This window comes from Cetorhinus maximus, chromosome 25, assembly GCF_964194155.1.
Source record: "Cetorhinus maximus chromosome 25, sCetMax3.hap1.1, whole genome shotgun sequence".
Lineage (NCBI taxonomy): Eukaryota > Metazoa > Chordata > Chondrichthyes > Lamniformes > Cetorhinidae > Cetorhinus > Cetorhinus maximus.
The window spans coordinates 26,073,762-26,128,870 of NC_135903.1; the positions used below are offsets into that span (position 1 = coordinate 26,073,762).

The 55,109-nt window shown below is 43.1% G+C and overlaps 1 protein-coding gene across 2 annotated transcripts; it reads left to right on the forward strand.

Annotated features, from left to right (window-relative positions):
- The first annotated feature begins 6,150 nt into the window (after positions 1-6,150).
- Positions 6,151-45,712, forward strand: LOC144667974 (beta-1,4 N-acetylgalactosaminyltransferase 2-like). Of its 2 annotated transcripts, XM_078529639.1 has the most exons (10): positions 6,151-6,335; positions 11,960-12,088; positions 19,766-19,872; positions 19,963-20,000; positions 30,385-30,565; positions 31,765-31,851; positions 31,956-32,143; positions 39,085-39,225; positions 40,375-40,600; positions 43,465-45,712. In XM_078529639.1, exons 1-10 carry the CDS (start codon positions 6,151-6,153, stop codon positions 43,674-43,676), a joined length of 1,494 nt encoding a protein of 497 aa, XP_078385765.1. In that variant the 3' UTR covers positions 43,677-45,712. The 2 variants fall into 2 exon arrangements, with proteins under 2 accessions (XP_078385765.1, XP_078385766.1); XM_078529640.1 differs by lacking the exon at positions 11,960-12,088 and having other exon boundaries at positions 6,154-6,335.
- The last annotated feature ends 9,397 nt before the right edge of the window (positions 45,713-55,109 follow it).

Here is a 55,109-nt window from a genome sequence, read left to right on the forward strand (position 1 = left end):
TTTTTATTTTATTCTTAATTCCTGTTGAAAACTTCATCCCGCCTGTGGATGAGGTTTTAAAAAAAATCCAAAGGCTACCTGGCCGATTCGCTTGCCTTATGGTTGGCGGGCTGTGAAAAATTGCATTTAATTATTACTTTAACGGCCTTAATAGGACTGTTAATTGTCGGGGGGGGGGTGCAATGTTGCCGACTCCTGCCCACTGACCGAAATATCGCATGAATGGGTGATGACGTCAGGACGCTCGCCCGACATCATCGTGCGTCATTTTACGCTTGAGCAGGTCAGGCAAGCGTCAGCCCGCTCAGTGAAAAATTCTGGCCTTAGAATATTTAGCTCAGCATAAAGTAATGCACAAAAACATAAAGAGAATGGAAAAATTATGGCATTAAGAGAGAAAGATAAAAGAGACATTTTTTAAAAATATTTTTAATATCTTTTTAATTCTCCAAAAATAATTGAATAAATGTCACTCCACCCTTATAGAAATAAAATTTCAGTGCCAGATTCATTGTTTGGCAGTTATTAAGTCTGATTGCACCATTAAAAAGTGACCTATGCTTGAATGGACAAGCCCTAACTTTATCTAATATAAAAACAAAATGCTGTGGATGCCAGAAATAAAAACAGAAAGTGCTGGAAAAGCTCAGCAGGTCTGGCAGCTGTTATGGCACAGCAGATGGAAAATGCCAAGCCGCTCGAATTCCAGAGAGAAACTTGAAACAGCTGCCAAAACAGATTTTGCAATTTCTGTAGTATGAGGAGCGGTTCTGAAATCAAGAAATGATTTCCCCAACTACTTGTGATGATTTTATAGTAAAGTAAACATTTATTAAAAGAATAAAGGAAAAAAAAACACAATTACATTTAAACATAAGAATGACTTCACACAGTAAACAGTACTTTAAAGCAGTTCCACAAATCTTAACTTAACTACCCTCAGAGCTAACCTTTCCCTTTTCTGTTCAGCAACTATCCTTGGGGTATCCTCTGAGGCTGATAGAAACTAGTTATTTCAGTCTGGCCTTGTTCACACTGTCTTCTGGGAGTTCCAAACATCTACCCTGCTGTCTTCTGGGAGATCTGAGCAGATATCCCCTGACCTTCCTTCCCTTTGACCTCTCTATTGTTTCAACCAGTCTCTTCAGAAATTCTTTCTTCCCAGAATTGATTAACTCATTCTTTACTTTAGCTCTTAGACTTGTAAAACAAACTTACCTTATCTTTAAGATAAAAGCAAAATACTGTGGATGCTGGAAATCTGAAACAAAAACAAGAATACCTGCAAAAACTCAGTAGGTCTGACAGCATCTGCAGGGAGGAATACAGTTAACATTTCAAGTCCGTCTGACTCTTCATCAGAACAGTTCTGATGAAGAGTCATATGGACTCGAAACGTTAACTGTATTCCTCTCCGCAGATGCTGTCAGACCTGCTGAGTTTTTCCAGGCATTTTTGTTTTTGTTACCTTACCTTTACCTCACTTCCTTACACCTTTTTACAACTTGCATATATCCCCCTTTGAACTAAAACAACTCAATTCATACTATTCCTGTTTTTGCTTTATGTAAAACTCTGATTGAAGTTCCTCTTGGTTCATTAACATATCAAAACCATTTCTTACTGTTGACTTTAGACTCCTGCCATTACTCTAACTCTTAATCCAATTACAGCCTGACTTCCAGTACATAAGAAAATATGCCAGGCTTAGTACCAGAAGAAAAATGTTACAATTTCTTATTTTCTTGACACCTCCCCCCTATTTTTAGGGGCAGGATTTTACGTGTTGGGGGTGGGCACGCCCCCAACCTGATCAGGCGTAAAATAGAGCACGATGATGTCGGGCAAGCATTCTTATGTCATCGCGCGATATTTTGGCCGCTGGATGCACGCGAGAGTCAGCAGCACACCCGCCGACCATTAAGAGGCCTATTAAGGCCCTTAATCAATTAATATAAACCTATTTTTCACTGCCTGTCCAACTTTACGGTTAGCAGGCAGGCGAATTGGCCAGGCAGTCTTTGGATTTTTTCGGAAACCTTATCCACGGGCGGCAACATTAATTTTTTTTGAAATAGAAAAAATTTGACGTTTTTTATCACGTTTATGTTTCATGTCAGTGAATCCCATGTGGGGACAGCACTGAGTTTTTCAGCGCACCTTTAATTTGCCGTTCATTTGCCAGCCAGCGTGAAATTGCAGTTGGGGGGCCTATCGTGGATGACAGAGCATTTCCCAGCCACTCCCGGGCCCACCCACTGCACCCACCCGGTGACTCGAAAATCCTGTCCTATAAAATGAACAATCGCAATTCAAAACAACAGTTTCATTTTCTTAACCACTTTCCTATTAATTACTACTTTTCTCTATACACGATCCTATTACATTATAAGATGCATGCATTAACATGATAATATACCCAAGGTTTCAGTAAAAATAGAGTCCATTTCAGCCCTTTTTCCAGGTTTCACACGTCCAATCTGTTTCACGCCTTAAATCCTTGATAATGCATCTGCAATTAAGTTTTCACACACAGCCATACATATACTTTGCAAAACAAAAACAGAATTACCTGGAAAAACTCAGCAAGTCTGGCAGCATCGGCGGAGAAGAAATCAGTCAACGTTTCGAGCCTTCATGGCCCTTCGGCAGAACTGGAGCATAGTTAGAAGAAAGGAGAAATATAAATTGGTTTAAGGTGGGTGGGGGGTGGGGGGGGAAGAGACACATTGAGGGTGTGGTGTGATGATTGTGGAGATGAGCAGATAATCAAAAGATGTCACAGACAAAAGGGTCAAAGAGGTGTTGAAGGTGGTGGTCTTTGTCTGAGAAAAGTGCTAATTAAGAATGGAAGACAGGATATTCAAAGTACAGCTCTAGTGGGGGTGGGGTGGAAAGACTAGAGGTTTTAGTTTTAGATTTAAAAATAATGGAAATAGGTGGGGAAAGAAGAATCTATATAAATTATTGAAAAAAAAAGCGGGGGGGTGGGGGAAAGAAATGGGGTGGGGATGGGGGGAGGGGGAGTTTAAGATCTAAAGTTGTTGAATTCAATATTCAGCCCGGAGGGCTATAAAGTGCCTAGTCGGAAGATGAGGTGCTGTTCCTCCAGTTTGCGTTGGTGAAGCCCAACGCAAACTGGAGGAACAGCACCTCATCTTCCGACTAGACACTTTACAGCCCTCCGGGCTGAATATTGAATTCAACAACTTTAGATCTTAAACTCCCCCTCCCCCCATCCCCACCCCGTTTCTTTTCCCCCCCCCGCTTTTTTTTTTTCAATAATTTATATAGATTCTTCTTTCCCCACCTATTTCCATTATTTTTAAATCTAAAACTAAAACCTCTAGTCTTTCCACCCCACCCCCACTAGAGCTGTACTTTGAATATCCTGTCTTCCATTCTTAATTAGCACTTTTCTCAGACAAAGACCACCACCTTCAACACCTCTTTGACCCTTATGTCTGTGACATCTTTTGATTATCTGCTCATCTCCACAATCATCACACCACACCCTCAATGTGTCTCTTCCCCCCCCCACCCTCTACCCACCTTAAACCAATTTATATTTCTCCTTTCTTCTAACTATGCTCCAGTTCTGCCGAAGGGCCATGAAGGCTCGAAACGTTGACTGATTTCTTCTCCGCCGATGCTGCCAGACTTGCTGAGTTATTCCAGGTAATTCTGTTTTTGTTTTGGATTTCCAGCATCCGCAGTAGCTTTTAGCTTTTTGTTTTTATACATATACTTTGCAAGTTAAATGGTTGTAACAATAGACTCCATTGAAACATTCTCGCATCCGATTTCGAAGCCTTTCCAAAAATCTTAACGAGTTATGGTCAGTGTAAACAATTGTTTCTGATGAATTGTTGGCAATATAAATTTCAAAATGTTGCAATGCAGGTACCAAACTCAGTGTTTCCTTCTCAACAGTGGGGTATTTTTGTTGATGAATTTTTAAAGCTTCTTTGAGAAATATCCCACATGCTTTTCAATCTCTGTGTCATCTTCCTGCAACAATACAGCAGCAACACCCATACAATTTGCATCAATAGCCAACTTAAACTGCTTAGCATAATTCGGTGTTACTAAAACTGGCGCTGTTGTCAACACAGTTTTCAGATTTTTGAATGCATTTTGGCATTCTGATGTCCAGTTGAACTTATTGTTCTTTTTAAAGAGTTGAGTTAATGGAGCAAACCATGCTGCTAAAATTTGGCACGAACTTCCTGTAGAAACCACTCATGCCCAGAAATCGCAAGGCACAAGTCAGGAATGAGATGGAATACTTTCCACTTGACTGGATGAGTCAGCTCCAAGAACACTCAAGATGCTCGACACCATCAAGGACAAATCAGCCCACTTGATTGGCACCCTATCAACCGCCTTAAACCGTCACTCCTTGCAACGTGGAAGTACAGTGGTAGCAGTGTGTGCCATCTACAAGATGCACTGCAGCACCTTCAAACCCGCGAACTCTACCACCTACCAGGACAAGGGCAGCAAATGCTTGGGAACACCATCACTTGCAATTTCCGCTCCAAGTTCCTTCACTGCCACCGGGTCAAAATCCGACAACTCCCTTCCTAACAGCATGCGGGAGTTGCTAAACCGCATGGACTACAGCGGTCCAAGAAGATGGCACACCACCACCTTCTCAAGGGCAATTAAGGGATGGTCAATAAATGTTGGCCTAGCCAGCGACACCCACATCTCATAAATAAATTTTAAAAATCCTGACTTTCCAAATTAACTGACACAAAACATAATCTAACAAAAACCTGCACCTGCAGTAAAAAGGATTGTGTTTAGTTCCAACATTTAGTGATATGTCATGCTTAGGTTGGCATGCACACAGCATACAAGCCCAGATAGCAAAATCTCACATGCTTAAACGGTTAATGAAACTAACCGAGGAACCTAAATATTCCTCCAAACCCATCATTTGTATTCTTGTCCAATATTTGATAGAAGTTTTCAAAATCGTGAGGGGTCTGGACAGAGTAGATAAGGAGAAACTGTTCCCGCTCATAAACGGAACGAGAAGAAAGGGCACAATTTTAAAGGGCAGAGTTTTCTGCCTGTCGGGCAAGCAGGCCTGACCCAATCTCCGGTGGGTGGGAAGCCAATCCCCGCCAGAGAAGCGGGCCCCGCCGCCATTTCACGTGGGCAGGCCAATTAAGGCGGGAAGCGCTATGCACTTCCTGTGCGGGCAGGGGGGATTTCCCAAAAGTGAGAGAGCACTCTTTTGCGCATGCGCCCGAAAGAGCGCGCATCTCCTTGAGGCTAAGTGCTGCCTCAGGGAGATCGCTGACACTTTTAAGAAGATTAAAAATAGAAACAAAAAAATCCTTAATATGTCCCCCTCATGTGACAATGTCACATGAGATGGGACATGTTCATAATTTACACTAAAACTTTATTAAAGATTTTTAAATCCATACATGAAACCTCATCCCGCCCGTGGATGAGGTTTCATGTTTTTTCTATTGCCCGCCTGGGCTCCTGGCCTGCCCACCATCCTTAACGTTGGACGGGCAGGTCCATAAATTGTTTCAATGATCCTGATGTTGCTGCGGGCCCGCCTTCCTGAAAATTTAAATGGTGCGGGATGACGTCAGGGGTTCCGCCCTACGTCATCCCGTATCATTTTATGTGTCGGCGAGTGGGCCCCGCCCCCTGCTCACCAACGGCAAAATTCTGCCCAAAGTGTTTTGCAAAAGAAGCAAATGCGAGATGAGAAAAAACTTTTTCACACAGCGAGTAGTTAGGGTTTGGAATGCACTGCCTGGAAATGTGGTGGAGTTAAGTTCAATTGAGGCATTCAAGAGGACATTGGATGATTATGTAAATAGAGACAATGTGCAGGGATATGGGGAGAAGGCAGGAGATTGGCACTAAGTTAAAATGCCCAGAGTGCCGGTGCAGACACGATGGACCAAACAGCCTCCTTCTACACCATAACAATTCTGTGATTCTACTGCATTAAGTTAAAAATTCCATTAATTTTTATAGATAAGAAAATAAATATGAAATTCTGATTAATAATTATCATAATAAAGTGAAATTCATTCTAAAGGCTTTGAAATTATTTTGCCTGTATTGCTTAATTCAAATATTTAATCCTTAATTTTGCTTTTCTTTTTCAGCATGCACGTCAAACTATGCTGCACCATATTAGTAGTGATGCTTGTGGTCATAATCTTCTTTTACATGAAACTTACACCAACGAATTTACTTCCTGTTCTGAAAAGTGACAAGTACATTTTTAACCTGCACTTGAACCTCATACCACCGGGAAAACTAACTTTTCTGTCTCCATATGGAGGAAGCTGGTAAGCCTTGTTGTATAATATTTATGATTTGAAATTAATCCTATTCTAGAAATGATTCAATGGATTCTTAATTCTGTCCTTGAAGTAGCTATGAGCCTTTTCTAATGTCCAAATATTTCAAGTTTCCTTTATTTAAAGCAGAAAATTGTCAGCAGTTGTCAGTCTATCATTGAACGGCACTTTAAAAGTGGTGGAGGTCCCCCACTCCCACACCCCCTGCCCCACTCTGCTGATCCCCTTAGTACCCATGAGAGATTGGCTTTTGGAGATTCCAAGCATTTTCCATTGCTATTATATGAATGAGCGGAGTATCATCCAAACTGTCAGGGCCAATAGCAGTGCCTGCCTGCTAGTAAACAATCCATGGACGTGATTCAACCATAATCAAAGCCTTTCTAAGTACCAGCCCTACCTTTGCCTGATTATGTTGAGCCTTTCTCCAGCAATACTGTTTATCTGCCCCAAATGGACATGTTACGGACAGGAGAGGGGTTAATTTAAACAGCACCAATTTCTCCTCTCACCACCCGTCCATAAACAAAAAGGTGTTTTTGATTTACTCTTCCCTTTATAAGTGGTGGCGTATTTCCCAACCACTCAGTTTTGATATGATCCAATTTTATATTAATAACCCCGCAGCAAACTCAAGGTAGGATGAATTCAAAGGGTTTGTTTATTTGCACACACTCAAAAAGTGAGTGGGGGGGTGGGGGGGGATTGCAACGTTACCCCCATTGCAGTTATACAGTAAAAGAGGGATAGAGAAAATAAGTATTTACAGTGCAGAGGCCACAGAGGAAAGAGATAATGTTTCACATGGGTTCCAGAGTCTTGAATGAAAGTCTACTGAGGTATTCCTTCATGGAGATTAGCGGGTTGAAAACCGGTGCTGTATAATTCACTTTACCGGTGGTATTGAATTCACATAATGAGATAGGAATGCAGAGATGAGTCAGTCTTGTAGGCGATGGTACAGAAGTTCTAGTAAAATCAGTGTGTTGGGGCAGCTGTTCAACCTGGGCAGAGCCCCTTAGCTGTGGGGCTGTTTGTGGGATGGTAAAATGGCAGACTGAGTTTGCAGTTCCACACAGCAATATAATTGGTTCCAGCAGCTAGAGGTTCATGCCACATGGCTCCCACCTCTCCACAATGTCTTTGACATGGGATGTTTGTCCCTTGTCTGCATCCCCGAAATTGTTAAATGTCCCAACCATTAAGAATTGAAAGGAAGGTTGTGGGGCCCTTTGTCCTAGCAGATGAATAGACTCCGGTTAGCCAGCCTGGGTTATGAAATGCAGATGGCCTTTGTATAGCTGTCTTTTAATTTGGTTTCTGCAGCCCACCAGGGGGCTCGTTAGTGTCTCTTCAGAGGTAACAAGGTGCAAGTTTCTTCAACACTGCCCTTTTGTTCGAGGGTCACAGACAGATATATATTCAGCCATTTTAAAAGGTCATTGTCCAGTTTTTAAAATTTTAGAAATAGCCATGAGGATATCAATATATCTTTTATTTAAAAAAATACAGTGTAAGGTCTTAGGCACCTCACAGGCATAATGCTCAGCTGCTTCATGATGCCAAGGCTTTGTGGAGCAGCACTGTGCATTAGCATTAGCAAAAATGTTGAAGGGATAGCAAGGAAAAGTGATTAGAAAGAGCAGGGAAATTATGGCTGTCAGATTGATGTCCAATAATGAATGGAAAGGGCCAGGAACAAGTATCACTCAGCAGTCAAGACAAACAATTGATGAGTAGCTGTTTTAGAACAGAATTGAAGACCTAAAAGGATAAAGATGCTCATAACTATCAATACTTCAAATACAATAGAATATGATGGCTCATTGACTGCAGGAGACACAAGGTCACATGGGAACTCTGAAGTTTGTCTAATTGAAGCAACTCACCCCACGAGGATATGACTGACAAGATAATTCTTCTTGATGCAGCTATCAATGTTTCAGCTATTGTGTTTGAGAGAATTCCCTAAAATTGCATAGAGGTTCCAAGTCATAACCATTAAGGACATAAGATTGTAAGATCTATGGCTTCCTATTTGCTGAGAAGTGCCCTTAGAATCATTTTTTTTGGTTAATCACAGGCTATTTTTAAATGGCATGTGTTCTAAGGAAGAAACACAATGAGTGTTACTAAACTTGAAATAAGTGGAAATAAAATGTAAAAGCGGATGACATTGGAAAGAAATAATGAAAAATGTAGCATGGCATAGACCAAGAAAAAATGCAGAAGGCATACGGACAAAATAGAAGTACCAACTTAAAGTGATTTATTTTTAATTTAGGATAGCCTAAATACAATATGATGGTAATGAAATTATTCCCGGTATCTCTGCATCATTTTAATATATTATTAAGTGATTCTTCAGCTTCACGTTCCATTCACTGAAGGAACTGAAATTTATCATATTTGTGATGATAATCATCTTCATTAATTATTTTAAGTATACAGAAGTTAACATCTGCACATCAGATATTGATGTGTTCATGCCAGTATGGAAAGCATAAGTCAGCACAGAGAAGAATGGGAGATGTGAGATGTGGCAGAATGCCATTGCACAGCAGAGGACACTGCATTGGGCAGGAGAAGTCAATTGGCTTGAAATTATTTTTGGGCATGGGAGTCACGATTCACAGCCTGCCCACGCCTGGTCTTGACAAAGTAGCCAACATGTACCCACCTCATCTGCATGATTGTGGAACAAATCGGTGCACTGGCTGTGCTGCCGTAGGCTCTTGAATGCTGCTGGTGAACTAGTGGTGGAGGTGTGCAGAAGGGGAGACGCTATGGTCCTTCAAAGGTTCAGGAGACTGTCAAGAACTACCCTCAGGAGGGAATGGGAGAAGATGCCCAGGACATCCCAAGTCTTGACCCAAGGACCTGGCAGCAGTGCCACAGGAGGTCTAATAACCTCACACGCATGATCAACCTCAGCTAATGCTTCCTCACATGACATCTCCTACTCATCACACCACCAACCTCAATGCAGCAAATCTCAATCACTCACCTAATAGCATTCTCTGGCACTTAGGCCACGCACCTAACAGCCATACGACACCTCACCCTCACACACCTACCAATGTTGCCAGCCGCACACCCACTTCTCACAGCTTCCACATGCCTCCAGCTATGCAGCCTGGTAGGAACATCATCCAAATACTGTGCTGCACAATCACTAACATTCTGACCTCTCACTTGCAGGAAGAAACTGGCAGGGGTCAAAGATACCTGGTGGAGATAGTTCTCTGCATCATGGGCTCCATACAATCCGTCGTCACTGAAAACATTCAGGATGATGGCATATTTCTCACTTATGTCCCTTGTCAGCTCCCAGCTCATCCTCATCCTGTGTATCTGGCATGATGAACATGTTACTGATGGTGAAACCCTGGAACTCTTGCATCCCACTGCAAACCCCACACCCCACTTCCCTCAAATCAACCTACCCTTCTGAGTTCCTCCTTTAGACACCCAGGAACTGTCATCTGCCCCGAAACAGGAGCCAAGGTGGAGAAAAGAGAGCAACAACACCACACTGATGAAAAGGCCCTGTCATTTACAGACACTCACAGCCACCAGCTTAAGTATTGGTACTGCACATGCCTTGGGCAATAGTATAGAATTGAGATGAACACATCACTAGTCATTTGGGCATGAGTACAGCCTGGCCAGGGTGAAAGGATGACTCATTTGCCAGCTCACCAGGGCAAGTGGCAGGTGAGGGCTGCTGCAGAGGACGCAGATGAAGACCTTGAAGGGGCACCATACAGAAGAGCGCTGAATGGACATGCACACCAAGATGTTGGATGCATTGGCTGACCTTTTTGTTTATTCATTCATGGGATGTGGCATCACTGGCCAGACCAGCATTTATTGCCCATCTTTAATTGCCCTTGAGAAGGTGGTGTTGAGCTGCCTTCTTGGACAGCTGCAGTCGATGTGGTGTAGGTACACCCACAGTGTTGTTACGGAGGGAGTTCCAGGATTTTGACCCAGTGACAGTGAAGGAATGGCGATATATTTCCAAGTCAGGGTGGCGAGTGGCTTGGAGGAAAACTTCCAGGTGGTGGTGTTCCCATCTATCTGCTGCCCTTGTCCTTCTAGATGGTAGCAGTTGTGGGTTTGGAAGGTGCTGTCTAAGGAGCCTTGGTGAGTTCCTGCAGTGCATCTTGTAGGTGGTACACACTGCTGTCACTATGCGTCAGTGGTGGAGGGAGTGAATTTTTGTTGATGGGGTGCCAATCAAGTGGGCTACTTTGTCCTGGATGATATTGAGCTTCTTGAGTGTTGTTAGAGTTGTACTCATTCAGTCAGGTGGAGAGCATTCCATCACACTCCTGACTTGTGCCATGTAGATGGTGGACAGGCTTTGGGGAGTCAGGGGCTGAGTTACTTGCCGCAGGATTCCTAACCTCTGAACTGCTCTTGTAGCTACAGTATTTATATGGCTAGTCCAGTTTCTGGTCAATGACAACCCCCAGGATGTTGATAGTGGGGGATTCAGTAATAATAATGCTATTGAATGTCAAGGGGCAATGGTTAGATTCTCTCTTGCCAGACAGCCTCCTGTCAGTATCAAAGGAACATGGAGAAGTCAGCCTACAGCTGGGAGAGGGGTAACACAAAGCTTGACCTCTCTCCAGCCTCTGCTTCATCTCCCTATCATGCTGCTGAACCAGAGGAAATGCCAATGCTGCCCCTATAATTGTGGCAGACCTTGAGTGGATATGTCATCTACTCCTCTGCCATCCCTATGAGAATGAGTCAATATTTTCTGGAAGTCAAGAACTCACCAAAACATCTCCAAGAACACTCCAGGTTGTGGCCAGACGCTTTGCAATAGAAATATATTGTAAAGAACTATCTTACTTGGATTCAGGATGCCTGGTGCTTTAAATAATGTTACTGCAGTGTCCATCTTTGCATTTTCACACCACTTTTTCATGACAAAATAATGCAGATAGTGCCTGTACATTTTTTTGCCCAAATTTGGGGTACTGGCATCACATCAGCTGTTGTCTGTGAGACAGCAGGATAACACTAAATCAACGTCTTCCAGAGCACACAGAGAATGCAGCCGCATGCGTCCATATCCTCCAGCAATGCTGCACAGGTCATGCCTGTCGGCAGTGCATCATATCCCTGGGAAATGGAGGTATGCGTTCCTATAGTTTTTACACTACTGAAAATTCCCTGCTAGTGTGTTCACCTAAACATTGTTATTGCTGATATTTGAATTTATAGTCATTGCTCTGAAACAAAGGTAACACATTAAAGCCTTCCATTTGTACATGCTTTACTCAATGTTTGTGTGTCTCAGCCTCACACACATGCCTGACCAAGATCTTAGGAACAGAATAACAGAAGAAACTACATCACTATGAAGGAACCCAAAAGACTTAACCATTCACCTGAAGTTTTCAATAATTATGATTGAATGGTTAAAACATTTCCAAACCAGGTTGGGAAGGGTCAGAACAATGGTTGAATAGACCTATTTTATGAATCAAGGTAATATTATGTACATCGAATAAGACTATAATAACTAAACATGTGAATGTTTTACCTTTTATTTGTCACTTTGGTTTATGTCAACTTTAAATCCTCTGCAGGTTAAATGGCAAAAATAATTGCAGCTGCAACATTGGGAGACAATTTCATTTAAAAGCATATTATGATCAGAAAGATATTTTCTCAGTTGAAGAAAGGAGAAAACTACAGTATGAACAACACAGAAAGAGGTATCGAATTTTTTAATGCTGTTGTTTGAACAAATAGTAACTCTCACAAAGCACAGTTGATTTTCCCAGAAGTCAAAATCTTGCACAAAGTAACTCTAAATTAGGATGCAGATTAAAACTCCCTCTACTCTTCCTCAAGAACGTGCCTCAATCCCAAGCTCAGCAGGATTTCCCTGACCTGTTATTAATGCAAATTTAAAACATAAGGAATAGAAACAGGTGAAAATCATTCTCTTTGTGCATGCTCCATTATTGAGTAAGATCATGACTGTTCTTCTACCTCAGCTATACCATATCCCATGCTGCCCTTAGTGTCCAAACATCTTTTGACTCTGACTTAGTCTACTCATTGACTGAGCATCCATAGCTCTCTGGAGTAGAGAATTCCAAAGATTCACAACCCTTTGAGTGAAGGAATTTCTCTTCATCTCAGACCTAAATAGTTGACCCCTTATTTTGAGTCTGTGACTCCTAGTACTAGGTGCCCCAGCAAAGGGAAACATCTTCCCAACATCAGCTTGTTAATCTCCTTGAGAATTTAATGCTTCGATGAAATCACCTCTCATTCTTGCAAACTCAAGGGGAGCCCAAACTGGATAAAATATTAGATAGCCACAAATAAATCCAATTGGAAATTCAGGAGAAGCTTCTTTATGGAAAGAGTGGCAAGTATGTGGAATTAATTTCCTCAAGGAGTACTATAGGTAAATAGCATAAATGAATTTGAGAAGCTAGATCAGCACATGAGGAAGCCAATGTCAAAGGTTTCAGGAAATGGGAAGAGTTTACCACATTTTCTCGCTGATGGTGTGAACACTTAATTTAATGGTGGGTTTCTCATTTCTGCATCAGCAGGTGCAACTTTCAAGCACTCCATCAGACGGATCTAAGAAATGGGGCTGCAGTGAGTGACTGCGGCTCAGGATTCTGAGTTGACTCAGCAGAATAGTAGCATCCGTGGTGTCCATAAAACATTCTATTTGTAGAGGATTGACCACCCCATTGACTGGTATTAATATGCCATGTCATGACCTGTCAGACTGTTAATCAGCCAGAAAATATTCAGGAGCATAGGACATAGAATTTAAGAGCAGGAGTAGTGTAATGAACTTCATGTACGAGACAGGTTTATTATTTGAAACAGATAACTTTATTACATAATTCTTTTAGAAGCTAAAAGCAAAATAATGCGGATGCTGGAAATCTGAAACAAAAACAGAAATAGCTGGAAAAACTCTGCAGGTCTGACAGCATCTGCGGAGAGGGATACAGTTAATGTTTCGAGTCCGTATGACTCTTCATCAGGATTAAGGAAATATAGAAATGTGGTGAAATATAAGCTGGTTGAGGGGGGGGTGGGACAGGAAGAGCTGGATAGAGGGCCAGTGATAGGTGGAGGCAAAGAAGAGATTGCCAAAGATGTCATAGACATCTGATGGTCTTGGCGATATCGGCAAATTTAGTTAATATATATGGTCCCTTCTTCCAAGCCCAAACTGATATAGATTGTAAATAGTTGAGGCCCCAACACTGATCCCCGTGGCACTCTACTAGTTACAGGTTGTCAACCCAAAAAAGACCTATTTATCCCTACTCTCTGCTTCCTGTTAGCTAACCAATCCTTTATCCACAGTAGTATGTTACCCTCTACACTATGAGCTTATACTTTGTGCAGTTACCTTTGATGTGGCACCTTATCAAATGCCTTTTGGGAATCCAAGTACAGCACATCTACAGGTTCCGCTTTATCACCTTGCCTGTAACTTCCTCAAAGAAATCTAATAAATAAGTTAAACACAATTTCCCTTTCACAAAACCATGTTGACTCTGTCTGATCCCATAATGATTTTCTCAGTATCATGCTATAACCTCTTTAATAATGGATTCGAGCAATTTCCCTATGACAGATGTTAGGCTAACAGGCTTATAGTTTCCTGCTATCTGTCTCCCTCCTTTCTCGAATAATGGTGTTACATTTGCTATTTTCCAATCCCCTGGGATCTTTCCAGAATCTAAGGAATTTTGGAAAATTATAATCAATGTCTCTACTATCTCTGCAGCCACTTCTTTTAAGACCCTAAGATGCAGGCCATCAGGTTTCCACTACTTCGAAGGACAACATTTTGCATTTCTATAGTAGTTCTATAGCTCATCCAGCACTGTGTGGCGTACAAGAAATGTGACATATTAGAGACAGAGACCATAAGACCATAAGACATAGGAGCAGAAATTAGGCATTTGGCCCATCGAGTCTGCTCCACCATTCAATCATGGCTGGTAAGTTTCTCAACCCCATTCTCCTGCCTTCTCCCCATAACCTTTGATCAACTTACCAATCAAGAACCTATCTATCTCGGTCTTAAATACACTCAATGACCTGGCCTCCACAGCCTTCTGTGGCAATGAATTCCATAGATTCACCACTCTCTGGCTAAAGAAGTTTCTCCTCATCTCTGTTCTAAAAGGTCTTCCCTTTACTCTGAGGCTGTGCCCTCGGGTCCTAGTCTCTCCTACTAATGGAAACATCTTTCCCACATCCACTCTATCCAGGCCTTTCAGTATTCTGTAAGTTTCAATCAGATCCCCCCTCATCCTTCTAAACTCCATCAAGTATAGACCCAGAGCCCTCAAATATTCCTCAAATGTTAAGCCTTTCATTCCTGAGATCGTTCTCGTGAACCTCCTCTGGACCCTCTCCAGGGCCAGCACATCCTTCCTGAGATACGGGGCCCAAAATTGCTCACAATATTCTAAATGTGATCTGACCAGAGCCTTATAAAGCCTCAGCAGCACATCCCTACTTTTATATTCTAGTCCTCTCGAAATAAATGCCAACATTGCATTTGCCTTCCTAACTACCGACTCAACCTGCAAGTTAACTTTAAGAGAATCCTGGACTAGGACTCCCAAGTCCCTTTGCACTCCAGATTTCTGAATTCGCTCCCCATTTAGAAAATAGTCTATGCCTCTATTCTTCCTACCAAAGTGCATGACCTCACACTTCCCTACATTGTATTCCATCTGCCACTTCTTTGCCCATTCTCCTAACCTGTCTACATCCTTCTGCAGCCTCCCCGCCTCCTCAATACTACCTGTCCCTCCACCTATCTTTGTATCATCTGCAAACTTAGCCAGAATGCCCTCAGTTCCTTCATCTAGATCATTAATGTATAAAGTGAAAAGTTGTGGTCCCAACACTGACCCTTGCGGAACTCCACTAGTCACCAGCCGCCATCCTGAGAAGGACCCCCTTATCCCCACTCTCTGCCTCCTGCCAGACAGCCAATCTTCTATCCATGCTAGTACCTTGCCTCTAACACCATGGGCTCTTATCTTACTGAGCAGCCTCCTGTGCGGCACCTTGTCAAAGGCCTTCTGGAAGTCCAAGTAGATAACATCCATTGGCTCTCCTTTGTCTAACCTGCTCGTTACCTCCTCAAAGAATTCTAACAGATTTGTCAGGCATGACCTCCCCTTGATGAAACCATGCTGACTTTGCCCTATTTTACCATGCACTTCCAAGCATTCTGAAATCTCATCCTTAATAATGGACTCTAAGATCTTACCAACGACCAACGTCAGGCTAATCGGCCTGTAATTTCCCATCTTTTGCCTCACTCCCTTCTTAAACAGGGGGGTTACATTAGCGATTATCCAGGCCTCTGGGACCCTCCCTGACTCCAGTGATTCCTGAAAGATCACCACTAATGCCTCCACTATCTCTTCAGCTATCTCCTTCAGAACTCTGGGGTGTAATCCATCTGGTCCAGGTGATTTATCCACCTTCAGACCTTTCAGTTTTCCTAGCACCTTCTCCTTGGTAATGGCCACCATACTCATCTCTGCCCCCCAACTCTCTTGAATTTTGGGGATGTTGCTCGTGTCTTCCACCTTGAAGACTGATGCAAAATATCTATTCAGTTCCTCCGCCATTTCTTTGTTCCCCATTAATACTTCTCCAGCATCATTTTCCAGTGGCCCAATGTCCACTTTTGCCTCTCTCTTACCCTTTATATATCTAAAAAAACTTTTGCAATCTTCTTTTATATTACTGGCAAGTTTACCCTCATATTTAATCTTCTCCCTCCTTATTTCTTTTTTAGTTGTCCTCTGTTGGTCTTTGTAGGCTTCCCAATCCCCTGGCTTCCCACTGCTCTTCACCGCATTGTATGCTTTCTCTTTAACTTTTATGCTGTCCCTGACTTCCCTTGTCAGCCATGGTTGCCTCGTCCTCCCTTTAGTATGCTTCTTCTTCCTAGGGATGAATTTTTGCTGTGTCTCCCAAATTACTCCCAGAAACTCCTGCCATTGCTTCTTTCCTGCTAGGCTCATCTCCCAGTCAATTCTGGCCAGCTCCTCCCTCATGCCTCTGTAGTTACCTTTATTCAACTGTAATACCGTTACATCTGATTCCAGCTTTTTCCTCTCAAATTGCAGGGTAAATTCTATCATATTATGGTCACTTCCTCTTAAGGGTTCCTTCACCTTAAGCTCCTTTATCAAATCTGCCTCATTACACATCACTAAATCTAGAATTGCCTGTTCCCTAGTGGGCTCCACCACAAGCTGCTCCAAAAAGCCATCTCGTAGACAATCCACAAATTCCTTTTCTTGGGATCCACTACCAACCTGATTTTCCCAGTCTACCTGCATATTGAAATCCCCCATGTTCACTGTAACCTTGCCTTTCTTACACGCCTTTTCTATCTCCTGGTGTATCTTGTGCCCCACATCCTGACTACTATTCGGAGGCCTTTACATAACTCCCATTATGGTTTTTTTTACCTTTGCAGTTCCTCAACTCTACCCACACAAATTCTACATCATCTGACCCTTCGTCGTTTCTTGCTAGCGATTTAATTTCATTTCTTACTAACAAAGCAACCCCACCCCCTCTGCCAACCTGCCTATCTTTTCGATAGGATGTACATTGGCAATCTGGCATTGAGAGAGTTGGTGATGACCAATGTTCCCTCTAATTTCTGTTGGAGTGCGTGGGTGATTTATTTAAGTGCACCTCCCCTTTAAATTACTTTGTATGGCAGCACATAAGTAGTAATTTGGAGCTAACTTGTGCCCAGCTTACCCAGAGTCCTTTTGGGTTGTCACATGGCCACATCGCTGTACAGCTTACAGGGAACATGGATGGTGATGTTGATCTGAGTGTCATCAGTTGATATGTGAAACCTGATGTGTTTTTGGATGTTGAATAAGGAACAGCATGGAGATAAGAAAAAGGAGGAGCAAGTCAAGGATAGATAATATCCGAAAGAGAAGGGGCAGTACCTAATTGAGAGGGAACCATTAACAATATCAGCTAACATGGGGACCAGAAGTCAGTTTGATGGGAATTGGGTTAAGGGAGCAGGAGGTGGGCCTCATGGATGAGATGAGCTCAGAAAAGGCTTGATGGGAGATGACAAAGAAACTGGAGAAAGATGCAAGCTGAAGGCTAGGACAGGCAAAAGCTTTATGGCAGGTTTAACCCAATGGGCTAGACGAAGGGAGGGAAGTTGAACAGATGGTCTCAATCTGAGTGACAAAAAAGCCCATGAGCCTTATCGTACTTGTTTTCGGAGATGAGGGTGGAGGTGGCAGGGAGAAGTGTTTAAGAAGATGATTGTGGTAAGAAGCGAATCCAAAGGTTATTTCAACATTTCAGGATAATCCTGGAATAGTGAGCCATTTTGACAGAAGGCAGTTGTACCCAATACTTTATGTGGTGCAGCCAGGTTTGGCGGTGAATGGCTAAACTCGTTGTTTGCCGTAAACTTAAGTCTGCGTCCTTGGACTAAGGGAGTGGAGATAAGAGCCATACCAGGGAGTATGGCCAGGTTGTGCAAACATGTCATGGTGAATGGCATTTCATAGTGATTTGGGGGAGAATTTTTTCCATGGGTGGGCACAGAAGAAAGTGGAGATTTGAGAAGAAAGAGAAATGTGAATGGACAGCAATACAGGGAAATAATCAGAAACGGCCTCATCTGTGATTGACACAATGAGAGTAGCAAGGCCATGTGAGATGGCAAGGTCAAGGGAGCAGTTGTGAATATAAGTAGTGGAGTTCACATCTGAGAGAGATTAAGGGATGATATAAGGGCAGTGAATTCAAAATTTCACAGAGAAAGGATAATGCATTGAGTTGGCAGCTAAAATTGCCAAGGATGCAGAGCTGTGCACAAGCTGAGGGAGAAAAGCAGTGAAGGTATCACAGTAAGGTGATTGGTAGAGAACAAGGATTTTAAATGAGTGGTGAGAGAGGCACAGCAAGCTGAGATACTCAAAGGAGAATGTGCCAGAGAAGTAGGGGGTCAAACCAAGATGTGATTTGGTAATTAGAACAGCACCAAAACTGTGGCAGATTAGGTGAGGCCAGCAACGGAATGTATAGCCAGCTGGGGAGGGTAACGGAGAGGTAGGGATGTCATCGTGCCTTAGCCAGGTTTTCATCAAGGCCATGATATAATCATCCACAATAATCTCCTGGATGCAAGGACCCGATTCACACGTTAGCGGACATTCTGCAGCATGACATGAAGAAGGGTGGTGATAGCTGATACATTGGCAGAGTTCTCGGTGTCAGCATTAGGAGGGTTGAGTGGGGCAGAAAGGAGATTTGAAAGATCAGCCCCAATCGGTGCACTGGTAAAAGAGTAAGTTGTGGCAATTGGGGTTGCTGCCCATAAGGAAGCTGCGATGAGTAACTCGATGGGCCTTTCCACAATCCAAAGAGAGGCATGAAGAGAAGGTGTAGGCTGATCAAAGATGGAACCAAGCACAGGATGGCAGCAGGAAAGTAAGAATGTCGAGGAAGACAGAAAAATTTATTGCAGGGGGAATGGAATATAAAAGTAGGGAAGTTTTACTGCAGTTTACAGGGCCTTGATGAGACCACATCTGGATTACCGTGTACAATTTTCAGCTTCTTATCTGAAAAAGGATATAATTGCATTAGAAGCAGATGATTGAAAGGTTCACTCAAATTATTCCTGGGACGAAGGATTTACCTTGTGAAGAAAGGTTGAACAGGTTGGATGTATCCCATTGGAGTTTTGAAAAATGAGCGGTGATCTTATTGAAACATATAAGACCCTGATAGAGTGGATGCTGAGAGGATGTTTCACCTTATGGGAGAGTCTAGAGCTAGGGGACACGGTTTAAGACTAAGAGGTCTCCCTTTTAAGAGATGAGAAGATTTTTTTTCTCCCTGAGGGTCGTTAGTCTGTGGAATTCTCTACCCCGGAAAGCAGTGGAGGCTGGGTCATTGAATTTATTCAAGGCTGAGTTCACTAGATTTTTGATAGATGAGGGAGTCGAGGATTATGGTGGGCAGACAGGAAAGTGGAGTTGAGACCACAACCATGTTTTCCCAGGGATCAGTATGGAAATAAAACAAACAAACCTCTTTTGAGACACAGGGCTAGGATTTGAACATGAATGCAGAGGTCTATTCTTTTCAAAAGAATCTAATGAAAGAATGCTTCTCTACCAGGGAACAAAATTTATTTTTTTATTTTTAATGGGTAGTGCTTCAGCTGTTGTAATAACATTTTGAGATTAACATAATTTTAACGGGGGTTCAGGTTGATCAGAGGACATTTGTTTCAAATTATTTGCAGGTGAAAACTAAGTAGAGTGCATGTACTCAGTGCTTTATCATTAACTGTTTCTATACAGGAATGAATCACCCTTGAAGAACGTAATCATGGCCCAACCCAATTCCCCACTAAGCTATCCTATCCATGGAGTTGAAGTAATGCCGCTACAGTCAATTGTCATTCCAGGTGAGAACATCTAGTTAATTTTCAGTGAGGCAATGAATGTTACTCATTTTAACTTTTACATTTCGTGTAAAGCATAATCTCTTCTTTCAGGTTTAGGTGTATTTGCATCCAAAAGACAGAACTATGTGGTATGTACATTCTCTTTGCCTTTCAAGTTTTTGCTGTCCTGAAAACACTGACTCCTGCCAGGTAAGTTCCACAGCTACTGGTAGCCCACCTACACAATGTTCAACAAGGAGCTAGTCTGTACCTGTGAGTCCAGATGTTGAGTGTCTTTTTTTTTGAAAAATATACTTTATTCATAAAATATCTGGAAACATTCCAAAACATTTCAAAATCACCATCACAAAAGTACAATCAGATTCAACTTTTGTACATGTATCATAAGGTGCATCAATAAAATCAATGAATATTACAATCATTTCAATATGGTCAATGCAGACAATCAGACAATGGTATTGGAGTTATCAACATACATCATGTTGCACTCTGAGGTGCTTCATTACATTTATAATACAATTAGTATTCAATGCATACATTCATTTTGAGCTGCACAGCCCGAGGGGCTCTCAACAGTTCCCAGCCCCTCGGTGCACTGTGGCAGAAAAGTCTTAGACAGCGACCTTTCCCCAATGCGCCTTTGCGGCGGCTGCCCCAAGCTTTAGTGCGTCCCTCAGCACGTAGTCCTGGACTTTGGAATGTGCCAGTCTGCAACACTCAGTCGGGACAACTCTTTGCACTGGAAGGCCAACAAGTTTCGGGCAGACCAAAGACGTCTTTCACCGAGTTGATGATCCTCCAGCTGCAGTTGATGTTTGTCTCGGTGTGTGTCCCTGGGAACAGCCCGTAGAGCACAGAGTCCTGTGTCACAGAACTGCTCGGGATGAACCTCAACAGAAACCACTGCATCTCTCTCCGGACCTTCTTTGCAAAGGCACAATCCACAAGGAGGTGAACAACGGTCTCATCCCCACCACAGCCACCTCAAGGGCAACGTGCAGAGGGGGTAAGACTCCTGGCGTGTAGGAAGGATCTGACGGGGAGGGCCTTTCTCACCACCAGCCAAGCTACGTCTTGGTGCTTGTTGGAAAGTTCTGGCGATGAGGCATTCTGCCAAATGACTTTGACAGTCTGCTCGGGGAACCATCCCACAGGATCCACCCTCTCTTTTTCCCACAGGGCCTCTAAGACATTACGTGCTGACCATTGCCTGATGGACTTGTGGTCAAAGGTGTTTCTCTGCATAAATTTTTCCACCAGGGACAGGTGGTACGGCACGGTCCAACTACTTGGAGCATTCCGCGGCAGCGTGGCCAGACCCATCCTTCGCAACACCGGGGACAGGTAGAACCTCAGCACGTAGTGACACTTGGTGTTTGCGTACTGAGGGCCTACGCACAGCTTGATGCAGCCACACACAAAGGTGGCCATCAGTATAAGGGCAGTGTTGGGCACGTTTTTTCCCCCTTTATCTAGAGGCTTGTACATCGCGTCCCTGCAGACACGATCCATTTTCGACCTCCAGATAAAGCGGAAGATGGCTCGGGTGATCGCCATCGCACAGGAGTCTGGAATGGGCCAGACCTGTGCCACGTACAGCAACAGCGAGAGTGCCTCACACCTGATGACCAGGTTCTTACCTGCAATGGAGATGGAGCATCGCTCCCACATACCCAGTTTTCTTTTCACCATAGACACTCGCTCCTTCCAAGTTCTAACGCATGCCCCGGTCCCTCCGAACCATATCCCCAGCACCCTCAGGCCGTCAGCCCTGACGGTGAAGGGGTCAAAGGATCGGTCAGTCCAGTTCCCAAAGAACATGGCCTCGCTCTTCCCATGATTTACCTTGGCTCCCGAGGCCAGTTCGAACTGGTCGCAGATGTGGATCAGCCTACGCACCAACAGCGAATCCGAGCAGAAGACGGCGACATCGTCCATGTACAGGGAGGCTTTGACCTGAGTGCCTCCACTGCCTGGGATTGTCACTCCTCTTATGCCTAGATCCTTCCTGATGGACTCAGCAAAGGGTTCTATGCAATACACAAACAGGACAGGGGAGAGAGGGCAGCCCTGCCTGACTCCAGATTTAATAGGAAAGCTATCTGATTCCCACCCATTGATTGAGACTGTGCTACTGATGTTAGTGTAGAGCAGTTGGATCCAATTGTGAATTCCCTCCCCAAACCCCATTTTGGAGAGCACATCCACCATGTAGGTGTGCGATATTCTGTCAAAGACCTTCTCCTGATCCAGGTGGATGAGGCAGGTGTCCACACCCCTGTCCTGCACATAGGCAATCGTATCCCTGCGCAGCGCGAGACTGTCAGAGATCTTCCTGCCCGGCACAGTGCAGGTCTGGTCAGGGTGGATCACCAATTCCAGAGCTGACTTGACCCAATTGGCCATGACCTTGGACAGAATCTTATAGTCCACATTCAGCAGTGAAATGGGTCGCCAATTTCTAATTTCCTCCCTTTCCCCCTTGTGCTTGTAGATGAAAGTGATGATGCCTTTCCTCATGAATTCTGACATGTTGCCGGCCAGAAGCATACTCTCATACACTTCTAGCAGGTCTGGGCCCATCCAGATGTTGAGTGTCCACTAGGCTCAGTGGTACCACTCAGAGTCAGAAGATGGGTTCCGGCCCGTTCTGGAATCTGGGCTTATAATCAAGGCCAACACTTCAGTGCAGTGCTGACAGGGTGCTGATTTGTCAGAGGCACTGCCTTTTGGACAAGATTAAATTCTATTCATGTTAATTAAAGTCATTTTTGTACCAAAAAATTAAATTATCCAATACTTTAATTAATTAAATAAGTAAGAATGAAGTTTGGTAATTTAGTGCTAAAAATTTTAACTAGTCAATATTCAAAGTATTACTTCAACATTATTCACTTCTGTATTACTGCCTGACAAGGCTAAATGATACTTTGTATTATTCCTTGCCTAAAATTGCTTTTTGTTCATCTAAAAATATCTACCAGATAACAAAACATTGTCACATACAGAGCCTACACAAGTAATAGCCTAAAATCACTGTTAATAGCGTTAACAGCAAACACTTCACACATTCGTCTGACATCCCTTTAGCAGATTTTTAAAGTGTCCATCTTCTTTCTCTCCTCCCATCCGTTATATCTGTCAATTGCTTTTCTTTCTCTCTCCTTCTTTGCTTCTCTTTCTTTCTTTATCTCTGTCGCTCTCTCCCGCTCTCTCTCTCTCGCTCTCTACTTTTGGTTCTCTCATCTCCTTTAATTAGTATCAAATTGACACACACGGCAAAGGAAGATTAAAACAAAATGACACTGTGTGACAGGATTGGTATCAAACTCCTAAATCAGGTGACAGAGCACCCTGCCCAAAGGGAAAAACAGTAAAAACTGGGAAAGAAGAATATTGGTCTGAACTGGTCTTGTATACCTTAAAATGGAACACCAGTAAAAGCTGGGAAATAAGAGTACTGGTTCAAACTGTTTCTTCCCTCTGGACAATTTGTAGAGTTTGAAGATCGAACTGGGACAAAGGAAAATTAACAGACCTCAATTAAATACAGGTATAAATTAATGGAGGGATCTGTCTCCCTGAGTGACAAAGCAACTCATAATGAATAAAGTTAGCTTTTCCCATCTGGTAATCCAACAGATTCCCCGCTTGGAAGCCAGCCTAATTGATAGGTTTGGCTACCACTCAGATGGGGAGCAGGCCAGAGAAGGCTGCAGGAGCAGGTAGGTTTGTGACTTAGATTGGGGAATGGATTGGTGTTTGACCTCAGTGGAGGTGGTAGCGGGGGTCTATTTGGGGGGTTGGGGGAGGTTGCGGGTAGGGCTGTCATTCCTGAGGTCCTTTGCTGGGTAGTTGTGATCGGAGGTTTGGGGTGTAGATCATAAGCCTGGCAGGGGTATCGGAGGGCTGGAGAAGTTTGAAGGCCGTTGGGTGGTAAGTGACAGGTCGAAAGGCTCGGGTCGGGTGGGGTGATGGGGCCCAATTGTTGTGGTTGCCCAGGGAGACACGCTGGATCAAGCAGGTAAGTGATAAGGTACTCACCCTCTGGATCAATCAGTCTTTGCCTGGGTTTAGCTGCCATGTTTCCCAAGATTCAGAAAACATAGTCATCCACACTTAAATTCAAAATGTTGAATGGAATTAAGGCTCACAACTTCATTATAAAACTTAGAAGGCCAACCTACCTCCTTGGAGTGGGCTGGTCATCAACGCACTCACTGTCCCCCTCCATTCACCCACATCCCACCTCCATTATAACCGGAAGTGGGTGGGTTTGGTGCATGTTGGTGTTGGGATTCTGATTTTTAACATTTTAACTTCCCAGCGTGACCCAAACCCGCTCTTTTTTTGTGGTTAATGTTCTCCACTTAAATTAAAAGGCACATGCACAGTGACGTACATGTGACCATCCCGCAGGATATAACAAGCAGAGTTGGTAAAGGGGAACCGGTAGGTGTAGTGTATTTGGATTTCCAGAAGGCATTTGATAATGTGCCACATAAAAGGTTATTGCACAAGTTAGGAGCTCACGGTATTGGGGTAATGTATTAGCATGGATTGAGGATTGGTTAACACTTAAACAACAGAGAGTCTGCATTAATGGGTCTTTTTCAGGTTGGAAAGACGTAATTAGTGGAGTGCCACAGGATCAGTCCTAGGGCCACAATTATTTACTATCTATATTAATGACTTGGAGGAGAGGGCAGAGTGTAATGTATCCAAATTTGTTGATGATACAAAAATAGGTGGAAGGGCATGTTGTGATGAGGACATAAGGAATCTGCAAGGGGATATAGACAGGTTGAGTGAGTGGGCAAAAACTTGGCAGATGGAGTTTAATGTGGGAAAGTGAGAGGTCATGCACTTTGGCAGGAAAAATCAAAGGGCAGACTATTATTTAAATGGAGAGAGACGCCAAAAAAAGTGCAGCACAGAGGGATCTGGGCATTCTTGTGCATGAAACACAAAAAGTTAGCATGCAGGTGCAGCTAGTACTTAAGAAGACACATGGAATTTTGGCCTGGATTACTAGGGGGTTGGAGATTAAAAATGGGGAAGTCTTGTTACAACTGTACAGGTTGTTGGTGAGTACTGGAGTACTGTGCACAGTTTTGGTCCCTGTATTTAAGAAAGGATATACTGGCATTGGAGGCAGTTCAAAAGAGATTCGCTAGGCTGATTCCTGGGATGAAGTGGTTGATTTATTAAGAATGGCTAAACAGATTAGGCCTTTATTCATTAGAGTTTAGAAGAATGAGGTGTGATCCTATTGAAACATACAAGATTCTGAGGGGGCTTGTCAGGGTAGATGTTGAGAAGATGTTTCCACTAGTAGGGGAATCTCGAACTAGGGGACATAGTTACAGAATAAGGGGACACTCATTTAAAACTGAGATGAGAAGGAATTTCTTCTTTCAGAGGGTAGTGAATGTCTGGAATTCTTTACATGGAATGTGAGGTCATCTACCTGATACATGGTGCTTTTGGTGCAATATTTCTTAAAGTATATTGTCTTCTTCCCTATCTATTGCTTGATGCTATTTCAACAAAACAAAAGTTAGGGGAGAGCCATTCCCTGGTTCATTCCCCATGACAATTTCTTGACCAATCAGAGCCGACTTGCCTGGCTCGAATTTAAACAAAAGCTTGGCAGTTAACTGTTCCTTGCTGCATTCTCCATGGCAACACCTCTACCAATCAGAGTCCAATTGCCAACCAATAGGCTCACATGCAGTATAACTTGTTGGTCCCTTTGAGATTTGGCATTCTTGCATCTGCCCTGATGAGTGCAAGATGAAAAGCTTTAACAGTATGTCTCTCTTTTCACCAATACTCAAGCTCTATGCTATCAAGCAGCAATCTATTATTTAGGAAGTCTTAGCAATGCACTCAGAACATTGTAGTATGATCAGACATGATTTTACAAAAATGAAATCATGGTTGACAAATTTATTAGAGTTCTTTGAAGATGTAACTACTAAGGTAGATAAAGGGGAGGCAGTAGATGCAGTATATACTTGCATTTCCAAAAGGCATTCAACAAGGTGCCACACAAAAGTCAAAATGTAAGATAAGGGCACATGAATTTGGGGGTAATATATTAGGATGGATGGAGGATAGGCTAATGGACAGGAAGCAGAGACAAGGAATAATGGAGGCATTTCCAAGTTGGCAGGCTGTAACCAGTGAAATGCCATTAGGTACAGTGGAGAGTTGTGGAGGCTAGATCACTGAAAGTATTTAAAGATGAGGTAAATAGATTTTTAAAATATCGGGGAGTTGAGGGCTATGAGGAGCTGGCAGGAAAGAGGAATTGAGGCCTAGGGCAGATCAGCCATTATCCTAAGGGGCAGGCTTGAGGGGCCGAATGGCCTACTCCTGCTCCTATTTCTTACGTTCTTATGTTGTTATTATGTTGTGAGGAAGACACAAGAGGCTGCAAAGTAATATAAAATGGTTGAGTATGTAGGTAACCAGGTGGAAAATGGGACCAATGTGGAGAAGTGTGAGGTTATTTACATTGGTAGTAGGAATAGAAAATCGAATATTTTTTAAAAAGCTTGAAACTTTCAAACGTTAATATTGAGAATGACTTGGGTCTACTCATATAAGAAACACAAAAAGTTATCATTGCAGGTACAACAAAAAATTAGGAAGGCAAATGGCATGTTGGCCTTTATTGCGAGGGGGCTGGAGTACAAGAATAAGGAAGTCTTGCTACAATTGTGTAGGGCTTTGATAAGACCACACCAGGAGTACTATGTGAATTTTGGTCTTCATTTCTAAGGAAGGATTTATTTGCATTAGAAGTGGTAGAGCGAAGATTCCCTAGATTGGTTGCTGGGATGAGAGGGGTGTCCAATGATGAGAAGCTGAGTAAATTGTGCCTTTACACTTTGAGGTTTAGAAGAATGAAAAGTGATCGCATTGAAACATACAAGATTCTGAAAGAGCTTGACAGAGTAGACATTTGAGAGGATATATCCTCTGGCTTGGGAACCTAGAACAAGGGCCATACGAACATACGTACATACGAACATGCAAGCATATAAATTAGGAGCAAAAGTAGGTCATTCGGCCCCACGAGCCTGCGCCACCATTCAACAAGATCATGGCTGATCTGATTTTAACCTCCCGCCTACCTCCGATAATCTTTCACCCTCTTGCTTATCAAGAATCTATCTATATCTGCCTTAAAAATATTCAAAGACTCTGCGTCCACTGCCTTTTGAGGAAGAGAGTTCCAAAGACCACGACCCTCTTCTCATCTCTGTCTTAAATGAGTGACCCCTTATTTTTAAAGTGACCCCTAGTTCTAGATTCTCCTACAAGGGGAAACATCCTCTCCACATCTACCCTGTAAAGACCCCTCAGGATCTTAAAGGTTTCAATCAAGTCACCTCTTACTCGTCTAAACTCCCGTGGATACAGACATAGCCTGTCCAACCTTTCCTCATAAGACAACCCACCCATTCCTGGTATTAGTCTGGTAAACTTCCTCTGAACTGCTTCTAACACATTTACATCTTTCCTTAAATAAGGAGGCCAATACTATACACAATGCTCCAAATGTGGTCTCACCAGTGCCCCGTACAACTGAAGCATGACCTCCCTACTTTTATAATCAATTCCCCTCACAATAAACAATAACATTCTATTAGCATTCCTAATTACTTCCGGTACCTGCATACTAGCCTTTTATGATTCATGCACTAGGACACCCAGATCCCTCTTGATCTCAGAGCTCTGAAATCTCTCACCATTTAGATAATATGCTTCTTTTTTATTCTTCCTGCCAAAATGGACAATCTTTCCTATTTTCCCACCTTATACTCCATTTGCCTGATCTTTGCCCACTCACTTAACCTATCCATGTCCTTTTGTAGCCTCCTTATGTTCTCTTCACAACTTACTTTCCTACCTATCTTTATGTCATCAAAATATTTAGCAACCATACCTTTGACCCCTTCATCCAAGTTATTTATATAAACTGTAAAAAGCTGAGGGCCCAGCACTGATAACCTGTGGCACACCACTGGTTACATCCTGCCAATCAGAAAAAGACCCATTTATACTTAATCTCTGCGTCCTGTTAGCTAGCCAATTTTCTATCCATTCCAATATGTTACTCCCTACACCATGGGCTTTCATTTTCCGCAATAACCTTTGATGCGGCACCTTATCAAATGCCTTCTGGAAATCTAAGTACAGTACATCCACTGGTTTCCCTTCATCCACAGCACATGTGACTCCTTTAAAGAATTCCAATAAATTGGTTAAACATGATTTCCCTTTCACAAAACCATGTTGATTCTGCCTGATTGCCTTGAATTTTACTGCCATCTTTAATAATAGCATCTAACATTTTCCTAATGACAGATATTAAGCTAACTAGCCTGTAGTTTCCTGCTTCCTGTATCCCACCCTTTTTGAAGAAAAGAGTTACATTCACTACTTCCCAATCTAATGGAACCTTCCCTGAATCTAGGGAATTTTGGAAAATTAAAACCAACACATCAACTATCTCATTAGCCACTTATTTTAAGACCCTAGGATGAAGTCTATCAGGACCAGCTGATTTGGAGCCCACAGCTCCAACAACTTGCTCAATACACTTCCTTGGTGATTGTAATTTTCCTGAGTTCCTCCATCCTTTCCATTTCCTGATTTACAGCTATTTCTGGGATGTTACTTATATCCTCTATAGTGAAGGTCGCTGCAAGATACCTGTTCAGTAGAAGGCTGCTGACATTCAGTGGGTTAAACTGCAGGTGGCCTTTCAGCCATTCTAAGCCTTGGGGACCTGCCTTCGAATAACACTTCTGTACATGGGTGGCAGGCATCTGGCCGACTGACTAAGACACAAGAGAAAGGGCACTGTGGTGGAGTGACAGTGCTAGGAGCACAAATGCTGTCGTCCTGAAAGAAGGCAGTAGATTCGTGCTCCATGGAGCTACTGCCATTCCCATGGGTGATATATCAGCAATCTTCTTAATCTGCTGGAGCACAGTTAGCTGGGCTGCCTGCATCCCCTTTGAACACTGGCATCCACAGCCATGATGGCAGCCGTCTGAGCCTGCATTGCGCTGAGTTAGGCTTGCAACAGCTCCATCAAAATTTTCACTGCAGTGTTGAGATGATGGGTGGCTTCTGCCTGTGCTGCAATGGATTGTGTTGTGTATGAGGGTGAGCGTGAATGTTAGGCGTGAGTCCTGATTGCTGATGGGTGTGGTGCATTGAGCAATATGAGATTGATGGTGTAGTAGTTAGGATATGGCATTTGAAGATGCATCACTGACCTTGACCATCCATGCGAGGTTATTAAACTTTTACTCGCACTGCAAGTCACGTTCTTGGGACCACACTCCTTGAATTCATCTCCAAGTCTACCTGCTCCCATTCCTTTGGCAGAGTATGCTTTCAGGGTCTCCTGGACCCCTACAGAAAAATCACCTCTCTCCTCCTTTTGTCCCCCTGGACTAAGGCCTCCAGTGCCATTTCAAAGGATCTGGAGCCTTCCCTCTGGCCTGCTGCTCCTTTCCTGTGAGACTTTTACAAAAGAATTCGACCAGCTGCTAAAACCTGAATGCACCACCTGCCCTTTAAGAGGTGCAGGGTAGCTTTAAAAATTGCAGGCTAGCTATAGCTCATGTTAGCCACACAGTTACCTGTTGAGTGTGAAGCCAGACAACAGAGCTACACTCTGCAATCATGGTGATGAACAGGCAGCCGGAAGCTTGCATGCAGCCTGCCTCACCTTGACCAGATGTAGAATACTTGCAAATTGCAATCCCTGAATCCACTAACACTAAATCGCAATTTTAGCCCATAAAGCCTTCTATCTGAAATAATAGCAGTCTCCAAGTTAACACAGAGTCTATATTTCTCTGAGTTCTAGAGTCTGAAGTGGGGAAATCCATTGGAAGATTTAAAAAGAAAGAAGAAAGCCTTGCATTTATAAAGCATTTTTCACAACCACCTCTTAAGCGCTTTACAGCCAATGGAATGTTTTTGCAAGTGTGTTTGCTGTTGCAATGTAGGAAGCATAGCAATTAATTTGCACACAAAAGCACTGAATGGTCAGATTAATTTTTGTGATGTTGATTGAAGGATAAATATCAGTCGGAACATCACGGACAACTCTCTTGTTTTTCAAAATAGTACTCTGGGACCTTTCACATCAACCTCATGCAGGCAGATAGCACATACCAAATGTGTGGCACTCCCTCATTCCACTGGGGCCTTGGCAGTGATTTTTTTGTTATCAAGCCCTGGATGGGGAACAAAAATCTGAAAACTTGTTATTGAGGCACATCAATTCCGCCAAGTAAGCCACAACTGACAGAGAATAAAATGTGCGGTTCTTCACTTTACAGACATTGACTGCTACTATCCTTCCCAGATGCTCAATTACACAAACATACCGTAAAATTCTACAAATTCGACACCATATTTTCTGCATTGCATGGCATTTGCCTAAGGTTAATTATCCATTTTCTTGTTATTTAGGTGAAACTAAAAGCTACACAAGGAGTATTCAACACAATTGCTGATGTCCCTGAGGGTGTGTTAAATGGATTAGGTGACAAAGAATTAACAGTAACAAACTTAAGTTTGGAATTCATCAATGCTGTACTTAAATATATTACTTACACAAGCAAAAAATATCACATCAATACAGCTGATGTAGGTAAATACAGACTTTTATTTATTAATAACCTTTCAATTCAATCTGAACATGAAATTAACCTATTTCCTTGGCAACTTGTTCCAGACCTTCCTATAGACAATAAAAACAAAAAGGTTTTTACAATTATTTTTGGCTCACTGTGATAGGAGACATTCCAGCCAATAGAATGGGTACCCTTTGTAGATCAGAAACTTCACATTCTACTTAGACTGAGGGAGATTCTGAACCCAGCTCTACTCAATCATCAGGACTCCAACCTATGCAACATCGTCCATCTCTGTCCCTGCCTTGGCTCATCTGCTCCTGAAATCCTCATCCATGCCTTTGTTACCTCTGGACTTGTCTACTTCAGTGCACTCCTGGCCAAATTCACCATCACCCCAAGTGATCATTGACCTACATTGGCCCTCAGTCCGTCAGTGCCTTTATTTTAATACTCTCAAGCATGTTTTCAAATCCTTTCATGGCTTCGCCCCTATCTCTGTACCCTCTTCCAGCACTACAACGCTCCAAGGCCCATGAATTATTCCAATTCTGGCCTCCCACACAACACCGATTTTAATCACATTGGTGGTGGTGCCTCTGACCTGCTCTTGTAGCCATAGTTTTTATCTGGCTGGTCCAATTAAGTTTCTGGTTAATGGTATCATCAACATCCCCCATTAGTAATGCTCTTGAATGTCAAGCAGAGATGGTTAGATTCTCTGTTGATGGAGATGATCATTGCCTGGCACTTGTGTGGCTCAAATGTTATTCACCACCTATCAGCCCAAGCCTGAATGTCGTCCAGGTCTTGGTGAATATGGACACGGAATGCTTCAGAATCTGAGGATTCACAAACACTATGCAATTATCAGTGAACATCCCCACTTCTGACCTTATGATAGACGGAAGGTTATTGATGAAGCAGCTGAAGATGGTTGGGCTGAGGACACTACCCTGAGGAACTCCTGTGGGCAATGTTCGGGCACTGAGATGGTTGGGCTCCAGCAACCACAGCCATCTTCCTTTGTGCTAGGTATGAATCTCCTGTGGAGAGTCTTTCCCCTGATTCCCATTGACTTCAATTTTACTAGGGCTCCTTGATAGCTTCTGTTATTTTTGTTACAATCAGTCAGTGATTTTTTTTTAAAAATCTGCTAGTCACATAATGTGTTGCTTTGTGCCTATTTTACATTTTTTTTTTCTTTTTACAAAAGTGTCTTTTCAGTTTGAAGAGCATGCTGCTGAATTTCCGATTATTATCAGACAGCCCCCAATGCCACGGTTGTTTGATCCTGGACAAGGTAAATTTAGTTTGAAGTTGGGTTATAAACATCAGAGATTTGATCAGCACATTTTCATCACATTTGTTTCTTCAACTAACTTTGATTGTCTTTTCGTATTCCAGACAGTAACATCAATTCCTTGGTAACCATCACAACAAAGACGTTCTTAAGATATCATAAGCTTCGAATCTTGATAGCTAGTATTCGAAGATTTTACCCAAACATGAAAATAATCATTGCAGACGACAGTGAAATTCCTGAAAAAATTGAAGGACCCCACATTGAACAATACATAATGCCGTTCGCAAAAGTACAGTAAAGATTTTCAATTTATATTCTATACAGGCTTTAAACCAAAATTAAATTTCAAAGCACAATTCAATGAATTGGTATCATATGATACCATGACTGATTTCTTTGACCTATTTACTGCAACCTCAACCTTCATTGTTCCAATGCAGTCTGCAAATATTGTACAAAGACCAAATCAAGTTTACTTATTTTCAGACGACCCAAAATGAGCACGAAGCCAGCCAGCCAAGCAGATGTTCACTTGCTCAATCGAACTGCTATGAACCTGAGCCACGCTTGGCCCCAGGCTCAATAGTATGATTCCAGTGAACTGCAAAGGGGATGTGATGGCGTAGTGGTGTTGTCACTAGACTGGTGATCCAGAGATCCAGGGTAATGCTCTGGAGGACCCGGGTTTGAATCCCACCATGGCAGATGGTGGAATTTGAATTCAATAAATAGCTGGTATTATAAGTCTAATGGTGACCATTGTCAACTGTTGTAAAAACTGGTTCACTAATGCCCTATGTGTGACTCTTAAAAATGCCCTCCAAGGGAAATTAGGGATTGGGAAATAAATACTGGCTTAGCAGTGACACCCACATCCCATAAACAAATTTAAAAAACGCACTAAGCAGATGCATCATTTCAGTTCACATCCCCTGGAAGGGTGAGCAATTGGCCAATTCACCTACTGAGCCTGCCAATAGGTGATGCCTGGGGAGCCAGGACTGGTCTGAGTTGATCCTGGGCCACCTTTTGAGATAAAAACAGAATTACCTGGAAAATCTCAGCAGGTCTGGCAGCATCGGTGGAGAAGAAAAGAGTTGACGTTTTGAGTCCTCATGACCCTTCAGCAGAACTGAGTAAAGTTAGGAGAGGGGTGAAATAAAAGCTGGTTTAAGGTGGGGGGGGGTGGTGGGAGAGAAGTGGGGGGGGGTTAGTTGTAGGGACAAGCAAACAGTGATAGGAGCAGATAATCAAAAGATGTCACAGACAAAGGAACAAAGATGTGTAAAAGGTGGTGATATTATCTAAGAGAATGTGCTAATTAAGAATGGATGGCAGGACACTCAAGGTACAGCTCTAGTGGGGACGGGGGAAAGAAAAACAATGGAAATAGGTGGGAAAAGAAAAATCTATATAAATTATTGGAAAAAACAAAAGGGAGGGGGAAGAAATGGAAAGGGGGTGGGGATGGGGGAGGGAGTTCAAGATCTAAAGTTGTTGAATTCAATATTCAGTCCGGAAGGCTGTAAAGTGCCTAGTCGGAAGATGAGGTGCTGTTCCTCCAGTTTGCGTTGGGCTTCACTGGAACAATGCAGCAAGCCAAGGACAGACATGTGGGCAAGAGAGCAGGGTGGAGTGTTAAAATGGCAAGCGACAGGGAGGTTTGGGTCTTTCTTGCGGACAGACCGCAGGTGTTCTGCAAAGCGGTCGCCCAGTTTGCGTTTGGTCTCTCCAATGTAGAGGAGACCGCATTGGGAGCAACGAATGCAGTAGACTAAATTGAGGGACGTGCAAGTGAAATGCTGCTTCACATGAAAGGAGTGTTTGGGCCCTTGGACGGTGAGGAGAGAGGAAGTGAAGGGGCAGGTGTTGCATCTTCTGCGTGGGCATGGGGAGGTACCATAGGTGGGGGTTGAGGAGTAGGGGGTGATGGAGGAGTGGACCAGGGTGTCCCGGAGGGAACGATCCCTACGGAATGCCGCCGGTGGGGGGTGAAGGGAAGATGTGTTTGGTGGTGGCATCATGCTGGAGTTGGCGGAGGATGATCCTTTGAATGCAGAGGCTGGTGGGGTGATAAGTGAGGACAAGGGGGACACTATCATGTTTCTGGGAGGGAGGAGAAGGCGTGAGGGTGGATGCGCGGGAGATGGGCCAGACACGGTTGAGGGCTCTGTCAACGACCGTGGGTGGAAAACCTCGGCTAAGGAAGAAGGAGGACATGTCAGAGGAACTGTTTTTGAAGGTAGCATCATCAGAACAGATGCAACGGAGGCGAAGGAACTGAGAGAATGGGATGGAGTCTTTACAGGAAGCGGGGTGTGAGGAGCTGTAGTCGAGGTAGCTGTGGGAGTCGGTAGGCTTGTAATGGATATTGGTGGACAGTCTATCACCAGAAATTGAGACAGAGAGGTCAAGGAAGGGAAGTGTCAGAGATGGACCATGTGAAAGTGATGGAGGGGTGGAGATTGGAAGCAAAATTAATAAATTTTTCCACGTCCCGACGAGAGCATGAAGCAGCACCGAAGTAATTATTGATGTACCGGAGAAAGAGTTGTGGGAGGGGGCCAGAGTAGGACTGGAACAAGGAATGTTCCACATACCTCATAAAGAGACAGGCATAGCTGGGGCCCATGCGCGTACCCATAGCCACACCTTTTATTTGGAGGAAGTGAAAGGAGTTAAAGGAGAAATTGTTCAGTGTGAGAACAAGTTCAGCCAGACGGAGGAGAGTAGTGGTGGATGGGGATTGTTCGGGCCTCTGTTCAAGTAAGAAGCTAAGGGCCCTCAGACCATCCTGGTGGGGGATGGAGGTGTAGAGGGATTGGACAGTCATGGTGAAGAGGAAGCGGTTGGGGCCAGGGAACTGGAAATTGTTGATGTGACGTAAGGTGTCAGAGGAATCACGGATGTAAGTGGGAAGGAATTGGACAAGGGGAGAGAGAAGGGAGTCAAGATAACGAGAAATGAGTTCCGTGGGGCAGGAACAGGCTGACACGATCGGTCTGCCGGGACAGTTCTGTTTGTGGATTTTAGGTAGGAGGTAGAAGCGGGCCGTCCGAGGTTGGGTGACTATCAGGTTGGAAGCTGTGGGAGGAAGATCTCCAGAGGAGATGAGGTCAGTGACAGTCCTGGAAACAATGGCTTGATGTTCAGTGGGGGGGTCATGGTTCAGGGAGAGGTAGGAGGAAGTGTCTGCGAGTTGACGCTCGGCCTCCGCGAGGTAGAGGTCAGTGCGCCAGACAACAACAGCACCACCCTTGTCAGCGGGTTTGATGACAATGTTGGGGTTGGACCTGAGAGAACGGAGTGCGGAAAGTTCAGAGAGAGACAGGTTAGAATGGGTGAGAGGAGCAGAGAAATTAAGACGACTAATGTCACGCCGACAGTTCTCAATGAAAAGATCTCCCTTCTCTCTCCCCTTGTCCAGTCCCTTCCCACCTGTAAAACTTCACAGAAACATCACCAAACAAAATACTGAGCCACATAAGGGGAAGAATTTTCCGGTCGGCGAGCGGGGGTGGGGCCCGCTCACCGACACGTAAAATGATGCGCGGTGACATCGGGCGGGCGTCCCGACGTCACCACGCATCATTTAGATTTTCAGTTCGGCGGGTGCACAGACGAGTTGGCTGCAGGTCTGATGAACTGTCAAAGCCCTATTAAAGCCTGTTAAAAACTAATTAAAATAGTTAAACGAGCTGCCCGTCCAACCTTAAGGCTGATGGGCAGGCGAAGAGCCCAGGCGGCCTTTGCATTTTTCATAGAATCGGAAAAGTGCTGAGATCAAAGAGTGCTGCAGGGCTGGAGAAGGTTGCAGAGAGTCAAGGCCAAGGGTGGATTTGGAAACATGGATTTCACATTTAGCGGGCATTTGAAAATAAAATGGAACCTCATATAAGTGATTATTTTTGTATGATGATTTTGTTTACCACTTCTCAAACTTTATCTCTGAAGTGACCAATTGGGCAGATAGATATTTGATAAGGCTTGGTACAAAAAAAAAAACCAGGCATGCCTTAAAACAGAAATATAATATCATGAATAGATAGTAGGGTGAGGGACAGGGTCCATTTCTTAGTGGACTAAACATACTGATACAGAACATATTGTAGAAGCTGTGCTACTTCCATTACCTTACCCTCAGCCTATCCTTAGATAATTGAAGTCACTCATTATTATGGTTGTTATTTATTCATGTTTTGCTCATTAATCTATTTAATCCCTACACCATTTAAAGCACAAGACAATTGTGATTCCTCACACATGGTTCATCAGAGCTCTCATCCACCCTGCACTAGCCATTTAAACAGAATTGGAACAAAATGAAACACTTAAATGTAGCACAGTGAATATCAGCAGTCTCATGCTTCTTGGTAACAGAATGCTATCTTCTATCACTTTTAATTATAAACATTTAATTATAAAACTGATATAGTCAGTAAAATTACCACTTTATATGCATTTTTATTTTCTGGCCGTACCATGCTGTTACCTATACGTGATCTGTTTTCTTCACCTGTATCCGAGGGCTCTGACAAACCAGTTACATGTCACGTATGCACCCGACTAATTGGAAGTTAAAATATATTCTAAATGCAAAGTCCTGCTCTCTCTAAATACATGATACCAACCAAAGATCAAAGTGCCCTTGGGTCACATTGATAAAAAGCGATATTTTGCCATTACTGATTTCATTTTCAGCCGTTTTCCATAAGCAAAAACTGCACATACGGCAATAAGCTCAGAATACAGAAAAATCAATTCATCTGTTTTCCTTCTCCATTGAAACGAGTACAGAGGCTACTTTTATCCACTATGAATGAAGATAGATCCATCTTAAAGATATTATCAACTAAAATACAATGGCATAACAGTTTACAGCTTTAGGACAATGCACAGCCATTTTTATATATTAAGTTAGCCAGTTTTTAAAAAAAGCACATTTGACTTTGTTTCATAATGCTGGAAGTCAAATACATTCTGATTTGACTTGGGTCACTGTGACCAATTTACAAAATCTTATCACAAAACAGCTATAGAGGCTACAGAATAGTAGAATAACAGAATAATCCTGCCAATTTAAGTAACTAATTAAACTAAGAACAAAGGCTTCTTTTGAAGTAAACACAATCACCTGGCTTTTAATTCTTATTTGAAAGAATATTGCAAGTAGTTTTTCACAAATAAAACAATACAATAATCTCAATTAGTAAAACTAAATGTTCACCTGGTTTTGATTTAATAAGAGTAAATGGGCATGAGTTTGGTTTCCGTAGACACGACAGGGAGACGGAATAGAGGTTGAGAAACAGGCAAGCTCTGCGTAATGGTATCTGCTATACTGGAGCCAGACTCATCCATGTTCCTTAACGGTGACAAGAGGCTGCCTGGCAGGCCAGCCAATGCACGTTATTCTTGCCCAACAGAACTCTATTCTCTGCTATCCCACCGTGGTCTTCATCTGAGTCCTCTGCAACAGGATTCAGCTATGACCTTGCCCTCTGGTGAGCTGCCACATAAACCATCCTTTTCCCCTGGCCTAACTGCATTCCACTCATGCCTGCTGACTCATCATTTATTGGTCACAGCTCTATAATAGCCTGTAAGTACATGCAGTGCCACTATCTGAGCTGATGGCCGTGAGTGTCTGATCAAGTGGCGAGGCCTCTTCATCAAAGCTGTCCTGTTGCTCTCTCTCTTCACCTCGGGGCTACTGTGGCCGGGCAGACAACGGCTCTTGGGTGTCCAGAAACAGAAAATCAGAAGGGGAGGGTTGGAGCGAAGAAAGTGGAATGTGAAGCAAGACGTCCACGGTCACTTCATCAGCAACCTGCTCATCATACCAGATCTCAGGATAAGGGTGAACTAGAAATTGAGAAAGTGCATAAGGCAGGAACATACCGTCAGCCTCAATGTTCCCAGCGTTACCTGATGACGTGGGCCCTGCGACAGCCAGCCTCATAATGCTGACAGCCACATCATCCGTAGGGCTCAGGAGATGCAGGCAGCCTTGACCCCTAACCTGCTCTGCTCCATTCTATTGTGTGCTACCTTGACCTGCAAAAAAGAGGGAAGAATGTCAATGATTGTGTGGCACTGTGTTTGGGTGATGTGCCTACTATAGCTGAATAGCTGGAGGTGTGTGGAGGTATCGAATGGTGGGTATAAGGCTAGCAGCATTGGTAGGTGTGTGTATGTTAGGTATGAGTCCTGGGTGTCAGGAACTGCTGCTGGGTATGTGTTGAAAGTGTGGTGCATTGAACAGCATGAGAGGTGAAGATGCATTCACTGACATTGACCACCCAAGTGAGTCATTAGACTTCTTATGGCACTTTGACAGGTCCTTGAGGCTAGATGTTAGAAATTGAAATCCCAAGCCATCTGCTCCCACTTCCTTCTGAGGATGTTCCTTGAGGGCTTCCTTCTTCCCATGGCACCATGACATCTTTCCTCCTGCCCATCTCCACCACTAATGCCTCCAGTGCCAAATCCATCACACTGTAACCCTCTTTCTGCCCTGGTGTCCCATTTTCCGTGTTGTAAATTGTAGCAAATATTATTCAATGCAGCTTGCCTTTAAGAGAGACAGACTACCTTTAAGAACAGAAGGCTGACTGCACTACATACTTTCACACAATATTGCACAGCCCCTGCATAGTGCAGAGGTAGCCAGCAGCATGGCAGACGCTTGGCCCTACACTAAAATCATAGTAAGGTGGTGGCAGGATCAAACCTACATGAAGTTCACCTCCAATGAAACCAGCGGGGGCAAGTTGCAAATCACAACCTCTATTACCAAAAGCTGTGTAAGCCAAATTTCAGGTCACTATTTCTGCTGGTATTAAGACTAATTGTGCCTTTTCTCTATGATTAATTTCAGTTTGCTTCATTATTGTAGAAGGGTTAGCTCCTTTCAGTGAGTCGCAGTCTTTCTACAATTCTTGTTCACTGTTAACTGGCATATCAGGTTTCCCCTCCATTCCAGATTTTGGACAGTGCCCTTCATAAGTAAAGGCCGTGAGATTTACAAACCATCGAGTTGAATTAGAAGACTGGGAGGGATCAAGGGAGAAAGAAAATACTGGAGAACAGAGCAATCCTACTGCCATCATTCTCATTTAACTATACACAAGATCATTCTCGAGGCATACTTGCAATCAAACCAATTTCAAAGAGCCAAATTATCCACGTTTATTGATCTTGAACCTCATGCTATTTTTTTCCTCTCAGGGGTGGTTTGCTGGAAGAAACTTGGCTGCTTCTCAGGTCACAACTAAATACCTTCTTTGGGTCGATGAAGATTTTTTATTCACAAAAGATACAAAATTAGAAAAACTGGTGGAAGTATTGGAAAACACAAGCTTGGATGTGGTAAGTTTGGAACTGGAGGGAAGTGAAGGCATGTATTTCAAATATTTCAATCTGATGAACATTTCAGTTTGATACATTCCAGAAATGAATTTTCATTTGTACAGAGGACATAACTATTGATGTTATGTTGATTTTTTTTGTAGCTGCAAAAAATGATTTCCACTTATTATCTTGTAGCTCAAAATCATTCCTAGAATGAGACGTGAAAAAAAATTTATAAAGGTTATATTTACCTCCCAAAAACTGATGAGTTCGGTTCAGCTACGAGGCTAAAAATCTGAAAATCTGAAACAGGAACTCAATCTGTCTCAAATCCACCCACTTCCCATTTCAGCAGATGTGGGACAAGGGACTTGGGACAGGTGACCAATTCTCCTCAGGAAGAGATTGGTTATTTAAATATTTTAATACGCTGCATGCCTTGATTTTAAGTTTCCCTGTTTTCCTGGCATTGGGGTAGAAAGGAGGCAAGAAGGGTTGAACCTGTAAGGTAAGTGCCTTTATTGCAGTGCTTTTGGGCCAGGAGGAGCAGGAGTCTTTTTGCGCAGCCCAACAAGCTTACCTACACACTCTCTCCCTGTGATCTGTCTACTCATGCCCGACCCACAATCAAATCATCCTGACTGCCATCCCTGTACCCAGTAATCAGACGCTCCCAACCACTATCTCTCCTACCCCCACCCCATTACCACGAGACCTACCAGGTCTCAGCTTGGCTACATCCTTGTGCTGCAGGCTATCCTACTCTACGGCAGATACCTTGTCAATCAGAGAAAAAAATTTAAAGATATCCTGCAGTTAAAAAGTGCAGGAGATTCAAGAAACCCCTGCATCTGAGCTCCTAACTCAGTTAATTCATAGTAGTCACTCCTGCAATGTAGGAAATGCAGCAGGAGGCTCGCATGACTTGCTAACAATAATGGGGTAAATGTCTTGCTTCCATCAGAAAAGGCCTGAAAGACAATTAGCTGTAATCAATGTTAAAGAATCTTCCCAAAAAAATTTACCCACAACTTTACAAACGTCTGTTTCTTTAAACTTACCCAAGAGAGGAAAACATAGACCCTGGTGTTCATAGGAAAAATAGATAATGCAATAAAGAGACAATGTACAATTTCTCGAATAACAAGAAATATGATTTGGCCTTAGGTTGGTGCCTCAGTGAATGGTAATAAATTCCAGTTTAAGCTCTGGTATGAAAAAGGAAATGACGATGATGGAGACTGCTTGTTTTCCAAGCCTGGTGGCTTTCATGCACTGGATGGGTTTCCAAACTGTGTGATAACCAATGGTGTAGTGAACTTCTTTCTGGCCAGGACAACGAAGATACTGAGTGTTGGATTTGATCCTCGATTGGCAAGGGTAGCTCACTCAGGTAAATGAACCATTCAATTGTGCTTTCCCTCTCTTAATAATGCTAGTAAATAGTGATATTCAGGTATTATTCAGGTTTGTTTGTCTTCATGTCTAGTGACAATCGTGGGAACCAAAATTTACCATGAACAGGGGGCAGGATTTTCATGACAAGATGGGGTCAGGAACAGGAGAGGGTAGGCCTGGAATTTCCTGCCGCCGACCCACGTGTTGCTTTGCGGCATGGTCTAGAGACCTGGATGTTCTCTAGGAGGCTGGGTTGGGTCCAGACAGCTCCATACCCACAAGCAGCAAGCAGCATATTGAGCCAATTAAGACGATATTAAGGCCCCTCTCCTCCACCGACTGGAAGTTTCCAGTCTGTAAACGGACCCCTACAGTAGCCAAAACACAGCCAGAGACAAGAATTGGCCTCCCAGCGGCAGACCAGGGACTAACCCTCTGGATTACTTTTAAAACACCAAGTCCCCACCACCACCATCACCTCTACACGCTACCGAATGATGAAAAGTTACCACAGCTGCAGCGGCAACCCGCTCTATAGAGGGACTCCCCTTACACAATGGTGACCTGGCAGCTGTGGCAATTTTTACTTCTATATGTTTTCAAAGTGCTGAGGGGGTGCCTCCATACTGAGGTGCCCTCCCTGTCTCTTACCTGCAACAGCAGTCTTCACCCCTTTTACTGCTGGGGTCCCTCCTATTGGCCCTTCAGCATCACCCACTGTCCTTGGTTGGATAGTGAGCACACCTTCTGGTCATCAACTCACCAATCCTACAAAAAATTTGTGCCTTTTTTATTTGTTCACAGGATGTGGGCATCGCTAGCTAGGCTAGTATTTATTGCCCATCCCCATCAGGTGATTATTCCAACACAGTGCGGGGTTGGGACCCCTGTCTGATCCCGACCCCAAACAGAAAATCCAACCCATGATTTCAAGTAGTCTATTTTGTCCGAAGAAATATTAGACTTTTTTATCACTTGATCATGGAACTAAAAAGCAAGAATTGAAAATGAAACTAGATATTTTGAAAAATGAATACAGGAAATTAATGCTACCTTCTTTCTGTACAGTAATAGGTCATTGTTAGTTCAGGAGTCCTTTCATGTTTGACATACTTTACCATAACATTACCATAACCACAACTAACCTAATGATTAGCATTATGGATGATAGTTGCACATTCAGCTGAGATTTCAGATCATAACATTTATACATCACTGGTTAGGCCTCAGCTGGAGAATTGTGTCCTATTCTGGGCAACTGACTGGAGGAAAGATAACAAGACCTCGAAGAGAATCCAGTGGAGATTTATTGAAATGGTACAAGGGATAAGAATCTTCACTTATGTGAAGGCAATAGGGAAGATGGAATTGTTCTTCTGTGCACAGAGAGGATTAAAGGAGATTTACTAGAGGTGTTCAAAATCATGAAGGAATTTAATGAAGAGAAATTGTTTCCACTAGCAGAGGGCCAATAATTAGAGAACAGAGATTTAAGATAATTGGCAAAAGAACCAAAGAGGAGATGAGGAGATTTTGTTTTAACCTGCCTGAGTGGGTGCTGGAAGCAGATTCTATAATAACTTACAAAATGGAATTGACAATAGAAATTATTATACCACTGGAGAGGGATGATGTAGTTGATGTAGCTGAAGGGCTAGAGACAGAGACTATTTGGATAGAATTAAGGAACAATAGTGGTGCTATTACACTACCTGATGCATATGATAGGCCACTATATATTGGCAAAGGGATAGAGGAGCATATTTGTACATTTTATAAATGGAGGTATAGAGTGCAAAAGCCAGGAACTAATGCTTAGCCAATATAAACCACTAGTTCAGCCCCAGACAAGCACCACACTTTAAGAAGGGTGTGAAGGTTTTGGAGAGGATAATAATAGATGAAAAAGATGCACTTAAAAGCTTGGGAATCCTCAAAGTAAAAATGCATGGGATTAGGCCGAAATCCTCCATTCCTCCAAGGAAATGGGGGTATTGCCAGAGGTCCGGAGGATTGCAAATGTTACATCCCTGTTTAAAAAAAAGGGGGGGAAAGGATAAACCCTGCGAATATAGGCTGATCGGTCTAACATCAGTGGCTGGGAAACATGTGAAGACAATAATCTGGGACAAAATTAATTGGCATTTGGAGAGGTATAAGCTAATAAATGAAAGTCAGCACTGAATGGTGCATAGGAAGGGTTATAATTAGGCTGAGTTGACTTACCGAACTGAGGTTGCTTCATTCCCATCCTGCTTCACGCTCAAACACATTGCAACCTCAGTCCCTGATTGCCTTCAAATGCTTCTTCCCACTAAGTGCTGGGACTGTCCCTATGGGCCCTACTGGCAATTTTCCACTCCCAATCACAGACCAGCTTCTGGACCTCACTGGGTGTCAGGTGGGGCTGTGGGAATTTTTCTTTAAATGAACCCCTGCCATTAAGATCAGTCAGGTCTCGACATAACTGCCTTTTTGAGGCTCACACACACCATTCCTACCCACCCCCCACCCCACCCCACTCACCCCCACACCGCACCAACTCACCCTCCAACCCCCACACCACATTTTAAAATCAGGAACAAAGCCTCAGAGTCCAGACATGCTTGTGGATCACAGCCAGCCAAAATCAGTGAACTTGGCTTGGTATATTTTTGAAGAATGGAGTTTATTAAACACAACTTTCTCATAGGACATTTAATGGATGGAAAAGGTTCCATGATAATGTAGATGGTGTGCAAAAGAAGTAGGCTTGATAGATTGATAACAGCCATTTTCATTCTGTGCTATTTTATGACTAAGTTAAATTTTTCTATATCAATGATTTTACCAACAAAATTGAATTTGAATTATTCCTAGAGTTTTTCATTGATGGTCTTGGCAGATTGCTTGTGGGATCGTGCAATGATGTCACCGTTAGCCATCAGACAAGGGCAAGTGCAACAGAAGACTCAGTGAAAGCAGTTGAACAAAAATATGCAAAATTTAGACAGCCCTCTAAGCATGACTCAGATTACAAACTTGCTCTACATTATTTCAAAAACCACTTAAAATGTTATACCAAGATTTAATGGTTATGGTTGAGCACAGCCCCAGGTTTCCCACTGACGACACCAAGCTCAAATTCATCACTGCCTCTCTCAACCCCTCCACTGCCTCTATGTTGTCAAACTGCTTCTTTGACACCCACTCCCGGATGAATTGAAATTTCCTGCAATTAAACTCTTTTTCAATTCTTTCATGGAATGTGAGCTTCACCGGTAAGGTCAGCATTTGTTGCCCATCTCTAATTGCCCTTGAGAAGGTGGTGGTGAGCTGCCTTCTTGAACTGCTGCAGTCCACCTTGTAAACTTTGGGAAGATTGAAGCTATTTCTTTGACTCCTGCCACAAACATCTTCCCCTAGCTACAAATTCCTCCCCCCCTTCCTAGTCATTGTCTCAGCCAAACTGCTCGTAAACTTCGCATCCTATTTGACCATAAGCTGAGCTTCTGACCACATAAATGATAAAGTAAAATACTGCGGATGCTGGAAGTCTGAAATAAAAACAGAAAATGCTGGAAAAACTCAGCAGGTCTGGCAGCATCTGTGGAGAGAGAAACAGAGTTAAAGTTTCAAGTCCGTATGACTCTTCTTCAGAGCTGCTGAAGAAGAGTCATACGAACTCAAAACATTAACTCTGTTTCTCTCTCCACAGATTCGGCCAGACCTGTTGAGTTTTTCCTGCATTTTCTGTTTTTACTTCTGACTACATATTCTGTCCATCACCAAGACTACCTGCATCCACCTCTGCTACTTCATCAGCTGCTAAAAGTCTCATCCCTCCCTTTGCTACCTCCAGACTTCCCACCTTCCACCTTCCATAAACTTGAGCTCATCCAAAATTCTGTTGGCCATATTCTAACATGTGCCATGTTCTGCTTATCCATCATCCACATGCCCACTAATGTATATTGGGTCCTGGTCCATCAATGCCTCACTTTTAAAATTTTCATCTTTGTGAAGCACCTTGGGACATTTTACTGTATAGTGTACTAAATAAATGAAAATTGTTGTTGATGTCTGAATACAATTCTTTGAAGCACATTGGGATGTCTCATTATGCGAAGGATACAAGTTGTTATATTTACTTGTCATTGTACTTCATGTCACTTGATAGACTTTGCCTTGATAAAGCACAGTGAATATTGGAGCTCAGAAGGAACCCTCCCATTTTTTTCTCAATATTCACTGTGCACTCACAATCCACTTCACTTCGGCACAGACCAAGGGGAATCTCTCCAATAATCTATGGCATCAATGGCTAACTGCATACTTCAGTCAACTGGTAATTACTCGTGGATGAACCCAGATTGCAAGTGCAAGCAAGCTAGTTTACCATGGCGTGCAACTCAACCAAGGCCAATAATATTTTTATCTAATGTTCACAAAAAAACATTTTCCAGCAGAGGGTCAATGCAATTGACCAGTATGAGAGCCCAGGCTGTTTTTTCCTTTGCCACAAAGGAATATATCTCAATGGTAACACCCAATGCAGCCCAGGTTGAAATAGATAATGAAAGTAAGATTGAGAACTTCAGACCTATTGGTCTATATAGCTGAGTATTAAATCAGCCAGCGCTTTTCTCACTTAACACATTGTGAAATCACTTATAAGGAATTCCAAAACATTAAATCATTGAGTGGGTAAAGAGAAAATAATGAGGTAAGAATTTAGATGATCACCCCATGTGTAGCAAATCCATAATGGCAGTTCTGCAGGTTTCTTCTATTTGGTACTTCTATAGGATTGTAGAGAGGGACCAGAAAGATTCTTAGTTCCTGGTTTGAACAGTCAACTTTAAGCTTTCTCTTTAGCTTCTCTGGAAATTAATTTTAATGAACATTGTACAAACATTTCATACGTGTCAAATGATAATTTTATCATGGGCTATTTTTGGTATTATTAATTATTCGGGTATTGGTTAATATAAATATTATTGAATTCTGCTGTCTTGATTCACTAATTTTTAAGAATGGTGTGTGTGAAATTTAAATTTGCACAATAGAAAATTAAAATGTTGAAAAACTATTCTTTCAAATAAAGTATCTTCATGGTCAATGCAAATACATGTTGTGGTTTGAATCAAGAGAATTATTTGTACGTCTATATTCATACTGATTCTTATTTTGAGCAGTCCGATCAAGCAAGATGGATCTCACTCAGAGTGAGATTTGTTGGATGGTATTCTACAAAAAAGCTAAGATCACAAGTGCCCCTTTATGTGGAGACCGATGGAGCATAAGAGTCAGAACTGGAGGTTGCAAAAATGTCCAGGATATTTGTTAACCTACAAGTTCACTGTAGCTAGATGAAGAAGTGCCAATGCAACCTGGAATGCTTGCCATTAAGAAAATCATTGTGAGCAATGCTCATCAGTACTATTGATGGTGGGAATGGAGTTGGGATTCCTTTGTGATCTTTGCATCATGAGTCAAAACTTGTACCATTTGGAGCAACCACTTGCCAAACAGATCTGCTTCACTAAGTCTGAGCAGTTCTTTAACTGCCCCCAGCCTTTTAGATTAGTTCTCGGGGAACTGGTATCACCTGGTTTAGCATGGAAGCTATTTCCAGTTAGGGGGCAGTGAAGATGCTCTTTTGATAATCCAAGACTTCTAGCTACAGCAAATTGCATTCTCCTGGGCTAATGCAATGTATTCCCTATCAGGCTCAGAGATGCACTCAGACCTTATTCAAACTTGTGGCTAGCGGTCAACTAAACAGCAGGATCAAATCTCTATCCTACTGATCAATGTGGTTAGTCCCTCACAGGTACAATAGCACACTGAATCATCAGATAACCTCATATTACACATATTCAGTACATTTAAGATGATTTAATTTCAATCTGATTAATTCACAACTTTAATTTGTATTACATTATTCTTTTTCAGCATGCAGTACAAGATTTTTTGCTTGATTTTCATGTTAGCTGGATTGGAAGCATTTTTGCTCAGTTTTATCTTCAACTGGAACTTTATCACATCAAGGAATTTACTTCTCATTAGGAAAGTTAACAACCCAAATACTAACCTGCACTTAAACCTCACACCATGGGAAAAATTAACATTTCTATCTCCATATGGAGGAAACTGGTAAGCCTTGTTACGTGGAATATTTATAGCTCCTAGTAATCCTATTTTAGAATTTTGAATTTATGGCCCTTATTTTCTTCATCCCACCATGTGCAGGTCTGGCAGACCGCAAGCTTGGCAGGGTCCTGCATCCAAATATTGGCAGCAGAAACCTAGCTGAGAGCCCTGCAGCAGATCGAGGGAATGGTCATCACCTTCGGGACCTTCTGGTTCCTGTCTAAAAGCAATAGCCAGAAAACCAGCAGCCCTGGGGATCCATTGCAGCACCTGGAGAATATCTTTCTGTGGGGGGAGGGGGCTTACCTATCTTAATGCCATCTTCCAATCTAAGAAGGGGAAGGCACAAATGCAACTTGCGAGAGGGTATAGTTCAGTGACGGAACATTTGACTGCAAATCAGCAGTCCCTGGTTTAAATCCAAGTGCCCCCCACCTCATGATAAAAGCAAAATACTGTGGATGCTGGAAATCTGAAACAAAAACAAAAATAACTGGAAAAACTCAGCAGGTCTGACAGCATCTGCGGAGAGGAATACAATTGACGTCCGTATGACTCTTCATCAGAACTCTTCTGATGAAGAGTCATACGGACTCGAAACGTCAACTCGTGGAATATTTATATTATATATATATATATATAAATAACTCCATCCCATTCTCTCAGTTCCTTCGCCTACGTTGCATCTGTTCTGATGATGCTACCTTCAAAAACAGCTCCTCTGACATGTCCTCCTTCTTCCTTAACCGAGGTTTTCCATCCACGGTCGTTGACAGGGCCATCAACCGTGTCCGGCCCATATCCCGCGCATCCTCCCTCACGCCTTCTCCTCCTTCCCAGAAACATGATAGGGTCCCCCTTGTCCTCACTTATCACCCCACCAGCCTCTGCATTCAAAGGATCATCCTCCGCCATTTCCGCCAACTCCAGCATGATGCCACCACCAAACACATCTTCCCTTCACCCCCCCTGACGGCATTCCGTAGGGATCGTTCCCTCCGGGACACCCTGGTCCACTCCTCCATCACCCCCTACTCCTCAACCCCCACTTATGGCACCTCCCCATGCCCACGCAGAAGATGCAACACCTGCCCCTTCACTTCCTCTCTCCTCACCGTCCAAGGGCCCAAACACTCCTTTCAAGTGAAGCAGCATTTCACTTGCATTTCCCCTAACTTAGTCTACTGCATTCGTTGCTCCCAATGCGGTCTCCTCTACATTGGAGAGACCAAACGCAAACTGGGAGACCGTTTTGCGGAACACCTGCGGTCTGTCCGCAAGAAAGACCCAAACCTCCCTGTCGCTTGCCATTTTAACACTCCACCCTGTTCTCTTGCCCACATGTCTGTCCTTGGCTTGCTGCATTGTTCCAGTGAAGCCCAACGCAAACTGGAGGAACAGCACCTCATCTTCCGACTAGACACTTTACAGCCTTCCGGGCTGAATATTGAATTCAACAACTTTAGATCTTAAACTCCCCCTCCCCCCATCCCCACCCCGTTTCTCCCCACCCCCCCTTTTTTTTCAATAATTTATATAGATTCTTCTTTCCCCACCTATTTCCATTATTTTTAAATCTAAAACTAAAACCTTGTTAGTCTGTCCACCCCACCCCCACTAGAGCTGTACTTTGAGTTTCCTGTCTTCCATTCTTAATCAGCACTTTTCTTAGACAAATATCACCACCTTCAACACCTCTTTGATCCTTTTGTCTGTGACATCTTTTGATTATCTGCTCCTATCACTGCTTATCTCCACAATCACCACACCCTCAACTTCTCTCTTCCCCCCCCGCACCCCGCACCCCGCACCCCCCACCACCTTAAACCAGTTTATATTTCTCCCTTCTCCTAACTATGCTTCAGTTCTGCCGAAGGGCCATGAAGGATCGAAACGTTAACTGATTTCTTCTCCGCCGATGCTGCCAGACCTGCTGAATTTTTCCAGGTAATTCTGTTTTTGTTTTGGATTTCCAGCATCCGCAGTAGCTTTTAGCTTTTTGTTTTTAAATTCTACCAAGTCCTGGTACAAAGATAGTCAGAACTGTAGTATGTGGACTGCACACTTTCTCAGCCAGCTCATTTCCATAACTATTTGCAGCTTCCAGCTCCAAATTCAGGAACTAGATTAAGGAATGGAGGGAAGGATACCAGAAAATCATGACGCGTGAAATTTAAAGAGATGCAGCTACTTCAAGGAAATTGGTTGTACGAAGGTCAAAAATTCTTATGGCCTTTAAAAGGCACTTCTGCCCTTTGGCAACTTGCAGCTGTTGGTGAGGTTGAAGGGGTAAGAGACAGGAAAGAAGGTACCAGACAAAAATGAAGTGAAAGTTAATGTGGAGAAATGATAGAGGTTGGGGGGAAATGACGGACCAACCTGGAACCTGTCCCTGTTTCAATGGCTGGAGAAGTGAGCATTTTGCTGCATGAAGTGAATGCATCAGGTTTCCCTTATTAACAGTCGAGGGTACCTTCTCCAGAGAGCAGGTGTGTATCATTCCTGCAATAAGTTTGAGTATAAATGGTAAGGGCTGATCTATACATTTGTAGTTTTGTACATTTATTGCACAGAGATATTTTATTCTGTGTTTATCTTTCAGCTATTATGCTTTCTTTCCTTTTTTATGAAAGTATATTTTCAGTTTAAATAACATACTGCTGTTTTTCCAATCATCATCAGACAGCCCCCAATGCCACGGTTATTTGATCCTGGACCAGGCAAATTAAATTAGAATTTAGGTTACAAAAAGAAAGTTAGTGACAAAAGCTGAAGATTAGCTGATTTTTAAGGCAGAGCTTGAATTACCTTTGCTGGCAGTAGATATTGAGCCGGTTTGCAATGAATTTGAATAATTTCAGTAATTGTATTAAATTTCTAAATGGCCTTTCTTGAGTCAAAATTTGATTAACTACGTCAATGAAGTTTGTTGCTATAACTAATTTCCGGTTTTTTTTTACCCTTATTGCAGATAGTAATATCAACTCCTTGGTTACAATAGTGACAAAGACGTTCTTAAGATATCATAAGCTTCGGATCTTAATAAATAGCATTCGTAATTTTTATCCAAACATTACAATAATCATTGCAGATAACAGTGAAACTCCTGAGAAAATGGAAGGACCCCACATCGAACAATACATGATGCCGTTTGCAAAAGTATAGTCATTTCTTTTGGACATTTGCAACATTGATAACGTAAACCAAAATTAAGTTTATATCATTCTAATCCCATTAATAGTTTCTAGCCTATGTCGAATTAATATAATCAAAGTCTCAATGCTTCCCACAGATTGGATAAATATCCTGAATATTTAATCTGTAAATGAATCACAGAAGTAAAGTGAAGTAACAAAAATGGACAAACAAATTCAGCAGACAGCAGGGGAATGGTGGACAAGATATTAAAAGTAGGGTAGGTTGGATTAAAATTATATTAAAATTAAAAAATCAATACTCATTCCTATGGGAAAAATTTTCCCCCCGTTGGGGGGAGCGGGGGGGGTGTGGGAGCGGGCGCCTGCCGCCATTTTACATGGCCCACGTAAAGGGAAGAAGAGCTGGACACCCCTGGGTCATCCACTCAGGAATCTCAGAGGCTGTCTACTTCCTACCAAGTCCCCTTTGCCTGTGACTTCAACCTCACCCTCTGTCACCACAGAGAGAGCAGCTGGCCCACAGGAGGACAGCCAAAGCAAGCTGGGGCCCTCAAGACCTCGGGTCTCTAGAGGACGCATGCCGAAGTCATCAGAGGCAACAGGTCCAACCATTACGCAGGCAGTCTCTACCCCTGCTGCGGATGTCAGGGCAGCACCTAGAAGAGGTGGTAGGCCTAGAAAAGTTAAGAAGCTCTGAAAACAAGTGGTTGCATGGGTGAACACATTTTGTCCCTTTATAATCTAAAAATATATTCACTTTCACTGAATAATGTGTAATGTTGTCTTTCAGCTTCATTTACAGGCTTTGTGAGTCCTCCCATGGCATCTCCACTAGCAGTTCAGCTGCACACAGTCGGACCATGAGTGATTCTGGAGAGAGATGTGTGTGCGTGTGTGTGTGTGTGGGGTCGGGGGGGGTGGTGCAGGGCCTTTTAGAGCCTCATGCAAACACTCCCACGCATGCGGAGCCTTTGTCCATCACACTCATCTCACTGTCCTGAGCATTTTTAATGCTGCCTGCTGGGGTTCTCCTTCAGTTGCCCATCTGAGCCGACCTGCATCTCTGCCCACCCACCGATTGCATAATCATTGCAGATGACAGTGAAGCGCCTGTACCCGTCCAACATGAGGGTCTGCTCACTTTTGATTTGAAAAACAAGATCATAGTCAAGTTTCTCATAAGTTCCCCCATCCTTTCCTCTCCCCCAGTCACCCATGTCCATTTCCCCATCAGTCGACCCCCCCCCCCCCCCACCGGCATTACCTTCAACCTCCCCACCATTACCCTACAGCCCGAACCCTTCTCCTTCAAAACTTTCCAGGTGAACATGCACGTACCCGACCTTGATGAAAATCCCAACCCCAACCACATTGACCTCCCTGACCTCCTCCTTCCTGCCCCAGGGTCCCTGCTTGCCTCCGTGCTGCCACCAATCACCCTCGCTGCCCGCTCTACCGATACCAACGCACCCTCACCCTCCCACCTTACCGGCTCCTTTTGCTCCCTCTCACACTCACCGTTCCATCCTACCAGGCCCACCCTTAGTTCGCTCCCCAAGCAGCAGTCATTGACTCCAATGGGCGGGTCTTAATTGGCCGTGCCGCCATTTTACGTGGGCGGGCCAATTAAGACCCGCCCAACGTGACGTCCGCTCGGAAGTGCTATGCACTCCCTGTGCAGGCGGGGGGAGGGATTCCCTGAGCCTGGATTGTGCATGCGCGCGGAAGAGCGCACAGATCTCTCTGAGGCAAAGCGTTGCCTCAGGGAGATTGGCTCAAATGTGAAAAGCAGTTTAAAGAATATAAATTTACTTTACTGACATGTCCCCTCATGTGACACTGAGACCATGAAATGAGACATGTCCATTACTTTTATTATAAAATATTTAAAATTTCTAAATCCCTCATGAAACCTCATCCCGCCCATGGATGATTTTCATGTTTTTTCAAAAGCCCGCCAACCTTAAGATTGAACGGGCAGGTCCATTAACTGGCTTAATTAGTTTTTCAAAGGCCTTAAGTGGCCGTTGACAGTTCAGCGGGCGCGCAGCCAAGTCGACTGCGATGTCACTATTCTCGCACACCCGATGTCACCCCACCTTATTTTACGCATCGGCGAGCGGGACCCACCCCCCGGTAGATGCAGCCCTTAGAGTGAGAGGGGGTGATTCTGTTCCAAGTGTCTAATACATCTATCTGTAAGTCCGGTCATCAACCAATATTCTATCCATGCTACTATACTTCTCACTCATGTGCCTGAATTTTTGCAACAAACCTATGAGATGCTTTATCCAATGCCTTCTGAAAATCTCCAAACATTAGATCTACTGGATCCAATTGAATGACAACACAGCTAATGTGTTTAATAGCCTGAAAATAGTTTCAAGAAAACAAATTACAAAAAATATTTCAGTCTCCGAAATAGAGTTTGATATATATCTGATTAAGTATTGGATTAAAAGTTACATGTGTAATCTAAGGTGAGAAAATACTCCATAGAATATAGTGGCTTCTGTTCCACTCAATGTGGGTTCAAGTGTAGAGTTTGTGGCATGGTGACCAAAACTGAGCAGTGTGTTCTAACAAATGCTAACATAACCTTTGCAAAAATCAATGAGTAAATTTTCAGACTCTGCTGTCAACGCAAACACATGCTTGGAAGAGGTATCAAGCAGAAAATCAGTTGGGGGAGATCTGCGCTTCCAATATGAACCCTCTCAATTATCCAGTTGCTGAAATTAATGATCTGAAAATCAGACATGCCATAAATTGGACATGCTTTCCTGTGTTCAATTTGCACTCACATTGAGTCAGGCTCTGTACCAGGAATGGAGTCTCTAAATCTTTAATCCCAATATGCAATTGCTTTTTCACAAAACCCATTCATCGAAAAGAAGATATTGCAACTTTAAAATTTTTTAAAATCCCAAAGTACTTCACAGAGATATAACAATCATAAGTGAACGATAGGCCAAACAAGATGTTAAGAAGAATGACCAAAAGCATGGAAGTAGCAGCAGATTTTAAAGATGGTTTTCAAAAAGAGAGGTGCATAAGTAGAGGGCTTTAGAAAAGGAATTTCAGAGCATGGGGCCTATTAGACTGATGGCACAGCTTCCAATATTGGGATATATGAATGCACAAGATGCTGAAGAATAAGATGGTTTTAGGGCAGGAGGGAGGGACAAGGCCAAAATGGAGTTTCATTTTTCATTGGCCTTTTGAGTTTAGGGAAAATCATGTGCGTGAGCAGTAGCATCTTTTCAAGATAAAAATGCAGAAGGGAATTATCTCTCAACCCTTAGCTATGTTCAATTGCAAACAGTCGTGATATTAGGAAAAGAGCAATATTGTGAACAGCCAAGCAGAAGCTAAATGTTTTGATCAGTGCAGCCTTGTTTAGCAATATACTGTGGCTGAGTAGAGAATATATGCAAGACTGGAGACAGGTATAGAAAAGCAGGGCTGGGACAGAGCACAGTGACAACAGCAACAAGTATAAAAGAGAGAGTGAGGTGGGGAGATGCATGAATTCAGAGCTGACCCACTGCGTTTTAAAGGAAACCAAACAGTGACATCACAAGGAAGGTGGTAAGGCAGCTAATTTCAATACAATGAGAAGGGATCTAGCCAGGTTAAAATGGAACCACAAACTGTTAGGAAGAACTGTAATGAAACAATGAGTGATCTTTAAGGAAGAGGTGTTTCAGGTACAAGCTAGGTACATTGGATGACGAAGGAGATAGAGGTAATGATGAAACAAAAAAAAAAGTGGGTGGATGATGAATGTCAAGTGACTTCAAGTGACAACCAGGTCAATTGCAACAGATTGAGAAGTGAGGTGAAGAGGAAAATAAGACGGGCAAGGAGAGAATGAGAATAGAGTGACAGTCAATATGATAGGGAACCCAAAAATCATCTACCAGCATGTAAATACTAAGTGAATAGAAAGAGGTGGAGTGAGCCCTGTTAGGGACAAAGGAGATGATATATGCTTATAGGCACAGGATAAGGCTTTAATACTTAAATACTTACGCCGACACGTAAAATGACGTGGGATGATGTCGGGCGTTCCGCCCGACATCATCCTGCCCCATTTAAATTTTCAGGAAGGCGGGGGCGCAGCAAAATCAGCTGCGGGCATGCCAACCTGTCAATGACCAATTGAGGCCATTGACAGGATCATTTAAATAATTAAAGGACCTGCCCATTCAACCTTAAGGTTGGTGGGCAGGCCAGGAGCCCCGGCAGCAAATAGAAAAAACATGAAACCTTATCCAGCGGCGGGATGAGGTTTCATGCAGGGTTTTTAAAAGTTTAATAAAGTTATAGTGTAAATTATGAACATGTCCCATCTCATGTGACATTGTCACATGAGGGGGACATGTTAGGGAATTTTTTTTTTCTATTTTTAAATTTTTTCAAAGTGGAAGCGATCTACCTGAGGCAGCACCTAGCCTCAGGGAGATGTGCACTCTTTCGTGCGCATGCGCGAAAGAGCACACTCTCACTTTTGGGGAATTCCCCCCCACCCGCACAGGCAGCGCATAGTGCTTCCCACCGGGTGGGCCTTAATTAGCCAGTCCACATAAAATGGCGGTGTGGCCCGCTTCTCCAGCGGGGACCGGCTCCCCGCCCGCCGGAAATTGGGTCAGGCCCGCCCGCCCGACAGGCAGAAAATTCTGCCCAATGAGTAATTTATATTGGTGTTTACTGAGGAGAAATCTGGCAATATCGGTAAAAGCAAAGATATTTGAAGCAATCGATAGGGTGAAAATTGAGGGAGGTGGTACTGGAAAGGCAGGCTAAACGTAGTGTAGATAAGTCACTTGGTTCGTATGGCTTGCATCTCAGGTTGAAGAAGGTGGGGGTGGAGATAGTGGAAAGGATTACCATAATTTTCCAATCTTCCCTAGATATGGAGGAAGTGCCAGAGGATTAGATGGTGGCAAATGTGACATCCTGATTCAAGAAAGCATGTAAAGACAGTCCTACCAACTATAGGCCAGTTAGTTTAACATCAAGAGTGTATTAAGGTTTTAGAAACAATAATCAGGGGGAAAAAAAATCACCAGGCATTTGGAGCGGTTTGAGTTAATTAAGGAGGGCCAGCTCAGATTTGTAAAAGGCGGATCATGTTTGACTAATCGAATTGAATTTTTTGATTAAGTAACAGAGAAGGTTGATGAAGGAAATGTGGTGGATGTTGTC

Bases quoted from the DNA above. Each gene is read 5' to 3' on its own strand.
- LOC144667974 (XM_078529639.1), top strand. From the start codon at position 6,151: ATGCACGTCAAACTATGCTGCACCATATTAGTAGTGATGCTTGTGGTC. The intron at 19,873-19,962 runs GTGAGAACATCT...CTCTTCTTTCAG, and splicing joins ACAGTCAATTGTCATTCCAG to GTTTAGGTGTATTTGCATCC. The intron at 31,852-31,955 runs GTAAATTTAGTT...TTCGTATTCCAG, and splicing joins GTTGTTTGATCCTGGACAAG to ACAGTAACATCAATTCCTTG.